Below are 72,089 nucleotides of genomic sequence, written 5' to 3' on the forward strand. Positions count from 1 at the left end.
AGACACAACTGAACAACAAAAGTGGCTAGAAAGTTCTTATAAAAGTGATATAGAGGTGGGGTGAGGGGTTTGTGGACTTGCTCAATGAATCATAATCCAATATAGCAGCTGGGATAAGAGGCAGTGTCCAAGGAGAATGGTGTCAGGGCACAAGGGTAGCACGTTTAGTTTAGGGTATCTTATTTTGGGAAGAACACAGACATATGGAAATGAATCTAAATCAAGCCATCATATAAGGATCAACTGACGGAAACTGGGATGTCTGGCTTGGAGATCGAAGAGGGCCATTACCACAATCATTGCATATTTGAGGTGCTATCTTTTGGTGTTCAAGACCTGCCTCAGAAACAGTGGTTTTGTTAACCTGGGCAAGTCATTTAATCTCAGTGGCTCCCAGATCCTGAAGGCTCTAGATTGTAAATAAGGCATCAAAATGGCAGGAGCTCAATAAAATCACAGATCCTGTGTAAACCTCAAAATTCCTTAGACTTATAAATGTTGGAAATTTCACCATTGGGATATTTCATACTTGGAAAATTTCTTACTGATAGTCTATTGGAATGTGAACCCCATTGGCATGGGAGGTTCCTTCTCTTCCCTTCTTAAGATTACTTTAGGACAGAAACCCTTTGCTGAACAATGGAAAGGACTTTGACCTATGCTTAAGCATAGAACAGGAATTTCTTTGAGTCATGATTGATTTTAAAATTGATACAATGGAGATACTTGGAATCAATCTCCACCCTATTCAGTCCTAACAGGATTGAGTAAGGGCTGCAGCCTAGATCAAAATTTAATTATTCCAATCTCTACCCTACTCAGGTTAACAGGATTTAGAAAGGGCTGTAGCAAAGGATCAAAGATTTAATCATTTGAAAATATGACCTTCAACAGACATGTGCAAAGCCTCTGGGCGGTCCTGGGTTAAGCTAGAGCCTCCATTGGCACAGTGAAATTGATGGACAGTGATTGGTAGATGTGAGAACTGAGGGGAGGCAACTTGGATGGTTTCCTTAAAGATCAGGGGGGTCTGAAGACTCAGGGGTGGTTGAGGAGTTGATCGGAGTGGTGGCAGTGTACTCTGAGAAGCTTGCTTTGAAGGAAGCTGAAGGTGGGGGCCTCTGAGACTGTTTCTCCATTTTGGTCATGTGAGTAATAGGGACTGATCTCCTTTCTTTGCCCCAGCTATCTAAGGGCTTAGGCCTTTGGCCCAGCCTAAACAGAAGGGGTATTTAAGCCCTATTCCTTTCTCTCCCTTTTTCTCTCTCTCTATCTCTAATTCCTTTCTTCCTCCTATTGTAATTAAACTCCATAAAAGATTGACTGCAAACTTGAGTTTTCATTTAGGAATTACATAGCTGAATTCCTTGGCGACCTTAATTAATATATATCAGTCTTTTAAAGTGATTCCCTTGTAACACCTGTCAGAAACAAACAAAAAGAAGTTGGAAGATGTATTATGCTTTTCTCCCTGCTTCTGGCTGGCAGCAGCAGCAATGGAGACTGTAGGTAAAGACTGTAATATTGGGATAATAAAGGATGTTAATAAGGAGGATACTGTGGTAATATACTTTGCTAGATGATCACAAAGTATTTTCAGCTCTCCTCCTTCAAGGGTGAACTTCCCTTCACTGAGCCAGTACACAAACTACTTGCAGACTAATATTATATAAGGAATAAGGGTTAATAATAAAAGGATGCCTTAACTCTAAGGGAAACTAGATTCTCCACCCAATCCTCTTTCATCTCATGGCGAATTTCTTCAGATCTTGAGAATTCACTCAAGCTACTCTCACAACTCCTTACCAACAACTAAAACCCATAAAGATGCTATCTGACTAAGCTATCTGTAATCCTTATATAAAAGTAAATTATTTATATTAAGAGTATCTCCACGTAGGCAAAGTCAGTGAACCAAAATGTCTTAAAGGCTCCCTGAGAAGAGTGTGACTCTGAGGTAAAACTGAGAGTCCAGGCAAGCAGATCTTCTGGTCTTCTCCTTTCACACTACCATTTTCACAGCAGTAGGTCTTCTGGTTTTTCCAGTGAGGAATGGACAAACCCTCAAGATACTTCCAGGGTTTCTCCTTCTCTCCTGTCACAAGCAGAGCTATGTTGAGAAAGAGAGAGAGCAAAGCTGGATAGCCTCCACAGAAGTTAGAGACTAACTGCCTTGGAACTCTTTCTCCCCTTCCCCCTTCAAAATTCCAAGTCTCTGCACAGAATTCCTTCTGCTTCAGCCACTCCGCAGCCTCAGAGACAACTTTAAGATTATTTACCTTATAAGAACTTTATCAATATATATGTATATCTTATTTCATTCCTATAAGATACAGTGACATATGACTTGGTAGCATCAGATTGTCAACTAATTGAGGTCAGGGTCTCTCTTTTACCTCTTTTTGTATTACCAGCACTAAGCACAGTGCTTGGTATATAGTAGGCATTTAATAGCTGTTTATTGAATTAAACAATTTATTGAATTGGAAGGAAAATAGGTGAAATTGTCCAAAAGTTGGTTAGGCTGCATAAGGGTTACAGAATACTGCCTAGAGACTTTTGTCCTGGCAAATCTAAAAAGCCTCTAAATCCTTTCCCAACTCCAAATTCTATTTTCTTCTAACAATGACAGTGAAAACATTAAGGCCAGACAACAAATTTAAATGATCAAAAATTTTAAAGAACTCCAATGAAAAAATGAAGAACTGGGTATTCTATAGTAACAATTACCTTGGAAATGGAAGACAATTTTTTACTTAGCAATTCTAATTTCTTGAATATCTTTGGCAGACCAAAGGCCAAAAATAATTTTAAATGAGACTATTAATAAATACTCCAGCATACAGGCTTGTTTTCAGAAAGTATTTCTGTTGCAAGCTGTTTCTCTCAGCATAATTCACTCACCATTTTAACGAGGCAAAATCATACTGCAGGATGTATATTGAACTTCAAGCCAGGAAATTCTTTCTAAAGCTTACTATTGACATTGTAACCAAGTCACAATGTCAAAACCTCAGCATAATCATCTTTAAAATGGATGTAATATTTACTATTTCACAGTAATGCTATAAGGCTCAAATTAAATAATGTACACATAACACTTTGCATAAAATGACAAAAAAATTATATTGTATAAATGTAAGCTATTAAGATTATTAACTCTTCACACAATAGTAAGAGCACTTATATAAGCAATTTATTATCATACTTCAAATCAAAGTATTACTGGAAAGCTTTTTAGAAGTTTAGTAGAGAACAAACCTCCACAAAATACTTTATTAATTTGTCTTAAGATGGCCAAGTTTGCAGATGTATCCCAACATTAATGGACTGTCAGATTATTATTAGAATCTAAAATTAAGAAGTCTACATTGAATTTAACAAAGAATCTTCTTTTGTTTACAGACCATCTTAATCTAAGTGACAAATAAAATTTACAAAACTGATGATGTAGCAAAATAAATAAAATCTTTTTTAGGAAGTGTTTTCCCACATAACATTCTCCTTGAGACCTAAAATTATATTAAAGTCAACTTCTTAGCGTAATCATCTGATTTTATGTTTTCAAGGCAATAAAAGTTTGAAAATTAAACCCAAGAAATGGAAGAAAAATAACTGAAATTAAGTCTTGTTAAAATAATGTTACAGTGCTTCAGTTAAAATGAAGGCCTTTTAAAAGTTGGCCAGACAAACTGACAGTGTTTTTCATTTCTTTGAAAATTACATCTGGCAGTACAAGGTAGTTTTAAAATAAGAAAATGAAGTTCTCACAACATTTCAAAATGATGAGTATAGTTGTGTACCTCCTGTTAAAGGCAATACAGGCCCAGCAAAATCAGACCACAAATTATCACTATTAAAAATGCTGATGGCAAGCTGTCCATATGAATTAGTTATGAATTATTATTTGTAAACACAGTAACTTTAGGCTACACCATCACCACCTCCTCTTTCAACAATCAAATGCTGTTTCCTCTTCTGTCTGGTAACTAGACATCGAGTAACACCCAGTGCCCCACCCTTTAAAAATCTTACAAAATTGTCTCCAACCAAAGGCCCCAAGGCAAAAAGATTAGCTTCTTTAGTACACTCATATGTGTACGGATCAATTTCCACAGGATTACCTTTACATGTAATTGGCTGGTTTGAATTATGACCTAAGTCATACCCTTGTTCCTTCAAAAAGGACAGATTAGGATAGGAGCCTATTAATACCACCGCTGCAGATAACTTGAGGATCTTCTTCAATCCAGAGACACTCTGAAGAACACACTTCATGTCCGTCTTAAATGAAAGCACATGGTGCTCAGGAAAACTGGTATAAGCTGATGGAAGTTTAGAGTCTATAGAATATGACTGAGTACACATCATATGATAGACTTTATGATATTCAGGATAAAGCTTTTTGGGAAGTTGTTTGAAAATTAAACTTGGATCAGTTACCCGTTTCCGGAACACATGGATTATAGGAATATTATTGTTGTAAGCACACAGCACAGCATCAGCTGCAGTAAGTCCAGAACCTACAATTAAAACTGGGTCCACTTTGCCATGTAACTTTCCTTTGCTAATGGCAGCTCCAAACTCTGGCATTGAATGAAACACAAAGGGGAAATCTTCCCCTTCAACTTTCAGATAAGTAGGAGAATCCAGAGTTCCAGTTGCTAGAGCTACATTCTCAGCAAAGAGACAAAAAGGGACATGAGAGCCATCAGCTGTTCTCTGATAGCCTCTAATCTCCCAGTTTCTCTTGATAAATTTTGCTTTTTCCATTTGTAACTGTGGTGTTGAAATATCATCACTGTCCTGGTCATCATCCTCTTGATCTCTGTAAAGTCTTGATATAGAGGTTATATAAGTATTTTCTCGGAAATTCTTCTGAAGACCCATAACTTTCACATAGTGCTTGTAGTAGCGAGCTATCTCCTCTGGTGTAACTCGATCACTCTTAATGTTCCTTTAAGGGGGGGAAAAAAATCAATGCTGTAATTACTATAAAGAACCTCTCTATTCAATAGTTTCTAACCATGCTCCTTCTATATGGCTCTATTAACAAATTTTCAATTATTCTGGAGTTAGGCAAATATTTTTCATATATTATTCTAGCATTATGTTTTAAAAACACTCTTCAAGAAGAAAAGTCCTTCAGACAACTGTAAGCCCTAGTACCATGACAAAGCAAAACAAACAACTGCCCTCTCCTTTTTTAATGACTACTAACTCCTCAAAAATAATGGAATCACACAATCTTAGACTGGATTACTTCAGAAACTCTTTCCAACTCTTAGCTACCTGATGTATCAAATTCCTTTAAAAAGTTAAAGAGAGAGGTCACATAACTCTACTCAGAATACAGAATCTTTTTGTTAACTCATGTCAAATAAGGTAGGTTAGTTGATGAAAGAAGTAAAACATGACTAAAAGTTATTTATATTCCAAATGCCAAAAAACTCATCAAATTTTCCAATTGAGTCATTAGTCATTAGCTGAAGATGAACTGGGTGTGAGTTAGGGCTCCAAAATATTACTATGAACTACTGTCTGCTGAAATGCTTAGGATTTTATGATTTAACATATGAATTATAATTACAGAGTTAATTCTTTAGATATTTTATAAAATTGAAAATTATTTAATGTAAACTTTTTACATTATTTACATTGAAATACAATGTAAATCCAATGAAATCTTGTTGCTATCCAAAAATGTAACAATTCCCCCTGAAATTTCATTCATAAATTTTAAGCAAAGTGCTTCAATATACAACATTCTTCTCTTGTGAAACAAAAGTACACCTTTTTATTTAATACAAACATTTAAAGTAAAAGAAATGTTTGGTTTTCATAAAATCTCTAATTTGTAATAAGAATCTGATATTTTCATGGCATTTTAAAGGTTTGTGTGAAGCCCTTTTCATTCAATATTTAACTTGATCCTCACATCTACCCTGTGAAATGGGTATTATATATATTATTCCAATTTTACAGGTGAGGAAACTAAAGGTCAAAAATATGTCTTACATGCTAGTGTCAAATGTAGGATTCAAACCCAAGTATCAACAGTGTTCTTTTTAACTATGTCAAATAACTTCTTTCATTTTTTACACACTATACCCAACTATAGTAAAGAGCAATTAAATTACCTTAAAATGGTTTTATGACAGCCTAATATATTTTGTAAGTAGGAAAACTATTTCTAAAATGTCTTGATTAAATTTGTAAACCCCATATTGGGATTTAAAATTCAAATAATGAAGTAAAAAACTTGAGAATTTCATTGTTATCCAGGTAATATTAATTTTTTAAAATCGCTTTAGATCTATAAATAGGAGAATGAACATTTCTAAAATTCAAATAAAAGCATATTATTCTTATGCATCAGCCAAAGAGGAAAATGAGCAAACAGTATAATTTCACTGACTTAAAGCTACTTTCATAGCAAGTTTCTGAATTTTTCCTAAGGACAGTATTTTTGAGCTTGTAATACTATAAATTACCTTGTACTTTTGACAAATTCTTAATACAAAATTCTTAAATTCAAGGTGAAATAAACCTTATGAAGATAGAAATTGAATTCTGTTCATATTTGCATCTAGCACAATGCTTCTAAGTACTAAGCACTCAAATATTTTTTTCCAACTGGACAAAAGGTTTAACTTGAATTATTCTGCTAATGTGATGACAGTTCAGGAAACATTTTTGTAGACATAAATATTAGGTGATTGACTTTCTGCTTTAGGGTGTACTGTTTCTATGTTTTTTATCTCAAATTACAGTGTTTTCTATGTCATATTCACCCTAACATTCACTGCCTCTAAAATGTTTTAGTGTTTTCCTATTTTTCTTCTCTGATTATATTTATTTTAGCCTTTCATTATTTTAAACTGAAATGTCATCCTTTCATTTTCTTCTTTCATATTTCTGATGTAGGTATTTTAACTCAGAGGCTCACTGTCATCTGTCCTGAGTAGTTTGCCAACATTCTCATTTAGTCAATTATATCTGCTTCTTTCCTCAGATCACATTCCTGTTCTACACTTCTCAGTCATAAACTATTTACACACTTCCTTCTTACCCAGAGATACAACCATACTTTCACAGCCAGATATACAAATACAATAGCCCAAGTGGGCAGAAGATGAAGGTAGTTAGGGAGGGATAAAAATTTACTGAGTAGCTCAATAAGAGGAAAATGTAAGTTTTAGGGGGAAAATAAAAAGCAGTGTTAATGAAAAAACTGGTAGGAAAAAGATAGGATGGATCAGTAGCCAATAAAGAAACTACATAATACCTTGTATCATTTCACTGTTACTGAAGTTTTCATAACATCATGCAATAGAAATCAACCTATATGAATTAATGCCATAGTTTTCATTTGCAAATGACAATGACTGCATCAAGACTTATGAGCATTTATAGAGCTTTATGAGATCCAAAAAGTCTCAACAATTTGGTTTGTCTACCCAGAAAAGACTTAATGGTTGAATAATTCCTTTTATCTAGAATATGACATGCAGATGGATGGAGAGAACAGATGATTGCCCATTAGTTTATATATGATGGTCTGACAACTGTAAATAAATAGCAAATTTAGCCATATTTGTTCAGGAGGAAGAGAGCAAAAATTGTGTCACACTTTAAAAGTTCCAGGTTTCTCCCTGAAGTTAAAACTTCATCTTTTAAATATCTTATTTTCCCAGTGATAATAATATGCTTACAAAAACACAGAGTACCAAATTTTCCAATGAATCAAAAATGCAGTTCACCCAAAACACAATGGCAAGATGGTGGGCATCAATAGACTAAGACTAGTGACAAACTGTATGCAAGATGCAGAATAAAAGATATTGAGAGGCAACTGGTGGCACAGTGGATCGAGCCCTTGGCCTGGATTAAGAAAGACCTGAGTTCAAATCTAGCTGAGACACTTACTAGCTATGTGACCTAAGCAAGTCACCTAACTTCTGCCTCAGTTTTTTCCACTATAAAATAGTACCTACCTCCCAGAGTGATGAAGCTCAAATAAGATGTTTGAAAAGTGCTCTGCAAACCTTAAAGTGCAAATAACTAGTTGTTAATTCTTATTCTTATGTGACCAGAAAAGGAAGTCATTCAGGCATGTAATGAGAATAAGTGATAACAGCCAGTTACATGCTGTATTCATATGTATGAAACAGGAAGAGATCTAGATAGAGCTTCACCTCACCTTCTTCTACTACTCCCCACAACCTCCCTAAAGATTTATTGGAAGAGATGAAAAAGGAGTAGCACAGGATAAGTATTTTATGATCTGCCTCAGTGGAGGAAGTACTTACAAGAGATCATCTTAAGTACTTAAAGTCTATGATGAAGTACTCCTAGGTATGTTCAAAGCATTATGTTAGTTTAGAGCTTATAGAAAGTGTTTCTTGAGGGGCATGGCAGGTTTCTTGAAGAAAATGGTACCCTTGAAGGAAAGGCACTGATTAGAAAGGAGAGAAAAAGCATTACACCTGGAGAAAACTCTAAACAAAGGCATGGCTATATGACCTAAGCAAGTCACTTAGCCTTCAGTCTCCATTTCTTCATGTATCAAATGATATGGCCTAGACAATATGATCTCAGCAGATGCCTCTAGATACAAGACACCATGAAGTATTTAGCAACCTTAAATTAATCCTTACCTTCGTTTGGTAGCCACCCAATCCTTAAATTTAAGTCCAGGCAACTCCATCCAGTTTCCAAAGCTGATTGTCAACATAGAACCTTCCATATGCTATTTGAAGAAGAAAAAAAAAGTCAAAGCCATCATACATTTGAACAACTGCCTAGATTTTCCTCAAACTTTAAATTGACAAAAGTCCTTTAACTGACTCTATAAATTTAAAATGGCTATAATGCCTAATTTTACTAATAAACTTTTATATGCTTAGCACCATATCAAAGGACCCATATATTTTCCTAATTCATACAATTTTTTAAAATTACATAATTGTAAACAGTTAAATACTCCAGATAACTTTTCAGGTTTTATTATAAGCTGTTCCTAATCAATACATAATTCAAATACTCTCATTTTAGGAAGAGAAGAAAAATTATTTTTTCTTTTAAATCAAGAGAGGAAGTTTACTATCTAATATCCCAGGTGTCCTAAATTCATCTTACTATCAAGTTATCCGAAAACTGTTAGTTATCATACAATATTCATTCCATAGGCTGGGCTAATTTGCAGGCAACATCTCTCATAAGAGTAAAGAATTAGACCATGATTCTATAAATAAATGATGGTTCTGGGGGCAGGTAGGTGGCTCAGTGGATTGACAGCCAGGTCTAGAAATGGAAACTCCTAGGTTAAAATCTGGCCTCAGACATTTCCCAGCTGTGTGACCCTGGGCAAACACCCAACCCTTACCACTCTTCTGCCTTGGAACCAATACACAGTATTGATCCTAAGTCTGAAGTTAAGGGTTAAAATAATAATGATGACGATGGTCCACAGATAGAAGCAGAAGGGAAGGGAGTAATAATGAGTCCTTCACAATTCCACATCCTTCTTGTACACCTATCCTGCCTTACTTAACACAGAATCAGTCTAAACATGCCCATCATTTCTATGCTGTCTGTAAGGCCATTAGCTCCACTTGGCAAATCAAGAACTTTGGCTTCCTGCCTCTCAACTCATTCTACCATGGTTCCCCAAACAACTGAGCAGTGGGAGCTCAAATGATGAAGCATCATTCATGTACTGGAAGAAGGGTATATGAAAGTAGTAGTCACAGATGCTGCTTTGGTATAATCTTCTAGACCTAGAACTGAAACCAGAACCAAGAGGCTGGAGCACTGGACTTGTCAGATAGAGAGCTGCTATAATTTTTTAAGCATTTCACAGAATGAATAGAGCCTTTCATAGCCTGGAGACAGCCTTTATGCAATGTTTGATATAGCCTCATCTAATGCATAATGTAGTTGGCTTTAAAGTCAGAGTTTGAGCTACAAACTAAATTCCACCACTGATTGATGAGTTTGTTTAGGAAAATTAAAGCATATCCATACTTTTTTACCCTTGATTTGAAGCGTAATATTAATTTGTATATAAAATCTAATATTTGATCAATTATTGCCTCCATAATTTTTGGTTCTCAAAAGAAAAAAAATCACTACAAAAATGCAGCAAAAGATTAGAAATTGCAGGGCCAAAAGGATACCAGTATGATAATGAAAAGTACAAGTTCTCAAACAATTTTGATAAATACAATTTCACTTTGAAGAGCTATATATGGCATGCCTTCCCTTTAAGAAAGCCCAATATACAAAAGTCAGATTTTATAAAATCAATATTATTTGAGAGATCTTTCAGTTTGTAAAAGAATTTAAATACAAACCTATAGTGATGCATTATGAAACACTATATAATAATATACAAAAACTAAGCATAGACATTGTTCTTCAAGAATACTATTTTTTCTGGATTTGGATGTATGATTTCATCAGTATAAGGAAACTTGAGAGTGTGAACTCCCTGCACAAATAAAGAATAAGTGATTATAACTTACAATCTTAGAGAGTTATCTGGAGGGCATTAAGAGGTTACTAATGTTCTCTTAATTGCCAAGTCTAATTTTTCAATTCTCATCCTTCTTGACTTCTTTGCAGTCTTTGATAATACTGATCATTCTCTTTCCCTTGATACTTTCTTCTTTTCATGACATTGCTTGCTCTTGATTTTCCTAGCTTTTTTTTTTAAACTTTTTTATTACTTCTTGGTCTCTGTTAGAGTTTCAACTAGGTCACACTCATTTAACTATGAGGACCCACTCCGCCCAAGGCTCTGTCCTGACCTTCTTCTCCATTTTACTGGACTTCATAAGATTCCATGGATATGACTATCATTTCTATGCAAATAAACTTTAGATCTCTTTATTGAGTCCTAATCTCTTTTCTAATCTTCAGACTCACATGTCCGTGTGCCTACAGAAATTGTGAACTGAATGTAGTGCAGAAATATTACTTAAATATACCACATACATAACTGAACTCATCTTTCCACCCCAAATCCTTCTTTTTCTAACTTCCCTATTATTGAGAGTTCTACTCTCTTCCCAGTCCCTTGAGCTTCCAATTTAGGTGTTATCCTCAGCATCTCATTCTTTCTCATCCCTCATCCCCCCTCCCCCACCCCAATCCAATCAACTGCAGTCTTTCTAATTCTTCATGAACATTTCTCATATTTGGTCTCTTCTCTCCTCTGACACTGAAATCTGGTACAAGCCTTTATTACATCACTCTTGGACTATTACAATAGCTTTCTAGTTGGTTCCTCTCCTATCTCCACCTCCATACATCCTCCATTAAGCTATCAAACTGATCTTACTTAAAGCACAGGTCTGACCAAGTCACCCTCCTATTAAGCAAACTCTAGCAGCTCTGTTATTTCCAGGACTGTATATAAATCTTCTGTTTGTTTTTAACGCACTTCATTATCTGCCTCCTTTTACATTTCTAGTCTTCTCATGTTTTATTCCCTTCTACATACTCTATGATCCAGTGACACTGACCTCCTTGCCACTTGTACGCCTTGTATAAGATACTTCATCTCCCGACTGTTCAGTTTCACTGGCTGTCCTCAATGCCTGGAATTCTCTCCCTCCTCATCTCCTTCTCATGGATTCCTTCAGATCCCAGCTAAAATTCCACCTTCTGCAAGAAGCATTTCCCTCTAAGATTATCTCCAAATATCCTGTGCATATTTTCTTTGTACAGTTATTTGCATGTTGTTTTCTACTACGAGGGGGCGAGTCCCTGAGAATATGGAATGTTTGCCTTTTTTTTATATTGCCATAATTGGTACAGTATTGGGAACATAGCAGATGCTTAAAGTGCTTACTCACTTGACTTATTAAAGTGACTAGCCTATGGTCACATAGCTAGTATGTGCCAAAGATAGCACCTGAACCCAGGCCCCCTTGGGCAAAAGCATCTGCTTCTCAGAAACAATGATATATACAAAAATCTATATTACTAAAATAGTATAGAATAATTTAATTTAAAACTCATGGCATTTAATTGTATTTATATATTGTATTTTTCTAAGAAATAAAGTACTCCACAGGCAATAATAATAGGCATAATACCTATAATGCTTCTCCAGAAGATAATATTAAATGAGGCTCTTTAATTCAGAAAGCCCTTGAAAATCTATAGATTTTAAATTAGATTCTTCTTACTTGTAAAAAAGAGGAAGAAATTATTCTAATTTTGATATGTCCTACATTATACAATTTATCTGTTTTTTCATAAAATCTAAAATGGAACAATCTAAATTTTAATGTTTTACTATAAAACAACTTCTGAAACATTATCTATTTAATTCTCACATTACTGGCCAGACTGAATATATTTGAGTACATTAGTAATCAAATTAGAATTCAACATTACTATAATTAATTAGATCAATATCCATTATCATTTGAGGTTATTAAATTGCTAAATGTTAAGTGTTATTCTAGTAGGGCTATGTCAGTACTGGTAAAGGGTTTATAATGGTAACCATTTATAGGTACAGGTGTTTATAAACTGGGACTTAACTGTATAGCATTTAAAACAAAAAGTAGTCAAATTATCTAAGACTATATAAATGTCTTGTAAATACCTAAAATTTAAGGTTTTCTTCTCCTTTTAGGATGGCTGTATCTTGACTCTAGTACTTCAATGTTTGAGCAAGAGTTTATCACATTCCAGATGCCAAAATGAATAAAAAGTGCAAAATGTCTGAAAAAACAGAGATAAAAGAGGGGCAAGGTATCTTGTATATTTCTAAAAATAGACTTCTTTCTTGTAATCAGAACTGAACTTTAAAACTGTTGCTCATTGAAAATGTCTAGGCACATTTTAGGAAGGACCCTAACAAGCCAGAAAGTGTCCTAAAGAGGGTGACCAGGATAGTGAAGGAATGGAGACCACACCATTTGAGAAATAGGGATGTTTTTCCAAAAGAAGACTCAGGAGGCTTTCTTGTCTTTATGTACCTGAAAGGTTTTCATGTGGAAGAGGAACTACATTTGTTTTGTTTGGCCCCAGAGGACAGAATTAAGATCAGGGAAGTTAACTTAGACTCATTATAAAGAAAAACTGTTTAACAGTAAGAGAGGACCAAAAATGGATCAGGCTGATTCAGGAAAGTCTACTGTCCTACAATGAAGGCCTTCAAGCAGAAAGATTGGATGACCTCTTATTGGGGACATTGTAGAGGAGATGCCTATTTAGACATGGGATGAGATCTCTTCCAATTCTGAGATTCTGGTTTAAATTTTAAAAGTCAAGCAGGATGAGGGCCACAAGGTGGCTCAGTGGATTGAGAGTCAGGCCCAGAGACAAAAGATCCTGGGATCAAATCTGGCCTTAAGACACTTCCTAGCTATGTGACCCTGGGAAATTCACTTAACCCCCATTTCTTAGCCCTCATAACTCTTCTGCCTTGGAACATATACATAGCACTGATTCTAAGATAGAAGGTAAGGGTTTAAAAAAAAAAAGGCAAGCAGGTCTATCCAGAGGAAGATTACATGCAAAAATTAAATATTCATACACATTAAGAAATACATAAAAAGTAAAATATTACTTACATGCCAAGCCCCACCAGGTGGTCCTTTACCAAGAACCAAGTGAGGAATATAATGATGTTGTTCTAATTTCCAATGCAAAACTGATGGATAATCATATCCAAAGTCAGCATCTGGATGAAGAAGTGTATCAAGTAGTATTGCAACTGGATTAGATGATCGGCCTTCAAGACCTTCAGACAAATATTCTAAATCCTAAAAAAAAAAAAAAAACCAGTTGAAATGAAAGGGTCACTACTCACTTCCTATCAAGACAATGACCTGGAAAAACTTAACATTTAATTTATAGAGTTAATGTATAAAATGTGATACCATTTCATATACAATGGATTTTCAACTTAAGAATTATACTAATAAAATAATCCTAAACTAGAATGTGAATGTCACTTCCAGTTTTAAAGAAAAATTAATTTTATACTTAGGAAATAATACCTGATCAATAATGGAGAGATGTCTTGCTTCTTCTAATTTGCTATGCAAAATTGGATTTGGATGTACAGCTTCTGGAGATAAATATGGTCTGTATCCTGACAACATGTAAGAAAGGCAAATGCCTGAGGGTCCATTTCCTATAAAAAACAATAGTTTGTCACACTGTAAAGAAACAATGGAAGTCTTATTAGAGGTCAAATCCTGGCCCTTCAAGGGGCACTGCTTTTAAGAAATGAAACATAAGCTGCAAACATGGAAATCTTTTAGAATATGAAGATATGATTATTTGACCAGAAACAGGATTTGACCCCTGCAGATATAAATAGAACAGTTATTTAGACAAATAGCCTGACGATAGATACCATTAAGGCACAAACAGAAATTTAAAAATGAAAATATTTCATCATAAGCCATTTCTTTCTAAAACCTTAAACCTGTAATCTAAGGAGAAAACAAATCTTAAATAGTTTCCTGGATATACTGTACTTGAAAAAACCATGACTTCATTAATGACAACTTGAGAATACTTAGGGTTAGCTAGTGAAGACCTGACTTTTAAATCCAGCTCCATACTCATGGCTGTGTCTGCCTCATTTTCCTTAACTGTAAAATAGCAATTGCACTTATTTTCAAAAGTTGCTGAGGATCAAATGAGATATTTGTAAAGTGTAAAGAGAAAGTTAAATTTCAAACTGACAGCCAAGTAATAATTATATCTACGCATTTAAGGAAAGACTATATAGAGAACATGTATTTGGTGAAAATTCGAAGGCATTATCGTATTATAGGCATAATGCAGAAAAGAATGGCTTCATTCAGTGTATTTATATTTCTAGATCCTGGCATACAGTAAATTCTTAATAGATACTTGCTAATTGCTATATTTAGTATAATTAAATATGATAAGGGGTAGTATGATGTTCGCATGGCTCTTTTGGTTAACTAAAGAGGAAACTAGCTCAAGGTTACATTAAGTCTGCATACTCCAATAGTTATATAGTCACCCCATGACTTTATTGGTTTATACCTAGCATGAAGTTTTGTTTTGTTTTTTGAGAAAAGTACAATAATACCAGTATTTCCTTTTAAATGATTCCTTAATTAATACAATACAAAAGCCAGCCCAATCTCACCAAAAACTTAACTAATGATTTTACAAACAACAGATATGCTAGGAGAACTGTATTTTAGACTAATAAGTTAGTCTAAAAATTTCAGTTTAAAATTTCATATAATATCATGGCAAGAGGATCTTGATTAAACAAGTTGAGGGGTTTACAAAGTAGCAATGATAATGACAGTAATATTTAAACATGAAATGGAAAGAACTTACCGACTATTACCACAGGCAAAGTCAGTGATGAGTCTTCGGGTAAAGAAGTTTCTTCAACTAATGGCATTGCTTTAACTTTTCTGCTGAAACTGTCACCAAAATACTGTACTAAGGAATTCAAAATCTGCCCTTCAGTTTCAGGGTTGTTATAGTTTCTTTAAGAAGAAAAAAAGAACAGAATGTGTGATTAGCTCAATCTTCATGTCATCATTTACATTCTGTGATATCAGGTTTTTCTGCATTTATTCTGTCACTGTTAAATTAACTAGGATAGGAGCTTGATCTGCAATTTCACTGGCACAAGGAACTCCCTTATAGGTAGACTTCTACCAATATAATTTATAATCTTAGAGTTGCATAGAGCTCTGAACAGTAAAGTGACTTTCTGGAGTCACTTAATCAGTATGTGTTAGAAGCAACACATTTCTGATTGTTATGAAATTCAGTTTATTTTTTGTTTTAAAATAATTTATGAACTCACAAAACAACAAAATAACTTATTAACTTTACCTAGGAATGCATAAAACTTGATGAAGTTTCAAATATTTGTTCTACTCACTGCTAATTTACTAAAGCAGGCAACCAATCCCTGCTGAACACACAACTCAAAACTAGTAATTTCTCAGAATCTTTTATGTTGGTCTTTGGTAGATTCCACTGGACAAAGGGATCACTTTCTACATCTGGAAAGAGATACATGAACTATAAATTATAGATTCTTACATGAAAAAAAGTTACTGGAATATATATATATCAACCAACAAGCAGTTTCTGACATCAAGAAGCTTATACAGTATACTCAGATGACATGTACATATATAAGTATATACAAAATAAATACAAAGTAATGATTTAGGAGGAAGGCACTAGCAGCTGATGATTAGCCCACATTTGACCACAGCAGCTATGGGGAAATCAACTTCATGTAGAAGACGTTGCCTGAGTGGAGTTTTGAAGGAAACTTGGGATTCTAGAGGAAGATGCTAAGGAGATAGATAACCTATGCAAAGACACAGAACATGTGTCATGAAGAACAGCAAGAAGGAAAATTTGGTTCCATTATAGTATGTGTGAAAGAGAATGATAAAACTGGGAAAGACAGACTAGAGTGTGAAAGTTACACAGTTAGAGCTTTGTTTTAGGAGCTGTGGAGGATTGGATGGAAAGATAAGGCAGAGGCAAAGTAAGCAACTACTGCATTAGGTAAGAGGTAATGAGAAGCTGAACTAAAGTGGTGGCTATGTGAGTGAAAATATTAGGACAAGAGAGATGCTGAGGAGGCAAAATCCCCATTTGTCAACTGATTAGATATGTGGGGTGAAGGAGAAAGTGAGAAGTCAACAATGGCATTGAGGTTCTGAATATGGATGACTGGAACAGAAATGGGGAAGTTCAGAAAAGGGAGGTTTTGCAGAAGAAAAGAATAAGGAAGTTAAATTTCAAATTAGTTAACTCATAAGTCTGCCCTAGCCCCTCTCCTCTTTGTAGTCTCTTTCCTGTATATATTATCCATTGCTATGGTTTCAATGTATCACCTGGAGAGAGGATTTCCAAACCTTTATGTCCAATGCTATTTCTCCTCTAATTACCCGCTGGGAATTTCCACTAAAATGTCCCTCTCGTACCTAATGCTTATATATTCAAAGCTGAAACCATGTAATCTAGCCAAATCTGACCTTTCAATGTTCTTGGTTTCTCTTGATTACAGTATTATATTGCCCATGCCAAGGATCAAAACTGGTTTTTTTTTAACTTTTCTTCCCTTTATTCCTTATCTCTTACTCATTAAAGTCCTGCCAACCTCACAGCTTAACATCTCCTGTATTCCATTGCTGCTCTTTTCAACCCTCCCTCCTCTTAAATTGAAGTATATTAATATCCCCATCCAGAATCGTAGCTTTCAGTTCTTACCTTCTCTAATCCATCCTTTGTATATAGAATATGATTTTCCTAGAGAATAGGTATGACCATGTCACATCCTTGCACAAAAACCTTCCTATCACTCATGGGATAAAGTACAAATGCCTTAGCCTGACATTTCAGGACCTCAATATCCAGATTTCCTTCATGCTGCTCCTCTTTGTTCATTTTGATTGGCTGTTCCCAAATCTATCAATCCCTCCCTCGACTCCAAAAATCCTCTTCCTTTAAGACTACATTTAGCTTCTGTCTCCTCCATGAACACTAAATTTTCTCCAAGTGAAATGACCATCCACCTCTCAAATTTTCTTGCCACCATGGATCTCTTACAGGCCTGATCTTTTCTTATTGAATTCCACCTTGTTTGTTATTTGTGTTATTCCCTCTAATAGACTGTCAGTAAGGGTGAGGCAATGGGAGTTAAGTGACTTGCTCAGGGTCACTTATTTGAACCTAGGACCTCTCATCTCTAGGCCTGTCTCTCAATCCAACTTGAGGCATCTTGCTGCCCCCCCTGGACTCTTAAGTTTCTTGAGGGGTAGATATTATGAGTTGCTTTTCCATCCTTGCATATGTAGTACTTAACAGAGTACCTAGGCATTTAATAAATGTTTATGGAATTGAGTGACCTTCTCACAGCTAAATTGTGAAGCCATAAAGAGAAATCCCTCAATCTAAATCTAGTACTCCTTTCAGTTCAATATTTTTTTCCCTCCAGGTTCAAACTTGAGATGTTATCATTGTGAAGAAACCAGTATAAATATTATGTCTAAGTAGAGCTGTTGAGCATCTCTAATGTGGTCTAGGGATCCATAGATCCATGACAATTCTTAATGACTCTTTCAGGGGTGTGATAGAGGCTAGCACTAAAGAAAAAGTGCCAGACTGAAGAGTATATGAAATTGATCACCTTGACAGGGGAGGGGCCCCAGGAAGTGAATTCTGAGAGAAGTCTCTGGTGAGGAGAGCAGGGAGGGTCTCTCCATCTTGAGACGTCGAAGAGAGAAGGTGGATAAAGACTTTCTCCTAAGGGTTACCCACTTTTCCTGCTGGTGACTGAAAATCTTTCCCCCAACACTACCAATTGAAGGGACTTTCTGAAGAGAAACCTGAGCAGACTTTACTTCAGCTCCTGTTGGCCAGGGTTCGTGAAGTCAACCTGACTTTCTCTCAGGGGACTAGGCTGCCAAAGCCTGAGTTCCCCTCAAACTCAAAGGAGGGAGGGGAAAGGGTTTAGATAGAGACAGGGACCCCCTTTTCCCCACTTTCCTTTTTCCCATTCTTCCCTGCCCGTTATTCCTTTTGTATTACCTGACTGAGTTAACATTAAAGTTATCTGTTCCCCAAGCTGAGTGTGAGTGAATGGATCAAGGGGAGATGTTTTGGCCTTGAGTAGTGGAGGGAGGACAAGAGGGACAAGAGTGAATTGGGGAGAGCAGCTTTAGCTAAGGAGGGAAGGCAGAAGGGGGAAAATCTTCAAACCCCCTCTCCTCTCTCTGAGCTAACCCGTTACAGCTGCTGAACACCTGAACCCCATCGAGGTGATCAATTTCATATACTCTTCAGTCTGACACTTTTTCTCTAGTGCCAGCCTCTATCACAGGGGGTCTCCAAAGTCAAAACTATTTTCCTTCTACTATGAAGCTATTTTAATTTCTCGTGGTAAATATAAATAGATATAACAGATGCAAACAAAAAGCTCAATAAGTTTTAAAACTATTAAGACAGAACATGAATTTGAGAACGGATGGCTGACAGAATTCTCTGGTGCAGAGAGGTTACAAGTGTCTTGCTCAAGGTCAAATAGTCATTATGTACCAAAGCTAGGTCATCCCAACTCCAAGGTCAGCTTTATCCAAGCCTTATAGCTTCAACAACACTCCCTTCTAAATTTTTCTTATTAAGTTAATTGAATGTTCAACTATAGAAAGAAATATGTTATAGCACAGAATACTTCCCTGTACAACTAACATTTTTATATCATACTGTGATAATTCATTATTGTACTGAAATACTATTCATTATATACAAGAATTTTATTTCAATGCTTATTTATAACCTATACAATTTTTTATTTCTCACTTACAAAAAGAAATGCATTTAGGGAAGGGGAAATGAATGAGCATTTATAAAGTGTCTACTGTGTGTCAGACATTCAGTGCTAAGCACTTTACAAATATTATCTCACTTGATTCTTACATTGCTAGAAGGTAGGTGCTATTATGATCCTCATTTACAGCTGAGGAAATCAAAGCAGACAGATTAAGTGCTTTGTACCCAGAGTCAAATAGCTGGTAAGTATCTGAAACCAAATTTAAACTTAGGTCTTGACTCTAGGTTCAGTGCTCTTTCCACTGTGCCACCTAGCAGCCTCCACATTATAGAAAAACAATATTAAATCATTATTAATATAATTATTATATATTATCTATCTATATATATGAAATTAATATTTATAAAAGTAGACTTATTTAATTTTTAAATGGTCCTTTATTTCTACCAGATGTGGAGGAAGCACACTGGGAACATTATTTATTCCTGTTTACTTATATCACTAGTAAGAAAGTGACAAAATTTGATATATGTAATAAGTTATTGGAAAAACTCAAGATATTTTACATAGTGTCAAAAAACCAAAAGTATATTAAAAGGAAAATAATTAGGCTGAGTATAAATGAGTATTTGAATTCTTTTAAGGAATAATTCTTAGAATTCTCTTAGTAATACTGGGAAAGTTTAAAGGTGTTGGCCATGAAATATTTAATATTTTCATCTCTTAAGTGCATAGAAGAAACGTAAGATTCAAATACACCATACTTCTCAAAATAGTAACTAACAAAAGAGTTCTAAGACTGTTTTCCAGTTGAAGTTGTTAGATTTGAAGTTCTAACAGGATACAAGAGTGCAGTTTTAATGAGTTATCTTCTTCATTAGAATTCTGCATCTAGTAACATGAAGTCTGAAAACACAACTTGTGCTTTTTAAGCCTAAGGTTATAATTTGCTTGATCATGCCAACAATCTAAAAAGTTCTAAACATATCCTGGTTGCCTACAAAAATGTTTCTCTTCCATACCCGGTCAGTGTAAATACAAATTCTGAAAAATACTTTTTTTCTATTCAAAATATGGAGAGCAGCTCATAGTTTTAAATTTTCCATTTTTAATTCAAAAATTTGCTTTAACTCATCACAAATTATACCTAGTTATATTAAAGCACATTATAGGACATCTGTTCTGAATTTTAAGTAGAAACTAATATTTGTTATTACTGACTGTTGATCAGTTTTGTGGCCATATATTATAAAACACTGGGATACTATGAAATTGATCACCTTGATTATTAGTGTGATGCTTGTGAAATATTCATGAATCTAAAAAATCAGACTTTGAACCAAAGAAAGAAAATCAACAACAACAAAAAGTCTGTTTGACTATTTTAACATACAAATGGTCCCGAATATCCTATTACTTTACCAGGTATGAAGAGCGTAATAGATAGTCTGAAAAAAGCAGAAGCAGGAAAACAGTATACATAATGACAACAATGTAAATAGAAAAAAAGAATGGTAAGATGAAACTTAAAGTTATTTATAATGATCAAGCCTGAAGTTGGAGAAGATATCAAAAAATGCACTCAATAACTTCACTGTAGATGTAGGAAACTATGAGTGAAGGATACTGCATATTCTTTTCTGATCCACTGATATGTTGGCTGATTGTGCTGTTCTGCCTTTCCTCCCTTTTTTTAAAAATCTCTGTAACAAAGAATGGCTCCTTGAGTGCAAGAGGTGTACATATCTGAAATGAATGTGATGTAAAAGCAAAGGGCATAAAAAACATTAATTTTAAAAAACATGAGGATTATCTTCCATTTTGTATCTGAGTTAACCATATTTTCTCTATTTGGGAGAAATGGCTACATTTGACTTATCAATATAAAACCAATGCTCTTTCAGTTAATTTTAGGCATTTAGGAAGTTTAAAATTTTGTATCATACCCTAATACTGACAGAAAAAAGAACATATCTTCATTAAAGTTCAACTTTGATGGCGACTAATGTAGATGTGTCAGCCAAGTAATCACAATTATATTTTGTTACTTTCGTTATTATAATCCTTAGTGAGACAATCTCAAGGTTCAATATATATATATATTACTACATTACAAAAAAGTCCATTTCAGTAAAATGAAAAATCATAACTCTCTTTCAGGACAAGGGTTTTTTTTCTCTTTTGAAAAATAAAGTAAAAGGAAGCAGGGCCTCACCACCCCCCATGCACAAGCAACATCTTTAAAAAACTTTTTAATTCTTAAAAAAAAAAAATCTGGCAATGTTTACCCAAATTTCTGAATTAGAACTGATTTTAAAAATAATAGCAAGCTAGTTTACAGTTTAAAGATTTGACAAAAAAAAAGCTGTTTCCCCCCAAAACTATAGGGTCAAAAGGGGTTCAATTTATGTTCACTCCCCTTTCCTCCCCCATTTGATCTAGTGCAAATAAATCACTGGGGGAGGAGGGAATCCATTTTGTACCCTCCCCTTTTTTCTAACAATACTATAACAAAAAGTAAACCTATTCTGATTTAGTCTAATTTTCAAATATTCTTCTTGCTTCGAAAAGAATGCTTTTCCTGCAAAATGACTTGAATAGTGCAAATTTAAAGTTGTGAGGTATGCAGAGATGTTAAAATGACTATAGAAAACAAGTTTTATTTGAAAGTTGTGTGGGTAGTCAGGAGGATTCAAAGTTTTTGATGACTTAGAAGTTGCTTTCTAGATCTCTTTGGCACAAACTATGCCCTCAAATAAAAGCCTGAAGTAATTATAGTTAAGGTTTGTTTAGTTCTGGAAAATAAAATATTATTTTAATTTATAACACATATGATGTTTATGCCTCATTACATGGATAGTGGTAAATAAATTTAAAAAATACCACTACGTGGTAGTGGTAAAATAGCAAAAATTTGCAGTCAAAAAGACCTGGGTTTGAGTTTTAATTCTGCTTGATTACTTACTGCCTGTGTGACGATGGCCAAGGCATTTAACTTCTCTGGCTCTCAATTTCCTCGCGTGTAAAAATGAGAGAGGTGGTTATGAGACTTACTTAATACCTATGTGACTATGGCCAAGTCACTTAATCTCTCTGGGTCTCAGTTTCCTAGACTGTAAAATGAGGAAAGTCAGCCAGAGGCTCTAAGGTCTATGACTCTATGATGTCTCTAAATCGCTGAACAAAGAGAATAATAATTCTGCTATTTCCCTCAGATTTGGGGCAAGAATAAGTTACAAAGCAAATTTAAGTTATTTGAAAATATACAGGTCTACAAAAACTCACCTTAAGATACGTTCTTATTTAAATAGAGCCTTTGTTTTTACAATGTTAAAATATAAGTGTAAGTCATATCTCTTTTGTGCTAACTAGCAAAATTCTTGCTTTCTTTTTAATGTTAGTACCAAATGTGAAGTGTCCTTTTGTTCGATGGTTTGAAAGGGTGCAAATTTCAAGTTTTGAAGTGCGCAGATGTCAAAAGGACTCAATTGTTAGAATAAAGATTTACTTTGGTTTGCAAATAAATATTTTCTAGGGCATAAAATCTCTCTATGATAAGCTCTAGAATTTCCTTTAATTTCTCCCCCTCTGGTTAAAGGGGCTTACAGAGAGCAGTTGATGTTTCAAGTAACCTATTTTTAATCAGGTCGCTTAGAAAATGGATCGATCCTAACCTCGAGCCCCTTCCCAGATGGCAAAGTTGTGCTCGGAACACTTTAAATCATTCAGAAGCAGAGCCGGCTGGAAGAGGGCCCAGGAAAGGCCCTGCCTCCCCCACCCTCCCCCTTAAAACTTTATCCTACAACTCCCCGGGCAGGACGAGCCTCCCCCTCACGCGGCCTTGCCGGCCCCCGGCCCATCTCCGGCCCCACGCAGAGGCGGACACCAGACCCGGTGCGGGAGTCCCCGCCCAGGGAGCGGCACGAGAGGAGGAAGAGCCGTGTCCTGCGACCCCGGGCTGAGAACGATGGGGAGAAAGGTTCTCCGCCTCCTCCGGCTTCTTTCCCGCATCCCTTCTTCACCTCCATGCTCACCTGAAATGACCGACCAGGGAGCACCGGCAGCACCACACCGGCATCGGGTGGCGCAAAAGCGGGGACCCGCCGCCGCCGTTCCTTCGCCGGCCCGGTGGCCACCGTTGCCCCTCACCCCGCAGTCCCGGCGCTCCTCTAGGGCGCTGCGGCAGTTGTCCCACTCGTGCCGGCTCTCGAGCTGCCGCGGCGCCGACTCCGCAGAGGAAAGAGAGGGCGCTTCCGCTCCCACCGCCGCCGCTCCGGGACAGTGCGGCCGAGACTGAGGCGGCGGCGGGTGAGGTGAAGGCGGGGGCGGGAGGGGGAGGGACGGAGGATGATCTCCGGACGCCTGGGGGTGTGGGGGGCGGAGGGAGGACGCAGAGAAGACGCCGGGGCGGCCAGGGCTCCGCCTCGCAGGTGCGGCGGTGGTGGCACCAGTAGAGGATTGGTGGAGAAGAGACTGCTGGGGGGGGGGGGGGGGTAGGGGTGAGGTTGGAGAGAGGCGGAGACTGACGGAAGGAGGAGGCCTTGCGGGGTTAGGGGCTGAGGACGCGCTAGCCGGCTAGAAGCCAGGCAAAGGGCCTCAGTTAAAAGCGACTTCCGCTCTCCTTACCTCCTGGGCCTGATACCCAGGATCTCGGGGAGGTGCGAGTCGCGACGTCTGGGCTCGCACCGCAGCGGCTGGGGGCAGCAAGGTCTGGGCACGCGCCTCTGCGGCTGAGCAAGCGCTACGCTGCAGGGGGCCGCAGACGGAGGTGGTGGGGCTGAGGGGTAGAGAGGATGGGAGTCTCTGTTCAACTCTACTCGTGCCGCTGCTGGGGGCCGCGGGAGATGGGAAGGAAGGAGGAGCAAAGTGCGTGACTACGAGGGAGATTGGAGGAGGATTACCGAGGAGGGATGGGAAATGAAAGCAGCTCCTTCTCCCTGGACTGCGCGGCAGGCGCTGGGGAAACCCCCTGACATCTTGAAAGGACTGTTGTAGCTTCTTAGACTTTCTCCCTTTGGAGTCTCCTTTAAGAATTCCCCTTTAGGGACTTGCCCAGGTGAGGGTGATCTGGGTGCTTTTCAGAGTTAGAGGACCACCGTTTTGCTCGTATCCGCTTAGAGCAAGGATTCTTAAGTTATTTAACAAGTACCCCGGGCCATCCTTCTGCTTCCAAATGAATGAAAACCCTTAGAGTAGTGCTTCAATGTATCATGGTTTGGCTTCCCAGGACAAACGACAGCTCCCCCTGTGTACCAAAAAAGCACCGTCTAAATACATCTCACACTGACATTTAAAAGTCATGCCATGACTTCTTCCTCCAAAACAGGCTCCAAAATTTTTTTGACGTAAAAATGAAAATAAGGGCTAGTGTGGTTTGGTGGAAAGAGAGTAGGACTTAATAAGGAGAGGTGAGTTTTAGTCAGGTTTTTCCCCTCAACTTTACGTACTTGAGTATGTGGTTGCTTCTTCCTATTTATGTTTTGTCTCTCTAAAATTCGAGGAGTGGATTATGTGGCAGCTAAAATCTCTTCTGGCTTAATTCTGTGGCCATTACTTTTCAATTTTTAAAAAGAATTCTATGAACCAAACAACCCTATTTATTGAATACAGGATTTCTGATTAAGAGGTTAAAGGGCAATCACATAGGACATTCATAATAAAAGTTTAAATATAGTTTCACCAACTTGTTTATACTTTTAGGCCTTTCTTTTGTGAATTTTAGATTTACTCCACCCTGCTTAGTCTATCAACCAGGAATGTATACACCCCTACTTAAGGATTAAGTGTTAAGGAGGATGACTTATGACAGACATGTGCTAGCAAGTGACAAATAAGAAACACTGACAGACTCACTAGGCTGTCCTAAGTCAAGCTTAAGCTATCATTGGTACATGTGAGCCACAGGAAGTGATGTAAAAGAAAAGTCTATATATTAGCATCTCTTTCTCTTGCCGCTCTCTCTCTCTTTGGCGGCAGAGGCGTTGAGCTCTGGGTCTCTCTCTGGGTCTTTTGCAGAGATGTGACTCTGGCTCTGTGTTGGGCAGCGTTTTGGCGTTTTGGTGTTTTGGCTTGGAGTTTAAGCTGATTCTTTTTTTTTTCTTTACCTTTCCTAAAACACTATCCTGTTTGGCGGCCCCTCATCTTGGAGTAGACCTTGTGGCTGGAAACCAAGCTAGTTTTAATCTTGGAGGAGGCCTCGTGGCTGAGATCTCCGAACTTCCCTTGGTTTAGGCTAGTGTGACCGCAAAAATATGGGTTTCAAGACTGTGAATTGCCCAAACTGTAAAGATAATTTTTAGCGTCTTGATTTTATATCAAAAATAAGTGGTCACCATGGGAAAAATTCCCAAATATGAAATACCCAAGTCATCTGGGTTTTATGGAGATTTTAATTAATATAAATGAAGGAATTAAGGAAAGGGAAAGAGTCAGAGTAAGAGGAAATAGTAGGAAAAGGCTAGGGCCTAGGCCAATGGCCTAGGCCTTTCTCTTTAAGAGAGAAACTAAGTCAGTCTTTAATCACTCACCACAAGATCTTTCCAAGCAAAACTCTAGTGTTCAGAGACCCAGCAGCCTCCTCTGACTCCTGACCTCCAATTCAGCTACCAAAGCTGAACTAATTGAACTACCTTGAACTGGTTCAGACAGCTACTTTTAAAAAGAAATTTCTCTTGTGTCACCTCCCCTAAATTTTCATGTCTACCAATCACAGTAGACGCTTTTCCTAGGACAGCCCATTCTTAGTTTTTAGTTCTCACCTTCTCTGGGTAGATTATATCTTCTGAGTACTTCACACCTCTTTGTTAAGCAAGTTGCTTGACCTTTTCATGATTAATTTGACCTTCATAGGTACTTAGCACCTTTTTGTATTAGATCTAAAAATAGACCTAGCTTAAGGTTTGGGCCTCACTATGAGTTAAGTACTTTTTCATTGTTCAGTAAGGAGTTTACAACTTTATCTTCCCCTAAGGTATGCCTAAGTATGGGTAGAGTAATGTTAGAGTTCCCAATACATTCCTGATCAAGTACCTCCATTGTTTAAATGGGGAATAACCTTAACCATAACCTTAAGATAATGTTCCAAGGTAGAGTCTGAGAAATTTTAAGATTTACACTAGGCCAGAGAAATCTTGTACCCCTTTCTCTCTCTCTTCTTAATTCCTTCCCTCTATATTAATTAAACCACCATAAAATTCCCAAACTGACTTGAGTATTTTTATTGGGATTTGAATTAATCTCTGGGGACCATTAGTATAATATATTAGTCAAAAACCCCTAAATTTACCCCTTACAATCTTAACTGAAATCTTGACACATTATGTTTGTTTTTATTTGCTCCAGAAACATGTTTGCTGCTCAAGTTTAGTTCCCTTTAAGTAATTAAATTTAGGAACCTTGTGGCCAACAACATGTGATTTTATATTTTAAAAATCTAGAGCTGTAGGGGAATCTTATTTGTGGGCCCTTGTATATCTTTTTGTTTTATGGTTCCCAAGTAGCATTGTGCAGTGGAAAGAGTATTGAACTTGGAGTTTAGAACCAGAAATCCTTAGCTCTTGCCATTTGCCATGTTACTAGGCAAATGACAACTTCTCTACACTGGATTTTATCTGTGAAATGAGGGCATTGGGTTAAATGATTTAAGTTTTCTTCCAGCTCTAGATCTATCTTTAAATTTTATTTTATTTTTTAAATAAAATACTCTCTCAATCTCAAGCCAATCAAGAACTTCTAGGATCATATTGTAACTTGAACTTATTCAATTATAAATTAAAATCTTTGCACTTGACCATAGGGTAGAAAGGAAATTAAGACAGTGACAGGATTACACACGACCTAGCAACTTTTACATTAAAGATGGGAAGGAATGGAATGTGATCCTCTACAAAGTAAAGGATCTAGTGCTACAACTAAGAAGCACCTACCCTGAGAAATTTAAGGGGAAGAAATGCACATTTGATAAAATCCAGGTATTCCTGACAAAATGACAAAAACTGAAAAGAAAATTTCATAAGCAAACTCTATACTTAAGAGAAACATGAAAAGTAATAAAAAGAAAATTATGGAGTTAAACTGTTTACATTCCTGCACAGGAAAGTGATAACTTGGGTACTTAAAGTATATATGATACAAAAGATACTTGAAATACTTAAATTAGTCAAGGAGAACAATGGGGTTAAACAGTAGTAGTAGTAGTCTCTTGGTAACCGAGGATGATGATTGTCTTTGTGCGCTTTCATCTGTGATGTAGATGAGTGTGCACAAAAACACTTGTGCGTGAAGGAGATTTAAGTGGAAAAGTCAATACACAGAGACAGTCCAACTCTCTCGGCGTTGGAAGCCTGGGTCCAGTGGCACAAAAAGTCGTTACACCTGGAGACTTCCTCAGCTGCATTGGATGGCCGTGTTGTCTTTTGTGCTCCAACATGCCCTGAGCACTCCACAGTGCTTTGCTGCGTCGCCATCTCAGCCGTTGAACCTTCTTATTGGTTTTTTCCTCCTGTTCAGCCAAAGCAGTCTTCACATGCTGGGTGAGCAAAGCCTTAGTTCACCAGGGGTCGACGACCCGATGGCTACCCTCACAAGGTTTAGCCGGCTTGTCGAAGCCGTTGCCTGGGGTGTGGCTCTGCCGCATGCTAGCAGCTACTAGGAGTCACAAGTGAGAGCTGGGTGTCAGGTGAGGGTCAGAAGTTGGAGAGCTGCCCTAGGAGGGCACAACAAGCTCTCCATACCAGTGATACTACTCTTCCCTGAGCACCCCATACACCCCGGGGGTGGGGTTAAACAACATTACTATAAAAAGGTGATAACTAAGAGTACCAAAAGTATTTAGGATAGTTAAGGGACTGTAGATACTTAAATTTATTAGGTCAGTGAATAGGAGAATACATAGAGGGAATAACTTGAATATGTTTTAAAAAAAAAAAGCTCTTAAAAGGAGTATACATTGGGAAAAGGAAGTTGGGTATAAATTATCTGACATGGGAGGTACATAACCAATATAGTGGAGGCAAAGACAGGGGGAGTAGGTAATGCTTAAACCTTACTTTCATCAGAATTGGCACAAAGTGTGAATAATATCAACACTTGGGTATAGAAACATCACCCTATAGGTGTAAGATTAAAAATTAATATCCAATACTCTAAGTATTATATTTTATAAAATTTATTAATAATCACTTGAAGTAGAGGAAATTGATAGCCTGAGTAAAGAGCAGTTTCCCTGCCCGCAAAAGAGGAGAAAAGAAAGAGAGAGGGCAGAGTTACGGAAAGTTTTATCTACAAGATATAAGGATGAAATGTGAGGATGAAAGTGGGATGCTGGGAAATGAAATCCAAGGGTACTAAATTCCAATTACACATAGGGAAGCAAAAAGAGGAGGGAGAGGGAACAATTAAAGAGGGACAAATAAAAGAGACACTGAACTAGTTAAAAGCAAAAAAAAAAAGTGAACTGAGAAAAGCTGAAAGGAGAGGAAGAGGAGAATAAAAAGGGAAAATATGATGGAAGAAAATACAATAATCATAACTACGACTGTGAAGGGGATGAGTTCACCCATAAAATGGAAGAGGATAGCAAATTGGATTAAAAACCAGGATGTTGTATACAAGAAATACATTTAAAACAGTGACATTTAGAGTGAAGGTAAAAGGCCTGGAGGAAAATCTATTATGCTTCAGCTAAAGTTAAAGCAGAAGTAGCAATCATCTCAGAAAAAGCAAAAGTGAAAATGGATCTAATTAAATGAGAAACGGGAATTACATTTTGATAAAAGGTACCATGGACAATGAAGTAATATCAGTATTAAACCTATATGCACCAAATGGCATAGCATCCAAATTCCTAAAGGAGACGTTACATGGGTTATAAGAGAAAATAGCCAATAAAGCTATTTTAATAGGCGACATTAACCTTTCCTTCTCAGAATTAGATTAATCAAACCAAAATATAAACAAGTAAGAAATAAAAGAGGTAAATAGAATTTTAGAAAAGTTAGATTTTATAGACCTCTGGAGAAAACTCAATGGGAAAAAAGGAATATACTTTTTTTTTGTCAGCAATTCATGGCACCTTCACAAAAATTGATCATATATAGGATGTAAAAACCTCACAACCAGAAGCAGGAATATTAAATCCACACTTACCAGACCATAATGCTATAAAAATTACACTCAACAAAGGACTGCAGGAAAAAAAATAGACTAAAAATTAATTGGAAATTAAACCTTATCCTAAAGAAAGAGTTGGTCAAAGAACAAATCATAGAAACAATCAACAATGCCATTAAAGAGAATGTTGAGAAGAGAACATACCAAAATATACTTAAATTGATAAAACAGAGAAGAGCAGATCAATGAACTAGGCAGGCAACTTAAAGAAAAACTAGAAAAAGAACAAATTAAAAATTCCTAATTAAATACCAAATTAGAAATCCTAAAAATCAAAGGAGAAATTTTTTAAAAATTGAAAGTAAAACCCCTGAACTAATAAATAAGACGAGGAGCTAGTCTTATGAAAGAAAAAATAGATAAGTCATTGGTTAATTTGATAGAAAAAAGATTTGATAAAAAAAGAAGAAAACCAAATGATCATTATCAAAAGTAAAAAGACTGAATTTATAACCAATGAAAGGACACTAAAGCAATTAATGAGTTATTTTACCCAACTTTTTCCAATAAGTCTGACAATCTAAGTGAAATAGATTAATATTTTAAAATATATAAATTGTCCAGATTAACAAAAGAGGAAATAGAAAACATAATCAGTCTTATTTTAGAAAAAGAAATTGAACCAACTATCACTGAATTCCCTAAGAAAAAAAGCCCCAGGGTTGGATGGATTCACAAGTGAATCCTACCAAACACTAAAAGAAAAATGAATTGCAATATTACATAAACTTGGAGAAGTAGCTAAGGGAGGAACTCTACCAAATTCCTTTTATGACACAAATATGGTATTGATACCTAAACTAGGTAGGGTAAAAACAGAAAGAAAACTATAGACCACTCTCCCTAATGAATATTGATCCAAATTTTTTTAAATAAATCACTAGCAAGGAAATTATATTAACATATCACAAGGATCATACACTATGACCATTTGGATTTATAGCAGGAATGTAGGGATGGTTGAACATTGTAGCATCCCAAGCATATTCACATCTATGAAATATAAATGACTGTATGATTACTGTGTCTCCAAGCATAAGGTTTTACCCATGAGGCTTGTGAATGTAACCTTGAACTGGCCATGCGGCCCTTGGCTAAGACAAACTCATTAACATGCTCGGACTCAATTCCCCGGGAAAGCGCCCGTTTGGGAAAGCGCCGGTTTGCAATCTACACACCCAAAGGTGTTCCCTCTACCTTGCCACCCAATCTTAATTGTCTATACTTTGTGATGTGGTTACTACCTGCTTGGGAATACTGCCCAAGCAGGACAGGAATAAATTCAGAGGCAAACCCATGAACTTCCTCTTGGCTTTCTCTCCCCTTCCATGGAGCTCCCCTGGGCTCCTTAATGACTATGTCTCTCTCTCAACCTTCTCCTTCCCCGAGGCTGTAACCATCTAGGCCTGCATTCCCTATCTTAATCTCCTCATCCACTTCCTGTTCCTTTGTACTCATACTTTCCTATCAAAGGGAGTATCATAGGAATTGCCTGCCCTATCCAACCACTGACTTGTCCGTGTCTTTCATTCTCCACCCTGGTTCTCGGTTCCTACCTCTCCTCGGGTCCCATCACAAAGGTGAGCCCCTTCCCTTGTGGGACCCTGCTGGTCAGGGAAGTCCATTAAGGAAAAACCCACAAACATTAGGAAAACTATCAACATAATTGACCAGGTCAATAACAAAACCAACAGAAATGATATGATTTATCTCAACAGATGCAGAAAAAGCTTTTGACAAAATGCAAAACTCTGCTAAAAACACTAGAGAATATTGGAATAAATGTCATATTCCTCAAAATGATAAAAAGTACTTATCTAAAATCTTTGATAAGCATTATCTGTAATGGGAATAAGCTAGAAACCTTCCCAATAAGATCAGGAGGAAAGCAAGGATGCCCAGTATCATGACTACTATTCAGTATTGCACTAGAAATGCTAGCTATGGCAATGAGAAGAAGAAATTGAAGGAATTAGACAATGAGGAAATAAAACTATCACTTTTTGCAGATGATATGATGATATACTTAGAGAATCAACCAAAAAACAAATCAACTTTAAGTTGTAGTATATAAAATGAAGCCACATAATTATCAACATTTCCCTAATACTACCAATAAAATATAACAACAAGAGATAGAAAGATAAATCTTATTTAAAATAACTATAGGCTATATAAAATATCCAGGAGTCTCTCTGCCAAAAAAAACCCCAGGAACTATATAATCACAACTACAAAATACTTTTCATACAAAGTCAGATCTAAATAACTGGAAAAACATTAAAATGCTCAAGGGTAGACTGAGCCAATATAGTGAAAATGACAACTCTACCTAAAATAATTTACTCATTCAATACCACACTAATCAAACTATGCAAAAATTATTTCACAGAAGTAAAAATGTTAGTAATAAAATTTAGTGGAAAGAACAAAAGGCCAAGAATGTTAAGGTAATTAATGAAAAGAAATATGAAGGAAGATGGCTTAGCCATACCATATATTATACTATATTATAAAGTTACAACCATCAAAACAATCTGGTACTGGCTAAGAAATAAAATAGTGAATCAGTGAAGTAGATTAGGCCTTCAACATGTGGTAATAAGTAACTATAATAATCTAGTACCTGACAAACCCAAAGACACAAACCTTTGGAAGAATTAACTATTTTACAAAAATTTTTGGGAAAAGTAGAAAATAGTGTGTCAGAAACTAGCCACAAACCAACAATGCATGCCTTATGCCACAGTAAAGTCAAAATGGATACATTATACAGAAATAAAGGGTGACACCATAAACAATTTAGGGGAGCATGTAATGGTTTACCTGTCAGATCTCTGGATAATGGAAGAGTTTATATCCAATCAAGACACAGAGAACATTATGACCTGTGAAATAAATAACTGACTACATTAAATTTTAAAAGGTTTTACACAAACAAAACCAATGCAACCAACATTAGAAGGAAAACAACAAACTCAGAAAAAAAATTTATAGGAAGTATCTCTGATAGGCTCACTTCTCAAATATATAGAGAACTGAGTGAGTTATAAAAATACAAAGCATTCCCCAACTGACAAATAATCAAAAAATATGAACAAGTAATTCTCAGATGAAGAAATCAAAACTATCTTTTGTCATATGAAAAAATGCTCCAAATTACCATTAATTAGAGAAAGGCAAATTAAATTAACTCTGAGGTACCATCTCATATCTAGAAGAGTGGATAATATAACAAAAAAATAAATGTTGGAGAGGATGTGGAAAAATTGGAACACTGATACTTTGTTGGTGGAGCTGTGAACTAATCCAGCCATTCTGGAGAGCAATTTAGAACCATGCCCAAAGGACAATCAAACTGTGTATACCATTTGTCCCATCAATACAATTACTAGATCTGTATCGGAAAGAAATCAAAGATAGGTGAAAAGGACCTACTTGTACAAAAATGTTTATAGCAGCTCTTTTAGTGGTGGCAAAGAACTGGAACCTGAAGGGATGTTCATCAATTGGGGAATGGCTGAATATGTTGTGGTATTTGATTGTAATGGAATACTGTTGTGCCATAAGAAACGATAAATAAGAACATTAAAAAAACAAACCTGGGGAGGAGGGGGGCGCAGCTGGGTATCTCAGTGAATTGAGAGCCAGACCTAGAGAGGGGAGGTCTGGGTTCAAATTTGACCTCAGACACTTCCCAGCTGTGTGAACCTGGGCAAGTCACTTGACCCCCATTGCCTAACCCTTACCACTCTTCTACCTTGGAACCAATACACATTTTTGATTCCAAGATGGAAGATAGGGTTTAAAAAAAAAAAAAACCTGGAAAGGAGAACATTATACACAGTAACAACAATAATGAACAAATAAGAATCCAGGTTGTTATGAGAAAACCCTTTAAAACTTATAGCATTTTATGGATGAATTATCCAGATATAACAACATGTCTCGACTCAGGGCCAACCAGAGAAGAAAACTGGTGAGGTTGAAAAGGGCCTCCCATGTTTCCCCCAGTAGAGCGTAATTTCCCTAATTAGAAATGAATTCAATTGGCATTTTGCCGCTAGATAACCCAGATACCCTTGGGAATTGCAGAAGATTATGCGAGGCAGTGTGTCATAGAAGAGAGATCACCAGTTCTGAGTCAGAAAAACCTGAGTCCAAGACTCAGTTCTAATTCATATTATCTTTAAAACTGTAAGTTACAGATAAATAACAACCATTGGATTCTGGCCAGGAGTTTCTATACAAGGATAGATGAAATCACAGATTCAAGGAAAAAAAAAAGTCCCAGAAATCACTCAAGTTGACTAAGAGGTGGTCCTGCGAGCCAAAGAGATCAGTTGAAAGGAATCCTAATGTAGTGGATAGTTTTCAATTTTGAGCCAGGTAGCTCTGTTTTTAAGTAATTTAGATACTAGCACAGGAATCCTGGGAAAGTCTCTTAGCTTTAGTCTATTTCTTCATCTGTAAGATAGGTATAGTAATACCTATATCATTTACTTTTCAGGGTGGTGGTGGCAATCCATTGAGATAATGTAAATAAAGTCTTTTGCAAACAAAACCCTCCATTAATGTCAGTTATTATTTCTGCTCAAAATCATATGATCCTCTGAGCTGTCAAATTCACAATGAGAATTCTCTGATGGTGCAAAAGTGCTGCTTTTAGCACCCATGTCACATATATAAGTGAGAATCCCCATTTTTTTTTATATGCTTACTACTCCAATGATTTTATACTTTCTTTTCTTACTGGAATGCAACAATGTGTACTATCAAAAATGGAGCTTTATCTGTGAAAAGGACCTTATTTGTTCACTCTGTGTATACATACAAGCATGTACATGGAACAGACTACAAAAATGACAGGAACACTAACTTCTGCATCAGGAAAGTTAACTCCTGTAAACTATCACTATTCACATACTCATCCCAATTCTGAATAAAAGCCAAATGTACAATGTAAATACTGTATTAAATTTCTTATATAAAGTTTATGCACTCTAACAAAGAACACTTATATTGAATACAGTTATAATTGAATCTAATTGTTCATCAAATACAGATTTTAATTAGAGAAACTGGAAAAACAATTACAAGTAGTCCATTTTCCATCATCAATTTCCTTAATTTAGGCATCCTAATCTGTTTCCTTAGAGTTAGAATTATAAAGTTGGATTTCAGAACAAATCAAAACAAAATTACCATTTATTATACGAGATTCACATTTTTTATTCTTTCACTTAGTAGAGTTCTAGCTAGGTGCCCTTCTTATCCAGTTGAGTTAAATAAAGTAAATGCATATCACTAAGCAATGTTCATGGAGCAACAGCATGACAAAGTGAAAAAGGTATTAAATGCTGTCAGGAAAAGACTAGTTTTTGACATTTATTTGACTACAGGAAGTCAGTTAACTTTTCATTTTCTTCTTCTGTAAAATGAAGGTGACAATCCCTATATTAGCCATCTTATAGGAACATTGTGAGAAGATAAGGTTTATAAAGATTTGTAAGCTTAAAAAAAAACTACATACATAATAGCAATTACTATTATTAATTTGAAGTAGCTAATTGGGTTATAGATTATTTTTTATAAATATAAGTTTTATATAACTTTTACTGAGAAATATGGTATCCAAACATAAAAGAGAGCATAAAATAAAATTAAACTTCCAAGGCAGAGGTTCTTAATCTGGAGTCCATGAACTTAAAAAAAAAAAAAAACTATTTTAATATAATTGGTTTCTTTTGTAATTCTTTTATAATATGAACATATTTCACATTTTGCTTGAAAAACATTCTGAGATACCAATTGCCAAAATAGTTTATGACATAAAAGGAAGAGGGAAATTATAAAGATTGCATGTAAATGTGAACTACTGTTATTTATGGTAAACACTTTTAAAATCCTTTCTTAAAAGATATATATTTTTTATTTTGTTTCTCACCTGTCTTTGGTGCTTCTCTGACTTTAAGCATATTCCAGAAAGCTCCTTATTGGAGTAACCTTATCATCCTGCAAGATCTTGGATGGCACCATGAACTCCAAAATTCTCTTGAAGGAGTCTTGAAGGAGAGCTCAAGCTCAAACATTTCCTCATTTATCACCTAAATAGACTATTTTCCTACTTCTCTGACTGACTATACCCCTGGAACAGATGACTCCTCAATCCATTTCAGCTTCCTTTTGTGTCTTGTCTTTCCTCCTTAGATTGTAAGCTCCTTGAGGGCAGAGATATCTTTTTTTTACATTTGTATTCCCTTAGAACAGTGTTTGGCCCATAGTAGGCACTTAATAAATGTTTAATGATTTATATTGAGATATATTTTTGAGATACATATATATATATATTTATGTTTACATATTTATATACACATATATAGATAGAAACTGAGGAAAACAGTGTTAAATGACTTGTCCAACGTCTCACAGCTAGTAAGAGTCTGAGATTCATAGATAGATCTAGAGATGGTGGTAAAAGAAGTTTCAGGCCAGTAGTGATGGCAGAAGCCAGATTTCTAGGGGTTGAGAAATAACTAATAGGTAAGGAAATGGAAACAACTGGTGTAGGCAACTCTTATGAGTTTGTGAATGACAGAATATTTACCTATAGATATATAGATATGTATATATGTATAATAGCTTGAGGGAGATAGCAGGGTCAGGTGAAAGCTTTTTTAAAATTTTTATGGGTGACTGAGATTTTAGCATTTTAGGAGGCAGAAGAAAAAAAAAGCCAAAAGATGAGAGTTAAAAGCTGAATGAATGAAAAAAAAATTAATTACTATGGTTTAAGTGTGTCCTGTTAAGAGTTAACAGTTAAGAGAACTGTTATATACAGTTCTCTTAGGAGAGGAAGTGATTGGGGGCAAAGGAATAGTATCATGGGCACAAGTAGAGGGATTGGGTATGAAAAAGAAAAGGAACATCTCTTCCTCAGAGACAGGAGCAAAGAGGAATTTTGAAATATGGAATGATAAAAGAGAAGACAGTGTATGGCCTCTTTTTTTCAATAAAGTAGGAGTTAAGTCATCTGCTATGAAGGAATGATGTGAGGATCTTGGGTAGAGGATAAAAGATTTGAAGTAGCTTCTGTGGGAAGTGTGATAGGAAGTCATTTTGGCAAGAATAAAAATATTGTCATGTAGTTTTAAGAACTGGATTGAGATTAAGTTTGTAGTGCACCAAATTAACCTTGTTGTTTGACTGGTAATAGTTTTCCCTAGCATCCTTCATCTAGTCAATAAAAACAGAAAAGGAAGATGATGGGAATAATACAGAGTTGGAGTGTCAAAGTGTGAGTAGTAATAAGTTAGGGTGGCAAGAGATCCAAGGATAAAGGATATCATATAGTTGAACCAGTGCACTATAGTCTCTTGGTATGAATATGAGGCTGGAGCAAGAAAAATACACTGAGAACCAGAAGGAGAGGAGGGATAGGACATATTCAGGGAAAGGTAAAGAAACTGAATCACCTAGCTGCCCAATATGTGCTAGACACTGTGCTAAATCCTCAGGATGGAAATATAAGAGACAGTCCCTAGGTTTAAAGAGCTTACATTCTAATGGAAGAAGACTACAGATAAAGGGAAACAAAAAATTGTGTGAGGGGAATAGGTACTGCAGGCAGGAACAATGCAACAACCAAGGAGTAAGGTCCCAAAGAAAATTCAGGAGTGAGTGGATTAAATGCCAGACTTGAGAGATAAGAAGATGCTGAATTTGATATGACTTTAATCTTGCTTTGCTTCAGTTTCATTTAACTATGTTCCCACTTCAGGGTCATAATATGCAATGATCATCAAAGGAATTACCTGGACAAGAATACCTTGTACAACATCTTGGACAGAGATATTCTCTCTGCTTATTCAGCTTTAGTTATGAGGAACTCTCAAAGCAACCCATTTGACTTTTCATACAGCTCTACTTGTTAGGATGCTGTTCCTTACAGTGATCCCATAATCTTGCTCTAAAATGAGTACATTAGACTCAGTGGTGTCTAAAATCCTTTCTAACTCTAAATCTATGAGTCTTAAAACAAATGTTTCTCAAAGATTATTATTCTTTGCTTTGAAGAATCACTGAATGTTCAACTTGGCTATACTTTTGAGGGTAGGGAGATGGCATTCAATTGCAAGTATACATACCAAATAATTAGACATACTTTTTGAAGATCATGTGGTTCATAACTATGCCAAGTGACCAAGAACCACTGCTATAGGGTTTCAACAATAGAAGGGACCAGAAATTCACACATAACAGAATTGAAAAAAGGAAACAGTCAGAAAGAAAAACCTGACTTTCCTCGTCAATTTTAGAATTAAGCCAGGGAAGAAAGAATAGAAAATAGAAGAAAATGAGATCGTTACTTCACATTATTTGTATTTTTGTTTTGTTTTTCTATGCAGTCTTTTACATGATTTATTAGTTAGACTTGCTAATCAAATTTACGAAGCATTATTAAAACAGTAGTATCTTAACTTCCTTTGATACATGTCATTATTTCCTAGATTTATACCCATGAATTTTTAGTTGGACATGTTTATTATTGACTATCACCTGGTGTCTGGGAAAATATTACAGGGGAGGGGAGAAAGTAAGCCATCTCATTTAACTATACTCTCAATTCAGAGTCATAATACAGTATGATCAACGGGGGAGTTTCCCAAATGGGAATTCCCCCTATAATGTCTTGTACAAGTGGCCATTCATATTTTGCTTGATGAGTTTCTTTTAGTAAAGGGAACTCTGAAGCAGCCCATCTGACTTTTGGACTGCTTTAATTGTTAGGGTACTGAGTCATAATATTCCTTGCTTCAACTTCACCTAGTTCTGCATTTGGGAGACAAAGAGAATAACTCTAATGTAAATTTTATATTTTAATCTTTCATATCCTTGAAGATAACCTATCATTTTCCCCAATGAGTCATTTCTTCTCCAAGTCAAAATAACTTTAGTTCCTTCAGCCAATCTTTTCTTTGATGGTTCTTTTTTTTTCCTTTTCTCCAATTTCTCTTACCATCTTGGCTGTTCTCTGGATGGAATTTAATGTGTCAAAAGTCCATCCTGAAATGTGGTGCAAATATTCCAGTTCTCAATGGAGAACTGACACTCTAGCTATGTTCTGACTAGGTCAAAGTATTTGGGACCATCCTCTTTCTTGTTATGGATATTATTCTTCTCTTAATGCATTTTAAGTTTGTGTTTTCTTTTTTGGTTGTTATCACTTTGTATGTCATTAAGACCTTAGTATCTTTTCAAGACCTTATAACACATGTTATAAAAGACTTGGGACTTTAGCAGGTATGTGATTTAATGGTGTGAACAATCCTTCCATTGATCCATACTGCAACCCCAAAAACTCTTTTCCTTGTCTGCAATTCCTGTTACGTTTTCTAGTACATCATCATAGAAGATCTATGCAATCAATATTCTGGAAGCCTTTCTTTTATTCTTTTAGTGTCTGAAGCAGCTTAATTGTACAGTAGATAGAGCCCTGGTTTTGGAGTCAGAAAAAACTTGAGTTCAATCTAATCTCAGGCACTTACTAATTATGTGGCTTTGGGTAAGTAATTTAATTTCTGTTTAATTTAGTTCCCTTAAATGCATAATAGAGATAATAATAGCACCTACCTGACTGGCTTGTTGTGAGGATTAAATGGGATGACATTTGTAAAATACTTAGCACAGTGCCTGGCACATAGTAAGTGCTATATAAATGCCAGTTATTTTTATTTAAAGGATACGATTATAAAATGGCAGGTTTTCATAGTTGGAAGGGACAACAGGGTTTAATAGAATGAGTGCTGTCTCAATAATCAGAGAGGCTGAATCTGAAAATATGAGACTTTAAAATTATGTGACCTTTGGCACTTAACCTCTCAAGACCTCCATTTCCTTATTTTAGGTATGTAGCACCTTCTCTTGGTCTTCCTTACCAGTTCAACACTTGAAGGTTGCTAGCTGTATCAGAGAAGGGCTCAATTACATCCTCAGCCTTTAAAGCAGCGGTTCTCAAGCTCTCAATTTGTAGCAATGAGAATACATAACGCATATCAGGTATTTACATTCCAAATCATAACTGTAGCAAAATTACAGTTTTGAAGTAGCCACCAAAATAATTTTTTGGTTTGGGGTCACTGCAACATGAGGAACTGTATTGTGGGGTCACGGCATTACAAAGATTGAGAACCACTGCTTTAAAGTATTCTGTGGGGCCGTATTCCTAAAGCTATGTATGGGGTGCTCAGGGAGGAGTAGTATCTCTGGTATGGAGGGCTTGTTAGAGCAGCTCTCCAGCCTCTGACCCTCACCTGACACCCAGCTCTCACTTGTGGCTCCTAGTAGCTGCTAGCATGCGGCAGTGGCCACACCCCAGGCAACGGCTTCGACAGGCCGGCTAAACCTTGTGAGGGTAGCCATCAGGTTGTAGACCCCTGGTGAACCAGGGCTTTGCTCACCCAGAATGTGAAGACTGCTTCAGCCGAACAGACGGAAGAAACCAATAAGAAGGTTCAACGGCTAAGAGGGCAACGCAACAAAGCACTGTGGAGTGCTTAGGGTGTGTTGGAGCACAAAAGACAACACGGCCATCCAATGCAGCTGAGGAAGTCTCCAGGTGTAACGATTTTTCATGCCACTGGACCCAGGCTTCCAACGCTGAGAGAGTGGGACTGTCTCTGTGCACTGACTTTTCCACTTAAATCTCCTTCACGCACAAGTGTTTTTGTGCACACTCATCTACATCACAGATGAAAGCGCACAAAGACAATTGTCATTCTTGGTTACTGAGAGACTACTACTATAGCCCACAAACTCCTTTTAGTACACTTACCTTTAATAGGCAGTAGACAAAGTAAAAAAAGACATTTACTAAAATGTCATCACAGGTAGAGTAGCTATAAAATATTCCCCCTCTTTTCTTCCTACTTTGTTCTTTTCTCTGCTGTCAGAGGTCTTACTTCTTGTAATTAGCTCCATTGTTTTAACTGTCGACTTTCTTTTGGGTCTTCTCCATGTTGATTACATTGTCTCCTAATGAGTGCAAAGTAGTTCCAGTGCAAAGCCCTATGGCCAATTGAAGAAGGAAGAGATAGAAAAACCTCTTCCTTATCCCAGCTGCCTTCCAGTAAAGATGCAAAGAAAAGGCTCCTCTCAAGAGCTGGAGCATCTTGATATTGCTAGGGATCACACTCTTTGAAGCTGCTTCTTGATCCAAGCCAGTTCTTTAAAAACCACCAGGGAAATGGTCAATGGCAAGCTTCTTTCTTATCCCTTCAGGGAAAACTTCCCGTTTCATAAAGGAATAACCATCTTTGTACCTTATTAAAACATTAACCCTTTGACATATCTTTTACCTGATCATTAATTTCTATATCAATTCAGCTGGGGGAGAATTAATTTGTCAGGGGTATCTTGACACAACTCCACTACTATATGTAAAATAAGAGGATTTAACTTAATGCCCTTTCCAGTTCTAAATCAATGAATCCCAGGAGCCATATGGCCAACATTCACCTAAATAAAAATTCCCTATTATTGTGTTAAGATATCTAGTGAGATGAAAAATCACTCTCCTGAAGCAGCCCATTCTTTGAATTGTTCAGTTGTGTCTGGACTCTATGATGCTACATAATATACAATGTTGTTCATTAGTTTTCTTGGCAAAGATATGGAGTGATTTGCTGTTTTCTTCTCCCACTGTTTTCTTTCTTTTTAAAAAAAATTGTTTATTTATTTAATTAATTATATTTTTACATGTTTACATGACCACTGCTTTATAGTACAGTTTAAGATCTGGTACTGCTAAGCCCTTATCCTTCACATTTTTTTCCCATTAATTCCCTTGATATTCTTGATTTTTTTTTTTTGTTCTTCCACATGAACTTTGTTATATTTTCTTCTAATTCAGTGAAAAAGTTTCTTGGTAGTTTTATAGGTAATTAATGTGAGCCAGACAATTATATTTTAGAAAGAGTATTTACTTGGAAAAAACATTAATTGCTCATGGGTAGGACAAGCTAACATAATAAAAATGACAATCCTACCCAAATTAATATACTTATTCAGTGACATACCTATCAAACTACCAAACATGGCAAATAAATACAAAAAAGCAGAAATAATAAATGCAGCCTTTTCAGATCATAATGCAACAAAAATAACAATTAATAAGGATACACAGAGACGCAAATCAAAAATTAATTGGAAATTAAATTATATGATTCTCCAAAATTTGTTGGTTAAAGAACAAATCATAGAAACAATAATTTCATTGAAGAGAATGACGATGAGGACACAGCATATCAAAATCTATGATGCAGCCAAAGCAGTACTCGGGGGAATATTTATATCCTGAGTGCATATATTAACAAATCAGAGAGGGAAGAGGTCAATAAACTGGGCATGCAAATGAAAAAACTAGAAGAAAGAGAACAAATTAAAAATCCCCAGATAAAATCTAAATTAAAAATCTTAAAAATTAAAGGAAAAATTAATAAAATTAAAAGTGAAAGAACTATTGAATTTATAAATAAGACTAGAAACTTGTACTATGGAAAAAAATAAAGTACTGGTTAATCTAATAAAAAAAAAGGAAAAAAGAAACCCAAATATGCCAGGAATGCAAGGATGGTTCCAATTGTTTAGATCTAGTTTTAATTGTGTGAAAAGTGTTTTGTAGTTGTGTTCATATAACTCATGTGTTTGTCTTGACAAATAGATTCCTAAATATTTTATATTCTCTAGGGTGAGTATAAATGGAATTTCTCTTTCTAAACCTTGATGCTGAAATGTGTTGGAAATATATAGAAATGCTGATGATTTATTTGGATTTATTTTGTATCCTGCAACTTTGCTAAAATTGTTGATTATTTCCACTAGCTTTTTAGTTGATTCTCTAGGATTATTGAAGTAGACCATTATACCATCTTCAAAGAATGATAGTTTAGTCTCATCATTGACTATTTTAATACCTTCAATTTCTTTCTTCTCTGAATGCTACTGATAGTGTTTCTATTATAATATTAAATGATAGAGGTGATAATGGACTTATTTGTTTCCTTCCTGATCTTATTGGGAATGCTTCTAATTTATCCCCATTGCAGATGATGCTTGCTGATGGTTTTAAATATAGACTACTTATTATTTTTAGGAAAGGCCCTTCTATCCCTATATTTTCTAGTATTTCCAATAGGAATGAGTTTTGTATTCTGTTGGGTTTTTTCTGCATCTATTAAGATAATCATGTGATTTCTATTAGTTTGGTTATTGATATGGTAAATTATGTGGATAGTTTTCCTAATATTAAACTATCTTTGCATTCCTGGTATAAATCCCACCTGATCAGAGTGAATGCCTTTCGTGATCACTTACTGGAGTCTTTTTGCTAGTATTCTATTTAAGATTTTTGCATCTATGTTCATTAAGGAGATAGGTCTATAGTTTTCTTTCTCTGTTTTTAGTTGGCCTGGCTTTGGAATTAATACCATATTTGAATCATAAAAGCAATTTGGTAGAATTCCTTCTTTGTGTATTTTTGTCAAAGAGTTTCTATAGTATTGGGATTAGTTGTTCTTTGAGTGTTTGATAGAATTAATTTGTGAATGCATCTAGACATGGGGATTTTTTCTTAGGGAGTTCTTTGATGGCTTGTGCAATTTCTTTTTCTGATATGGGATTATATAAGTATTCTATTTATTCTTCTGTTAATCTAGGCAATTTATATTTGTAAATAATCATCCATATCACCCAGATTGCCATATTTATTGCCATATAATTGGGAAAAATAGTTTTTAATAATTACCTTAATTTCCTCTTCATTAGAGGTGAAGTCACCCTTTTCATAGTTGATACTGTTAATTGGGGTTTCTTTTTTCTTTTTTTTTAAATTAGATTAACCAGTACTTTATCGATTTCATTTGTTTTTTTCAAAGTACCAGTTTCTGGTCTTATTTATTAATTCAATAGTTCTTTCACTTTTAATTTTATTAATTTCCCCTTAAATTTTAAGATTTCTAATTTAGTTTTTATCTGGGGATTTTTAATTTGTTCTCTTTCTTCTAGTTTTTTCATTTGCATGTCCAGTTTATTGACCTCTTCCCTCTTTAATTTGTTAATATATGCACTCAGGGATATAAATTTTCCCCTGAATACTGCTTTGGCTACATCCCATAGATTTTGATATGATGTCTCCTCATTGTTATTCTCTTCATAATTGTTTTTATGACTTGTTCTTTAACCAACAAATTTTGGAGAATCATATAATTTAATTTCCAATTAATATTTGATTTGCCTCTCCATGTATCCCTATTAATAATTATTTTTATTGCATTATGATCTGAAAAGGTTGCATTTATTATTTCTGCTTTTTTGCATTTGTTTGCCATGTTTTTTTACCCCTAGTATGTGGTCAATCTTTGTGAATGTACCATGTGCTGCTGAAAAGAAGGTGTATTCCTTTTCTGTACCTATTTATTTTTCTTCACATATCTATTAACTCTAATTTTTCTAAGATTTCATTCAAATCTTTTACCTCTTTCTTATTTATTTTTTGGTTTGATTTATCTAGATCTGATAGAGAAATGTCCAGGTCTCCCACTAGTGTAGTTTTACTATCTATTTCCTCCATAAGCTCCCATAGTTTCTCCTTTAAAAATCTGGATTCTATACCATTTGGTGCATACATGTTGAGTACTCATTGTCTATACTGCCTTTTATCAGGATGTAATTACCTTCCCTATCTCTTTTAAATAGATCTATTTTTACTTTGGCTTTGTCAGATATAATGATTGTGACTCCTGACTTCTTTTTCTCAGTTGATACCCAATACATTTTGCTCCAGTCTCATACCTTTACCATGTGTGTGTCTACCTGCCAGCTTGTAGACAACATATAGTAGGATTTTGGTTTCTATTCCACTCTGCTATTTGCTCCCATTTTATGGGTAAGTTCATTCCATTCACATTCAGAATTTTGATTACCACCTGTGTATCCCCCATCATTTTGATTTTCTCTCCTACTCTTGCCCTTTCTTCTTTCACTATTTCCTTCTACACCAGTGTTTTGCTTTTAATCAGTCCCCCTAATCCCCTCTCTTATCTTACTTCCCTTCCCGCCCCTCCTTTATTATTCTCCTCTTATTTTTCTTTGGGGTCTATTAAATTCCCTTCCCCCTCTCTTTTCCTCCCTTTTGGTACTCCCTGTCCCACTCCCTCCTTTGATTTTTTCCCTCTCAATTTCCCTGTAGGGTAAGATAGAATTTGATACCTCAATGGATCTAGATGCTCTTCCCTCCCAAAATTGATTCCACTAAGAGTAATGTTTAAGTATTACCTTTTAGCATTCTCTTTCTCTCCTTCTTATAATAGTATTCTTCTCCTCCCCTTTCATGTGCCTCTTTATGTGATATAATTTATTATGTTTTTCTTATTCCTTCAAATTTCTCTTGGTGCCATCTTTCATTCCCCCTTCTTTTCTTCTTTTTTACATATCATCTTAAACCACTTAGTACCGCAACCTCTACCTATGAATAATTCTTCTAACTACTATGATAGTGAATACAGTTTTTGAGAGTTATAAATATCAGTTTTCCATATAGGAATATAAACAATTTGGCCTTACCAAAGCCCTTAAAATTTTTTCCCCCTCTCTTGTCTACCTTGTCATGTTTCTCTTGAATTTTGTATTTGGACATCAAATTTTCCATTTAGTTCTAGTCTTTTCTTTAAAAATACTTGGAAATCTTCTGCTTTTGAATTTGGCAATTACATTCTTGGGTTTGTCTTATGAGGATTTAATGTAGAGGGTGATCTATGTACTATTTCAATATTTATTTTGCCCTTTTGTTCAAGAATATCGGGACGGTTTCCTTGCATAATTTCTTGTAGTATGATGTCAAGGTTTCTGTTTATTTCTAGGTTTTTCAGGTAGGCCTATAATTCTCAAATTGTCTCTCTTGGACCTGTTTTCCAAGTCAGTCCTCTTCTCAATGAGATATTCATGATTCCTTCTATTTTATCATTCTTTTGACTTTGTTTAGTAATTCTTACTGTTTTATGAGATCGTTAACTTCTACTTGCCCAATTCTAATCTTTAAAGATTGGCTTTCAGCAATGATCTTTTAATTTTCCTTTTTGGTTTGGTCTATTCTGCTTTTCATGGCTTCCATTAGGTTGATTCTGGTCTCCAATTTGCTTATCATTTCATTTGATTTCTGGGCTTCTTTTTCCAAGTGGGAGATTATGTCTTTTAAACTGTTATTTTCTTTTTGAAGGACTTCCCACTTTTCTTCCCATTGTTCCTCCATCTTTCTTACTTAGTTCTTAAAATGCAATTTGAGTTCCTCAAGAGTTTGTGACCAATTTCCATTCTTTTTTTTTTTAATGTTTGGATGTGTTTGCTTATTTGTCATCCTCTGCTGTCTCCTCTGTAGTATGCTGTTTTTCACCATGGAAGTTATCCAGGGTCAGAGGGTTTTTTTGTTTGTTTGTTTGTTTTTTGTTTTTGTAGTTGTAGATTATAGTTCTTGGGTGTTGGTGGCCATTGCTGTGTTAGTTTTTTCTTCCTTTCTCAGCCAGAAATCTGAGTGAGGAGGGAAGACAGGTCTCTCTGTATTAAGCTATAGAGTGGTTTTTGATCTGAGACTATTTTTCAGTCTTCACTGTGTCTGCTGTGGACAGCCCCTCTCTGCCCTATATCTGAGCCCAAGCTCCACATTCCTCAGCCTCCTGGGGTCCCACTTCTTGCTGTTTTCAGGGGTAAATCTGTAGTGTCCTCAGCCAACTCCATAAGAACCTAGAAATTACCCCTTGCTCATTCTGACTTTGGTGCTGTAGGTGGAATGGGGGAGGGGTTATCAAATCATGTTATGATAGGAGTAATTTTACCCCCTAATACTGTGGAAATGCCCAAACCCTGCCTACCTTCAAGGTTGTGCCCTATGGTAGAGCCCCTTAACTTATCTGATTTTGATTTTTGTCTTTTTGAAGTGCTTTATATCAGCCAGTGGTGAGGAGAAAAAGACCCTTGCTTCTACTCTGTGGCCATCTTAGCCTGTAAGTCTCTCCACTGTTTTAGGACCAATCAAAGTTAAATGACTTGCTCAGAGTCACACAGCTAGTGAGATCATATTTGAACTCTAGGCCAAGGGCTCTATCCACTGAGCAATCTAGCTGCCTCCATTCTATTTTTAGATTTTTAGGACTTTTTATACCCTTATGAACTTAAATCATGAAACATTAACTTAAATCTGCTTTTCAGTAACTTCCTGCTCTTTGAGACTGGTGCTGATATTTGGATCCAGGCAGAATAAATATCATGTATCTCCCACTTGGCAACCCTTCATATACTTTAAAAAAGCTGTTATGTGCTTCTTAAATATTTCTTTCCTTTAAGATAATCATCCCTAACTCCTTCAAGTGATTCTCACATGGCATTATTGTCAGACCCTTTATTATCCACATGGAATGATCATCAGACCCTTCATCATTCTGATTAACCTCCTTTGGGCACTTTCTAATTTAGTTTACTCCAGCTAGTTATTTGTGTCTCTCGTTCTCACTAAACAATTTTGTTTTCCTACTATATATATCTTTATTCAATATTTTTTATTGCTACTTGTGTTTACAAATAATCATTGGCATTATGATATGGCCTGAAAAAAAATGAATGTTGAATTGTATTATTTGTTAGTAATATTCCTATGTAAAGTCATTTTTCCCTTAGTCTCTCAAGGTCAGGCTGAAATAGCCTATTTCCAAGTTGAGGTTACTCTCGGGCCCCAAGCCATAAAACTGGGGGGGGGGGGAAATCAAGTTTTTTTTTTTTTTAATAAGAGCGTGTTAGATTAAAGGCATTTGAAGGTTGGGCTGATCAGCCATGATTTAAAATACAGTGGATCAACCATGTTTCCCCTGGAATTTTTCTTATTTAGGCAAAGACCCACTTCCCCTGTGTTGAAATTATGAGGGAGGAGTTGATGTCTCTAAGTCAGCCTCCTCATTAGCTATTTACCAATTAAAGATATCTTGGGATGTTCAAGGGAGGGGTTGTATAAGCTCCAAAATTATATTTATAGACCTGCATCAGGTGAACTGGGGTCTTTCAAAAATCATCAAGAGAATCATTGGACCAGATTAATTTGTCTTGGCTGGTTAATCAGTAAGTTCATTAAATGCCCAGAAATACTGTTTCTCAAAAAGTTCAGTCATCACAAGCCTGATTATGCATCATCATATGTGTGTCTTTTGAGTTGTTTTTAATTTTAACTCTTCCATGATTGTTCTTCAGTGTTTTATAGTAGTTTAGCTCTGTTGAAAGAATAGAGACTAAAGAAATGGCCATTTCCAGCAATAATTAATTTGAAATTATTGAAAGTCTGGTGTACAACAATGTCATAAATGTGATCTAATTCAACTACTCAATGCTGAACTCAGTCTTTTACCCATTTGTAGTACATGCCCAAGACCCAGATATTGATGGCTGCAATGATAGACTACCATTCAGCAATGTGTCATAGTCTAAGCAAATATATGATTTTTATCCACTTCAGTGAGATTTGTTAGTTTGTTTTTTTCTTATTTAATGGCTAGTTCAAGCTCTTTTCCATTGCTTTGGATTTCACTAAGGACATTTTGTAGCATTCTGGTGCTCAGTGCAATGACCATATAATGTTCATATAATAACTTTAAAATCATTTTTTTTCATTATAATTTTTTCATTATAATTTTGTACACTGCCCTCAAAAAGAATCTTTAGTTGATAATCCACTACATATGGAATTATAATCAGTTTTTAACCAATTCATGCAATATGGAGTTAAAATGATATTTATAGAAAATCTTCATGACTTGCCTCAGTAGGCATCTATAGCCAGCTAATAATGGTTCCAAATCCAATATACCATCTAGTCATTTAGTAATATTTTCTATATTTAATCAAAACACTTACAATTTGCAAATGCCCTTGAAATTTAAAAATTATTTTATACTTATATACCATTTTATCACCTATAAATATAGAAAAATTAAATATTTCCTTTGATAGTTCACAGAGCAGCATGAAAATCAATGAAAATCAAACATCATATTAAGTATTTAATATGAAGTATTTAGGATATACAAATTTAGGTAATAAAGCATAGCAAATAGAGTATAGAGTCAAAGAAGAAAAAAACTGAGTACAAATCTCTCCTGTGATACTTTGTGCCTGAGCAAGTCACTTAACCTCTATTTGTTGCCTCTAGCAATTCTCTAGGACATACTTTTAAAATCATAGCTATGGCATAAAAAAAATCACATATCATTTGCTCATTTGCATACACAGCATTTCCAAGTGGCTGAGAAATAAAAGGGAAATAATACAGGCTTCCTTCCCTTCAGGGTATTATAATCTAGTAAGGTAGAGTATCTAAGTAACTTATCTAAAATTGCTCTTATTATTTAGTCATTTCAGTTGCATCCAACTCTTCATGATCCAGTTTGGGAGTTTCTTGGCAAAGATAAACAGTGGTTTGCCACTTCCTTCTCCAGCTCATTTTACAATTGATGGAAACAGGCAAACAGGGTAAGTAACTTTTCTAGGGTCACATAGGTAGTAAGTGTCTGAGGCTGTATTTGAACTCAGGTCTTCCTGGCTCAAAGTTTGGTGCTCTCTTCTATAATATGAGACAGGCATAAGAGGGTTACAAAGTGCTTTGAGAATTTAGATTGAGGGAAATCACTTTGAATTAGAACAAATTGGAAGGCTTCATTCAGATATTACATATTGGACCTTAAAGGATGATAGTATTTGAGTGAGTAGAGATAGAAGAGTAAAACAATCTAGGTGTTGTGTAGGCAAAGGTACTGTTATATTTAAAATAGTTGAAGCCATAAACTGGGATATTTAAAATAGTTGTTTGCCTTAAACTGTGGCAGTTAAAAGAGTGGATGTCATAAACTGTAAGATTAAAAGAGTGGAAGATAGATATAAGAGTGGGTGAATAAATTTGACCGCAGAAAATATGTTTCACTATAGTGTCTTGGTTTTTAAATCAAATATAAGGTGGTCGCCAGGGAATATATTCCCAATCATGAATATGCCCAAGTCAACTGGGTTTTGTAGAGAATTTAATTAATAATACAATGAGTAATCAAAGAAAGAGAGAGAAAAAAGTATAAGTATGAAGGGCCTTAATCCAACATGGCCTAGACCTGAGTCTTAAGAGAGAGAGATCAGTCAGTCAGTCTTTTATCACTCACCACAAAGTCTGTCTAAGCAAGGATTCCATTGACAGAGTCTCCTCAGAGAGAGTTCCAGCCAGAGTCCTCCTCAAAGAGCCCTCCAGCCAGTCAGCCTCCCTTGAGAGACCTCCTTAGAGAATTCCTCCAAGAGCTCCTCTCAAGCGATCTCCAAAAGAATCTCCTTCCAAAAGCCTCCAAAGGCCTCTCCTCAAGCGATCCTCATAAGAGCTTTCTCCAAAAGGATTGTCCTTCAAGAGATTCTGCTTTTTCTTATATAGGGGGTTTTCTCCTGTCACCTCCCCTAAGTTCTTCCATCTACCAATCACAGTAGACGTTTTTCCAAAGGACAACCCATTCTGAATTCACTGCTGGGTCAACTAATCCCTTTTGTAAGTTTGTACCAGAAAAAACTTCTGAATAAGTTTTCACCTCTTTGCTCCTGGCAAGTTTACAAGTTGCCTGACCTTTAATAGGTACTTAGCACCCCTTTGTATTACTTCTAAAAATAGGCATGGCTTAAAGAACTTTTTGCCTCACTATAAGTATGGGCCCAAGTACCCTCATTGTTTAGCAAGGAGTTTTCTCCCCTAAAGCAGTCTTAAGTACGGGTGGAGCAGAGGTCCTCCCATTTCTGATCCAAGTAAAGTTCTCACATCCAAATGTGGAATGTTCCCAGTAGGGAATTGTTCCAATTGAGAATTCCCCGATGGGGAAATTTTTAACATTCACAAGTCTGAGAAATTTCAAGATTTACAATCCCCCCTGATGATCATTGGGAGACTAGTCTCCCCATTGATCATTTAACATAATCATTTTGTAATCCTAAATGCCCTTCTAACTATAGATATACACAATATTCAATTTTTCTAAGAGGAATTAGAATAGTGAGGGAGGAAATAGAAAAGAAAAGAAAGCAAAACCAATGTTTTGCTAGGTGCATTGACAGAAAGCCAAATTAGGGGCAGTCCCTTTTGGCATAAATGTGTACATTTACAATAAATGTTCAATCAAAGTTCAGTTCAATCAATCATATCCAAAGTTCATTCTTGATCTTCTTGATGAAGTCTGGGTTTTCTGGTATCTTTCTGCAACAATTCATTCTCTGGATTTAGAAGTGTCAAGCTTCTTTCTTGAAGATCTTTCTCGAACAAAAGTCAAAATTCTTGGATTTTCATAAAAATACAATCTTAAACAAAAAAAAAATTCAAAAATTCTTAGATTTTAAATTAAAATACAATCCCCCCTGAAGTAGGTGTTAAAAAACATCCAGTTCAACTCAGAATGCAATGTTGAGTTATTGGGGGTATATGAGTCAATTATCAAAAGAAGAGAAAAAACAATAAAAAATATAAGGGGAAAATTCAAAATAGGTCCTTGTATAGGTCTAATTTGAAGTAATTTCTACCCCACAAGTCTGTAGGACAGACTGCAGTAATATTTCATTTAGACATTTGTACCCAAGACTACAGGAAGATGCCATAATATAAGAAGGAAAAATATAGAATTCTATTTTGATAGGGAAGCGTCATTCCCTCGTCTGACTTTTTTGTCATTCTGTAACAAGGGAATCACTTTAAAAGACTGATATATATTAATTTAAGGTCGCCAAGGAATCAGCTATGTAATTCCTAAATGAAAAACTCAAGTCAGCCGTCAGCCTTTTTTGGAGTTTAATTACAATAGGAGTAAGAAAGGAATTAGAGATAGAGAGAGAGAAAAAGGGAGAGAAGGGAATAGGGCTTAAATACCCCTTCTGTTTAGGCTGGGCCAAAAGGCCCAAGCCCTTAGATAGCTGGGGCAAAGAAAAGAGATCAGTCCCTATTACTCACGTGCCCAAAATGGAGAAACAGTCTCAGAGGCCCCCACCTTCAGCTTCCTTCAGAGCAAGCCTTCTCAGAGCCACAGGAATCCACACCGACCAAAACCTCAACCACACCCCTGAGTCTCCAGACCCCCTATCTTTAAGGCAACCCTCCAAGTTGCCTCCCCTCAGTCCTCACATCTACCAATCACTGTTCATCAATTTCCCTGTCAATGGAGGCTCTAGCTTAACCCAGGACCGCCCAGAGGTTTCTGGCTTTTGCACATGTCTGTTGAAGGTCATATTTTCAAATGATTAAATCTTTACTCCTTTGCTACAGCCCTTTCTAAATCCTGTTAACTTGAGTAGGGTAGAGATTGGAATAATTAAATTTTGATCTAGGCTGCAGCCCTTACTCAATCCTATTAGGACTGAATAGGGTGGATATTTATTCCAAGTATCTCCATTGTATCAATTCTAAAATCAATCAAGACTCAAAGAAATTCCTGTTCTATGCTTAAGCATAGGTCAAAGTCCTTTCCATTGTTCAGCAAAGGGTTTCTGTCCTAAAGTAATCTTAAGAAGGGAAGAGAAAGAACCTCCCATGCCAATGGGGTTCCCATTCCAATAGACTATCAGTAAGAAATTTTCCAAGTATGAAATATCCCAATGGTGAAATTTCCAACATTTATAAGTCTAAGGAAATTTGAGGTTTACAATTCTCAGGGATATAGGGAGCCAGCATGATAGTCAAAATTTTGTACTTGTATGAGTACTTCGCAAAGAGTGTAGATACAAGGAAGTCCTACAACTTAATGTATGTAAAGAATCGCAACCTTGAGTCTCACATTAGTATTTCTTGTGTGCTCTTTTTGGCACTATTCAGGTTAAGTCTGTGCTCCTTGTTTTTTATCCCTTTTTCTTGAATTAGATACATTAACATTAATCACAATCTCATAACAATTTATCAATAAATGGCAGGTTCCCATAGTTTAAAGCTTTTGGGTATGCATTGACATTATAGCAAGAATATATATATTAAACTTGTATTACTGCAGAAAAAAATATTCATATTAATTATGTGTACCTTTAGTACAAGAAATGAGAAAAAATAAAATATTCTAATCAAAATCAAGAAAAGCAATAATAAAAATAAGGAAAAATCAGTAATTCAATGTGTTCTCAAAAAAAACAGCATCCATTTGTCTATGGATTATTATCTCCAATTCATATGATAGGATACTGTCAATCAGTCTCAGCAGAAGATGCTTTCTTAACATGTGAGCAGTGAATCCAAGAATCCTTTTCTCCAATCTTTATGGATGTTGGAGTAGTTAACAATATTTGGAATGGTCCTTCCCATGAAGGCTGAGTTGCTCCAGTTCGCTTGAAATTCTTAATATAAACTTTATCTCCTGGGTTCAGGTCATGCAGAGAAAAATCTAATGGTCCGGCTTGTACTGCAGCTCCGGATTCATAAAGTTCACGTAGTTTGTGCTGTAACTCCTGTTATATAGGAAGCAATAGTAGTATCTCCCCCTAATAGTGAGGTATATGCAGGGGGAAAAGGTTTAGCCTGTATAGGCGGATGTCCAAAAAGCATCTCAAATGGTGAGATGTGTAGGTCTCCTCTAGGCCTGCTTCTGAGATAAAATAGGGCCAGAGGGAGAACTTCAGGCCATTTTTAATGTATCTCAGTGCATAATTTTCCAATCATAGTTTTAAGTTCTTTGTTCATCCTCTCTACTTGGCCTGAGCTCTGGGGATAATATGGAACATGAAATTTGGGAGTTATTCCCAAGCAAGAATATATCTGATTTAGGACAGAATCAGTAAAATGACTTCCTCTATCTGAATCAATATGTGCTGGTAGTCCAAAGCGAGAAATAATTTCTTTTAAAAGTATCTTTGCAACAAAATCCGCCGTGGCTCGGGTCACAGGAAATGCTTCTGGCCATCTGGTTAGTTGATCTACAATTACTAGACAAAATTTATAACGTCCAGCCTTTGGCATTGTTATGAAATCTATCTGTAGATGTTCAAAAGGTGTGTAAGCCAGAGGACGTCCACCAAAGGCTTTTCCATGAAATGCATGTTGGTTATATGTTTGGCAGGTAGAACAGGCTGAACATATTTTAGAGGCTATAGTAGTTATACCAGGGGCTATCCATACTCTCTTGACAGAGTCCACGATGCCCTGGGTGCCAAAATGACCATTTTTATGAATAGATTGGCAAATTTGGTTATAGAAACTTCTAGGGGGCAGGGGTTTTCCTTCAGATGACACCCACACTCCATTAATCTGTTTTGCTTTGAATTTTTGTTTCCATTTTTTCCACTTCCTTTTCATTATAGGAAAGTGGTAAATTTAAATCATTAGTAGTTGTTAATGTTAAAATTAATTCAGGCCCTTCTATGGCTGCTAGCTTTGCAGCGGCATCTGCTTGATCATTTCCTCTAGAGACAGGGTCAGTGCCACCTGTATGGGCAGAGCAATGAACTACAGCTAGGGCTTTAGGCAGTTTGAGAGCAGAAAGAACTTCATTAATAATTTCTGCATTAGCTATGGATTTTCCAGCTGAGGTTAAAAATCCTCTCTGGAGCCATAACATTCCGACTGAGTGACAAATGCCAAAAGCATATCTAGAATCCGTATAAATTGTTGCCTTTTTATCCTTGGCAATTATACAAGCTTGCTTCAGAGCTATGAGTTCTGCTCCTTGAGCGCTAATGTTAGAAGGTAGTGAAGCTGACCATTCAGTGGCAAATTCTGAGACTACGGCAGCTCCAGTGTAACGTATGCCATCCCTCATAAAAGAGGAACCATCGGTAAATAAAATCAGATCTGCATTGTCTAAGGGAGTGTCCAAGAGATTATCTCGAGGCTTTTCTGCCATGGACACTAATGTTTCACAATTGTGTAATGGTTCTCCTGAAGTTGGTAAATCTGGAAGCAAGGTGGCAGGGTTAAGAGTAGTACAATGTTTTAAAGTAATGTTTTCACTATTTAATAAGGTTATTTCATATCTTGTAATTCTCTGATCCGAGAATGCCCGTGTTCTCTGTTTTATCAATAATGCTTCTACCTCATGTGGGCACATTATTGTTAATGGACATCCCAATACTAAATCAACGGTTTTTGTTACTAGTAAGGCTGTAGCAGCTACTCCTCTAAGACATGGTGGTGCTCCTGCTGCTACTGGGTCCAGTTTAGCAGAATAATAAGCAATTGGGTGCTGAGAAGGTCCCAAAGTCTGAGTTAACACGCCAGAGGCTACTCCTCTTCGCTCATGCACATACAAAGAATGGGAATGGCTAGGCAGTGTGGGTTAAGTAACTTGCCCAGGATCACACAGTTAGGAAGTGTCTGAGGCCAGATTAGAAACTAGGACTTCCATCTCCAGGCCTGGCTCTCAATTCACTGAGCCACATAGCTGCCCTCGAAAGTAGTTTAGGCTTAAAGATCATTAAATGGCATGATTCAGCTGGAAGGTTACAAAGGGAGGTTGGGGCCAGCTTGTGGAGAGTCTGGAATATAATTTTGCCATTTATTCTCTAGGCATTGGAAAGTCATTGAAGATTCTTGAGAAGGGGAGTTATTTGGTCAGATCTGTGCATTGGGAAGAATCATCTGACAATGGTGTATAGAATAAATCAGAAAAGGGAAAGACTGGAGGTGATTACTAGTCCTGTAACCCAATGTAAAAATAATATTCCTATCCCTTATCCTCACTCCAAAATGATCAAAGAAGACAGAAAAAGTCCTAATTGTATAAAAATATTTATAAGCCCTTTTTTTGTACTGTCAGATAATTGGGTTTTGAGAGGATGCTCATCAATTAGAGAATGGCTGAAAAGTTATGGTATATGATTGTTTTTACTTTCTAATAATTTTTTAAAATTTATTTGTTTAAATTTATACTTAGTAACCACTACCACCATCAGCATCATAAAACATTTAACTAAACAATACATTAAAAAGATTTTTACAAATCTGCAAACTCCTTATTGTTTATAATTTGTTTAAAAATATGTACACTATATACATATTTTGCTAATTTAAACATCTAGTTTTTTTTTTTTAAACCCTTACCTTCCATCTCAGAGTCAATACTGTGCACTGGCTCCAAGGCAGAAGAGTGGTAAGGGCTAGGCAATGGGGGTCAAGTGACTTGCCAAGGTCACACAGCTAAGAAGTGTCTGAGGCCAGTTTTGAATCTCAGATCTCCCGTCTCTAGGCCTGGCTCTCAATCCACTGAGCTACCCAGATGCCCCATAACATCTACTTTTGAGTTCCCTTTGGATTTGTTTTACTTGGATCCTTTTTTTCTTGTGATTTTTGGCTATTCTTTTTAATGTAATCATGATATGTATTATTCTCATTCTTTTTTCCTTCTCTTTTCATCTTTTCATATATTTCCCTTATTTTCTTTATATTTCCAATATTTCTCATTTCAGTAACCTAGCACAATCAATTACATTCAAATATCAATGAAGGCACATTACAGTATGCGTAAAAAATGTTATAACACATTACAAACAAAGAATAATTTTGTACTGGGGGCCAGAGTCCAGTGTGTAAAGGAGTAACTCCATTGCCACTAGAGATATAGTGTCCTTTTTGTTCCTGAAGTCTTCAAGCAGAATTAGCTGGCCACTTGCCAGAACTGTTGTTGAGGGAATCTTTACTCAGGTACAAAAATATAGTCTGAAAAACAAAACAAAACATAAAAAAATAGGATTTCTTTGAGATTCTTTAGCTATTTTTTCTGGTCATCTATATAAAGTACTTTATGAAGAGTTGCAAAAACCTCAAGCATAGAATGGTATTAATGAATAAACAGAATACCCTCCAGAAACCTCAAAATTACAGTGTAATTTTAAATTTAATTTAACAGAAGAGAAGTATCTCCACAATTTTATAGAGCTTTTAACAATGTAATCTAATTTTAAAACTTATCAAGAAGAACTTTGATAATATTTTGAATAATTTTTATGACATTAGAGTATCACTGTTTGAAGGGGTCAAAATGACTTTTATTTCATAATGGCTATGACGTTGGCCTATTTATTTATCTACCTATCTTTCAAAATGTCATACTGATTTTTTCTTTGTTTTTTGCCTCACTATCATTAATATCATCCAACTAACTATTCCTTCAATTGGACTACCTCTCTTTGTTATCCTCCTTTTTAGAAAAAGAGCATAAAATTTCTTACATGTCTATTTTGATTACTAAACTAAACTTAGAAACACTAAATAGTCTTCCTATAACTGTATTTCTGGAACAATCTGATGAACTCTTAACTATCTTTGAAACTCAATGCCTTTTCTCAATTTTTAAGGTTGAGTCAATTGACTTTAGAGTTTTTCTTTGTTGAGACTGCCTTCTTTCTATTAGCTATACGTTACTTAAAAATAATTATCATAAATTTTCTTGTTCAGTTTTCTGAAACATAAGAGCACCATGGCTTCAGAACACCCTACCTGTGAGATCGAAAAGTTTATTTAAGTTTCAGATAAATTGGTGACTTGCACTGGTAGAGGGAGTTACCTTATGTGTAAGAGAGAATTTGCAAGGCAATCCAAGAATTCAACACAAAGCAAGGGAATCGCCTGTCAATCAAAAGTAACATTCCATTGTAATGTTCCCAGGAGAAGCAGTTGGAGCCAAACCACAGCTGAACTGAGAGACTTGCTTCTGAGCTAGGTGAAGAGGCTTCTGACTGGACCCCTCTTAGCTTCTGACCTAAGCTGAGAGAGGTGGCTTCTGGAGCTGGGGGAGAGGCTTTTGAATTAACTTTTGGCTAGTGTGGCTGATGGTGGTGACTGAACCTGAAGAACTAATTGTATATCTGAGATTTGAGTTTGAAGAAGAAAGAAGAAAAATATTTGTCCTCTTATTTCTCTTTGATTGTCTCTGATAGTGACTGATTGCCATACTCCTGATACCCTCCTAACTCCTTGTATAGATTAGGGAAAACCCCATCCCTCTTACCTCTTCCTCTATCCTTGTCCTGTCTTCCCCAATAAACCCCTTACTTGAGAAAAGAGAAAAAAATAGTATCTCCTCTAAATCTCATCGTTCACCTTGAGTTACTTAGAAGGTGGCTGACTAAGAGGGGGGAGGGGAAGAGAGGCAGGAAGGAGAGGGTGAAAAACGGGAGGGAGGAGAGTAGGCAATATCTTGATCTATTAGACATCCAGTATTGATCAATAGAGACCCCCCAGTATTCTTTTTATTACAACTGGCACCTTTAAGACAGACTGAACCCCACAATCCTTAGAAAGGCAGAGAAGTAGAAAACATGTTTAAGCAAGTTGTCTTTGGATTTGTAGTCATTGCAGCCATTGCTTGTTTCTGGGTCTACAACATACTGTACAATAAAATGACCCATATGATCTTTGACTCTATTGATTACATAGGCAACATAACCATGTCTGTTTTGCAGTTGCCATTCCAAACAGACCCTATACTCTGACAGGTCCTGGCTCACGTTTATGTGCTCTTAATTGCAGCCCTTCAGACTGACTCAGTTAAAGAAGATCTTTAGATTTGTGATTCCCCTAAAGGCAGAAAAGATACTGGTTACTGATAACAACTTGGAAACTGTGATAAAGAACTTATTTGAAGAATTGCTCAAGAAAAAAGGGCTAGATAAGTTTGAAAACAAGGACAATGGACAGGCAGATAGTGTACCTAAGGGAAATAAAAGTGACAATGACACCAAGCCTGACTGTGAACCTGAGAAAATTTGTCCATTGAAAAAGGTCACTAAGCTAACCAGTACAACTGGTGTACTACAGTCTAAGGTTCACCTCACAGGAACTTGAATCTCTAAAAAGATGTTTCCCAAAGTATGTAGAACAACCTTTCAAATCTCAAAAGGAACTGAAATGAGCTTTTAGGATTTTTGATCCTTATTTTGAGGATGTTGAGTTTCTCCTTTCAGAATTGTTTGCCCCAAAGAACAAAGACAATTCCTAGAAAAGACCAGGACTGATAGTAGCCTGATTAGCTGGCCAACTGTGGAGCAAAGGGTAGATCTAGACTTTGCAAACCCCACTAGCATGTCCTACCTAAGGACATACAGGGAATGTTTGCTTCAAGTGATTAAACAGTGCTGCTCAAAGCCAAATGCATGGATTAGGTTTGATAAGATTATGTAGAGCAAAGAGGAACATCCTGCCACATACATTGACCATCTGTCAGAAATGGCAGAATCAATATTAGGTCTAGAAACAAATAGTGAAGAGTCTGCAAGTCATGTAAGAAGGCAATTTTTAAGGGGATGCAAACCTCATTTAAAAAATTTCTTCAAGCATTATTTCCCCAAATATGATATGGTTAGCCTCATTGAACTCCGTGACACATCAAGTTACTTGCATGATAATCATTGAGAACAAAACAAGTCCAAGACTTGAGAGACAAATTAGAGATGACAGAGAAAAATCTAAAGGAAAAGGAGATAGAAGAAATCAAGAAACTAAACATTGTTAAGACTTACACAACATCTAGTTATAAGAAACCTAGTCATAAACCAAGACCAGTGCAGAGAGAAACTAGGGAATGTTTCTTTTGTCACAAGTGAGAACACCTTATTAAAAATTGTTTTTTGAAGAAGAAACATGAAATTAATAACAAGAACACACAACATACACGAACTAGATTCAAAAAGTCCAATTGTTGTTTTCATTGCATGTTAAAATCCTCAAAGCAAGCACCTGATTTGCAAGAGATGCAACAGTTCATAAAAACTGGAGCCAAACCTAAATACTCAGATATGGTTAGGAAAGAATTATGAAGCCAGACCTTTAAAGTATATAGTGTGACAAATGGAGATGGAAGAAATAGTGAAAAAGAGGCTGCAGTTAAAAATAGTAGAAAAAAGTTGGGAAATGGTGAAAATTTAGTGCAAGAAAGTGAATCTGTGAGTGATAATAAAGCAAGAGAAAGGCAGAAACAAATAAAAGAAATGGAGCCAGAAATGAAGGAAATAACACCTCATATAGCAAATGAGATAAGAGATTTTGAAAAGAGCTGCATAGTAACCACACAGGAAAACCATTTAAATGAAATCAGTGAATCTTAAAACTGCTCAGACTGTACCTTAGAACATTTGGTTAAGGCTATTCCCTTATTGTAACAAATGGAGGTACTTGATCAGGAATGTATTGAGAATTTTAATATTACTCCACCCATAATTAGGCATACTTTAGGGGAAGATAAAGTTGTAAGATTCCTTACTGAACAATGAAAAGTCCCCAACTTATACTTATAGTAAAGCCAAAACCTTAAACTAGGTGACCTATTTTTAGATCTAATACAAAAAGGTGCTAAGTACCTATAAAGGTTAAATTAATCACTAAAAGGTCAAGCAACTTACAAAAGGCAAGCTTAACAAAAGAGGTGTGAAGTTTTAGTCTACCCAGAGAAGGTGATAACAAAAGATATGAACTAAGAATGGTCAGTCCTGGGGAACACATCTACTGTGATTGGTAGATGTGAAAATTTGGGGGAGGTGACATAAGAGAAATTTCTCTTTAAAAGGAGCTGGCTCTCTGAACTTAGTTGGAGTTTTACTTGGGACAAGATCTTGTGGTAAGTAGATAAAAGACTGACTAATCTCTCTTAAGGCTTAGGCCTAGGCCTTTTCCTACTATTTCCTCTTACTTTGTCTCTCTCCCTTCCCTTAATTCCTTCATTCGTATTAATTAAAATCTCCATAAAACCCAACTGACCTGGGTATTTCATATTTGGGAATTTTTCACATGGTGACCAATTATTTTTGATAAATATCAAGACACTAAAATTATCTTTACAGTTTTGGCAATTCACAGTCTTGAAAACCATACTTTTCGCGGTCACAAATCAAATCTTTATTAGAGAACTTTTTTCAGTGTAGAGTGGGTAATGGGATTGAATTGTGTGAAAGGGAAAGAAAGAAAAAGCCACAAGAACTCAAGCAAGAGTTAGTGAGAGATACAGAGACAACAAATTTCAATTCCCTAAAGGTTACCATTACTAAAGAAGAAAATACTTTCAAATCATTCACAGAATTGCAGGACATCCTACCAAACTTAGTTAATTCTTCCAATAGCTTTGTGGCACAGGTACCCTTAGAAAAGACATCCAGTTTGAATTCAGAAGCTGACACCTTCCATCATCCAGCAATGAATGATTTAGATAATACAAAAGTAACTGAAAATGGAGCTGAAATTACTTTTGAAAACAATAATCCTATTCAAAGTAATAGAGGTGATATAACAGTTAAATTTGAAAAAGGGAATGGAATGGTAGTCTTACTAACTGAATTATAAACCATGGATTCAAAAGGCAGGCTTGAAGCCAACATTCTAAGTGGCAGAGGGGAATCTGGACAAGCAAAGTTATATGAGATAAACAACAGCTATGATTTAAAAACATGTTCCAATGTAGTAGAGAATATAGTACAACCAACCTCAATTGTAGTGTGCATAGGAAATGAATTAAATCTAAAAGAATTAACTGATCAAAAAATACAACTGGCAGAGGGTAGCAAAGGAATGAACAATGACTCAATGGCTATTATAAACACCTTAGCTACTACTGTGGTACAGAATGAAGGCACACATTCTACTGATGATGCAGGGGGAAATGCAGATGCATTAAACTTATTCCCAGAACAAAATAACAACATAAAGGGAAAGAGTCCTATCTCTACACAATCAAAAGAGAGTGAGGATGAACGTGGACACATGGACCTCAGACTGGTGATAGAGTAGGATCTATGATTGTTAACAGTATAGAATGTCTTCAAGAAGAAACTAACCCCATACCATCAAGTTTACCAATTCAAAATGAAATTCTAAAGCTTAGTAGTGAGAAACAACCAGAAACTGATTTGGGAAAGACAAAAACTGGTGATATAGGCTTAGATCAACAATACACAAAGTAAGAGTTATTAACAAAGTTTGACGAGTTTACATGACACTGAGCAAAATCCAAAGAACATAATGATTGGATTCAGTGATTCAGATTCAGATACTGAATCAGAAGGAATACCAGAAGGTGTAATAATAGTGGATCAAGATGATTAGCTTTATGAAGAGGTAGACGAAGAAGGGGATGTGTGGCACACAAGTGAGAAGATTGTTTACCTGAACCCAGTACAATCAAAATCTCACCAAGATTATGATGATGAGATATTCTTTGGGCACAGAACGAGTTGCATACCATTGGAAGAACTTTATGCAAGATTAGAGGTTGATAATGAAGATGACTTTATAGAGAAGTTGAATTACATGACTTGTACAGATACAGATTTTGAATAGGAAGGTGGATATCAAGGAACATATTGAGAACTGGAGGAGGAGAGATAGATACATAATTTCACTTCTATTCTCTAACTTCAAAAACATGACAAGTACCATTCATGCTGTAAGAGTGAAACCTAGATTAGTTGGAGTTCTATAGGGTAACATACTACACAAAATTTTATGAGAATGAAGACTAGTCTTAGGTAGCATAGAAAATAAGTTATTCCAGCAAAAGAAGAACAAGTAATTCAACAGCAAGAACACTCCTGAACTTGTAGCATACAACTCCAACTTCATAACTAGGACAGACACAAACACCTAAAATGCTATGGAAGCATAGATTCATATTGGATGAATTTGTCATCAAGTTGTAGTTGAGACCTGAAAGAAGTTTATCCATATCTCTCAACCTTCATCCTAAAACAGTCTCTACAGGGGGAAGGATGAGAGAGAGGCTATGCCATGAAGATATTATCTCATAGTTTCAGTTACCTCTCTAGACACAACAATGTGATCATGTCATCAGTGACAATACAAACAGATGACATCTGATAAAAAAGCCTCTATATATTATATACATAGTCTCTGCCAGCCACAATAACAGAACAGAAAGTTATTTCAAATAAATACATAATCCTCTAAATTCTATCTCCAAGAAATTACAGTAACCATACAATAAATCTTGTGAAGCAGTCAAACAGCAAAAAGATTAGAAAAAACTTGAAATCAATATTCATAACAAAATCTTGAGAACTTATGCACAATGCTCACACCCACCCATGAAGATGTACATATGCAAAGATTTACTTCCACTCATGAAGATAATTACATGTAATGCTTACTCACACACATGGAGAATTACTACTGAATTCTAACAAGCATTCATGAAGATCTCAGCTTACTTCCATGCAAATATAAATTTCAAGCTTACAGACAGTCACATGTAAAAAACCTTACACACATACATGTTCATGTTTGTTATGGAATGGAAGAACACAGGACTACAATCAAGACTGAAAGAAGACGATTGGCATGCTGACCAGATGAAGGACCAGAGAGGAAGACAGTTATACAATCATCATAAAAGGACATGGAATGACTGAAATTTGGGAACTTTTGATCATGAGGATATGTAAGAATGCATCATACATGTTAACTTCACATATATGCATGCACATCCTACACAAAAAAGGAAGATAACTCATGGAATGGTTAAGTATGCAACGTATGGCATAGCTGCATAACAAGAGACACACTGATAAAAATTTCTGTGGAAAATTCAAACAGATATATTTTTTATATGCATGAGTTTGCACAGAAATCTAGAACAATATATGGATGTACATATGTAAATCTGTATAGACAACACATGTAAATTCTAATTTCCTAACATGTTAACTTTATTAGAATAATTTATTAATATTCTAATGACTAACAATAGTGACAGCTTAGTGAACTTGTTCATGTCTTAGGAAAGTAGAAAGTAGAAATACTGAAGTATAGAAGTTAGATTGCAACATAATTATAGATTAGTATTTGTTAGTGACAGGAAATTTTCTTAGTTGAATTTATAGACATTAGGAAATAGGACAGTTGCACGTTCAAAATGTTAAGGAAATTATTGGAATGGTTTGAAAATTGTTACATGATTTGTTATTATGTCAAAACCATGTCATGTAAATCCTTACTACCTAAACGATTTTCCTATACCCATTCTTAGCATAGATCTAGGTAGACAAGAATAGCAAAGATAAGTTAGGATTTTTGTTATTTTGGGAGGGTAAAGGAATATTTAAGATAGTATAGAGGTAAGAATAAATAGCTAAATATATAACTAAGAGGGTAAGTATCATTAAAATTTGCTGGGTGCAAATTTTCTTTAAAGACAAAAAAGGGAGGAATGTGTAAGAGAGAATTTGCAAGGCAATCCAAGAATTCAACACAAAGCAAGGGAATCGCCTGTCAATCAAAAGTAACATTCCATTGTAATGTTCCCAGGAGAAGCAGTTGGAGCCAAACCACAGCTGAACTGAGAGACTTGCTTCTGAGCTAGGTGAAGAGGCTTCTGACTGGACCCCTCTTAGCTTCTGACCTAAGCTGAGAGAGGTGGCTTCTGGAGCTGGGGGAGAGGCTTTTGAATTAACTTTTGGCTAGTGTGGCTGATGGTGGTGACTGAACCTGAAGAACTAATTGTATATCTGAGATTTGAGTTTGAAGAAGAAAGAAGAAAAATATTTGTCCTCTTATTTCTCTTTGATTGTCTCTGATAGTGACTGATTGCCATACTCCTGATACCCTCCTAACTCCTTGTATAGATTAGGGAAAACCCCATCCCTCTTACCTCTTTCTCTATCCTTGTCCTGTCTTCCCCAATAAACCCCTTACTTGAGAAAAGAGAAAAAAATAGTATCTCCTCTAAATATCATAGTTCACCTTGAGTTACTTAGAAAGGGGGGGGGGGGGGAAGCAGGAAGGAGAGGGTGAAAAACGGGAGGCATTTGAGGGAGAAGGGTAGGCAAAATCTTGATCCATTAGCCATCAGTAATAATCAATAGAAACCAGAGTAACTTTTTATTACACTTATTTGGGAGTTCCCTGTCAGTGAAATCACAGATCCATTTCCTTTCCCTATTAAGTTTTTTCTTTGTGTATGTGTATGTGTGTATGTGCTTTTACTTATTTTTCCAATTATCAAGCATTTATTTTTTCTCCCTTCTATTTTCTGAAATAAATTATGTCCCAATTATTATAAAACTGTGTGAACTTTTCAACTCAGGATATCATTATTAGGTTTATTTCTCAACATGATCAGGGGAAAAGGAAAATAACTTACATGTTCTAAAATATTCATAGCAGAAGGGCTTTTCAAGGTCTGGAATTCCTATGGCAGGGTGGCAGAATGCCTCGATTTTAGAAGTAAAAAGGATCACTAGAGACCGCCTTACTAAATACCAAGCTCTTACAGTTGCCCTAACCAGAATCAGGAGAGCCCCTGTAGGGGCAAATCTAGGGCTGAGCCCATTTGAACAGTTGTATGAGACTGCTTTTCTAACCTCTGATGTTCTTTTAGATACAGAAATCCACAGCCTTGTTGGGTTTTCTAAGCAACTTGGCCCGATCTACCATGTTTGAAGAGAATATGATAATCATATCCTTCCTAAGCCCTCAAGAGAGGATAAAGAAGAATCCTTCCACCCAGCCCAAACAGGAGATTTGGTGTACCAGAAAACATGGAGTGGATCAAACCTGCCAACACCTCAATGGGAGGAGCCCCATCCAGTCATTCTATCCACCCCCTTCTTCCTTGTTATTTCAAATCTCTCTTGCTCTTGCCATGACTATCCCTTTCTTACACTTTCTGTCTTTTCCTGTTTTTTTTTAACCATGCATGTCCAGCCAGCTGGACAGATAATTTTCTGATTTATAACCTTGTCACTTCTCTAGTTGCTTGTAGGGCGAAAGCTCTCATTGGAGTCACTGAGATGCTATTACAACCCTGCAACCTTCCCAGCCTGAACCCCTGGACACTGGACATTGCCTATAGCCAATACTGCTCTCTCCTGACAATAGGCAAGGACAGCTCTACAACCATTCTCAGCTCTGAAGAAGCTACAGAATACTGATACCATCACCCCTATTCACTTAGCTATTTGGATAGGGAGGAGACGTCATGGGCATCGTACCCCCAGAAACTCAGACAAACTATTATCAGGGAAATTCCTTTGCTCTCAACCCAAAATGTCTGACCCTGAGAGGATTGTCCTCCTTTGATTGTCCCATTGATTCAAATCATGAGAACCACCCCAATGCCTTCAGGGAAAACTCCTCCCCAACCCCTTGCCCCAGAGTCAAGTCCTCATTGAATATAAAAACCCCAGAACTGAGGCATTCAGGGAGCAACCTCCCAGGTTTCTCCACTCATGCTGTCTTGCTTGCCAAAAATTCAACATTACTAATAAATCTCTCTTTACTTTTAAGTTAAGTTTTGGAGTCTTGCATTCTTGCAAAAGGTATCCTTCCTGAACCCCAGGGGTACACATCTGCACCCCACAACAGTAAGACATAGTTATATATATATATATATATATATATATTTGGTTCAATGATGCCTTCTCTAATGCGGGGGGGGGGGCGGGAAAGGAGGAGGGAGTTAACAAATAAATAAACTTTAATAAAAAAACAAAAATATACATAGTCAAACAAAACAAATTGTCATATTGGCTATGTCTAAAAATGTGTATCCCATCTGTTACATTTAGTTCATGTCATCTCTTTCAGGAAGTGGGTAGCATGTTTCATCATTAGTCCTGTGTAATTATGGTTGATCACTTCATTAATAGAGTTATTGAGACTTTCAAGCTTTTTCATTTTCATTGCATATAAATATGCAGTAAAATATATATAATGCAGTTTTCTGAAACTCTCTCCTTTGTCATTTCTTATGTCCTCATAGCATATTGTTAGAGGAACACCATAATCTGTTCAGCTATTCCCAGACTAATGGGAATCTCATTCATTTCCAATTCTTAGACATACCAAAAAGAGCTATTATAAATATTTGTGTATACATAAGACCTTTCCCTCTTTCTTTGATCTCTTTGGACTATAGACTTAATTCATTATCATTATTTACAGAATCAGCCTTATTCATTTGTTCAAAGCTTATATACAAATTTAAATGATTTGGGGGGTATGTTTACAAAAATTTTAGGGTCTATTTACAAAACGATTAGATCAATTTATAGCTCCACAATTAGTACTTCAATATGATTGTTTTCCCATAGTTCCCCCAATATTTTTACTTTTTTTTCTACCTTTCCCAATCTGATAGGTGTGAGGTAGAAACTCTGATTTACTTTAATTTGAATTTATCTAAATATTGATTATTTGGAGCATTCATATTTTTCATATTCTTTGAGCATTTATCAACTGAAGAATGGCTTTTATTCTTATAAATTTGTATCAGAGCCTTATATAACTTGGAAATAAGACATTGCTGCTAAGGTTTTTCTCATTTAATTATTCTACTAATCTTTGCTGAGTTAAGTTTGTTTGTGAAAACTTTTTTTAAAAATTATGTAACCAAAATTGACTATTTTATCTTCTGTGATCCCATCTCCTCTTTAGTCATGAACTGTTCCCCTGTCCATAGATATGATTTTAGTATATATCTTCCTGACTCCAGGTGTACCCCCTGTGTATAATTACTTAGCCCCTCAGTGCCAGCGCCATTCTCTAAAACTGTAATTGATAAAGTAATTGCAATTCTGTGGTGGTAGAAGTTTCTTCAATGAGAGCTACTTATATCTGTGAAATCAATATGCCTGGAAAAGGGGGGGAAAAGGCAGAACACATGAAGTTTGTATAGTAAAAAAATTTGAGAACATCTAATCTATTCTCATACTGCTTACTATTGTTCCAAACAAGTGCCAGATGCTTCCATTATGAAATTGAGTAACAGTCTTATAGACAGTAGAAGCAGGAAAATGACAAATCCAGAAGTGATCTTTTCTTTCTAAACCCCTCCAATATTCATATTATATGTGAATGAGCAGAATCTCCTCTGAAAGAAACAGTAGTTGTTTTTTTGTTGTTACTGTTGTCAGAAATGAAAGAAGGGGAAAACAGAGTACTTTCTTGGAATTATTTTCCTCTCTGAGTTCCGTAAAGCTTAGTGACTCTTTGGTTACTGATTCTAACAAAATCTGCAATTAGGAAGCCACAAATAAACAAATGAAGAATTGAAAGAAAGGGATGGTCACTGCTAAGGAATTTCTCAAATCTTCCTTTTGTAATCATCAATGAGTGTCTCTTTTATAATAGGGAAATCAGTTACTACTACACATAAAATTCAAACAGATTTATTCTGCATTCATTCAATTGGGGGTGGGGGGATTGGAGGGAATAATTGTATACAAAGTAACCTGTTGTTCCTGGGAATTCCTATGACTGACATTCCTTTGATTTCACAGTCAGACTTCAATTTACGTGATTATTTCAAATAGTCACTTGAGAATCAGCTGATTGGAAATTCAAAAACATTTTCCCATAGAAAATAGTTACAAATGGCATTTAGTTTCCCAAAAGAATTCAATTCATAAAAAAGTTATTGGACATCTACTCTATATAAAACCCTGTGTAAGACTAAGGGGACACAAAGACAAAACAAGGCAAAAGCATCTCTTTTTCAAATATCTAACATTCTGTATTAGGGTAAGGCAGGGACAGGACATGGGATGACGTATGTGTACATTGATAACAAAACCAAAAATAAGCACTTATTCATTTATTCAGTAAGGGTTTGTTACACACACTATGTCTCAGACACTGTGCTAGATGCTATATATTCAAACAAACAAACAAACAAACATTTTTTTTTTTGGTTCCCTTGACATGGCTCTATCCATCTTCCCAAATTTGATTTCATTTGTCTCTGTATTCGGGCTTGACAATTCCTTCGGCTGTCATTTTAATGTTTCACTAGCCATAACCCTGGAATTCTTTGTCACCCTATCAGTTGTTCCTAAACTTTAAATCTTTACCATCCATCAGATGATTTCAAGGCTCTTGGTCTCTGAGAATGACTGAAGAAAAATAAAAAAAAATAAGATGAATTTACTTATTGCACACTTGTGGTGTATTAACAGAGCTGAATCCTTGCTTCTATTAAACAATTTGATATTCTTTCCTTATTCATGTTTGATTTCCTCCCTCAATGACACTTTTCCATACATTTCCTTCCTTCCTCTCACCTCCAGCTATGCTCAGCCTTCCTTTCCTCCCATTCCCTAGCACATAACCTCACTTCCCACTTCACTGAAAAGATTGATATTGAATGTCAATTCTTTTAACACCACAACTCTGGTTCTTCTATCACCACATGTTCCTTTCATTCCAGTTCCCAAAGAGATATCCCTACTCCTCACTCTGTTTAGTCTCTCTGCCTCTAATCTTATTCTGATTCCTTTCTATCTCACTCAGGATGTAACTAACCTTTACCCCAGGCTCTTTGTCATTGTTATTGTTAAGTGTTTATTTATTACAATAGTCTGCTTTGTGATTCTTAATTGGCAAGACATTTAATAGCACCATTAATGAGCTCAGCAATGACATCATGTGAATACCTGCTGTTAGTGTTGGCTCCCACAGACTGAACTATTCCAAGGAGGGTCTCTTGCCAGTGTCAGATGAAACCAGATTTGAGATAACCAGAATAAGTTGAGTTGTTTTTTCATTACTCTTGAACTGGGAGCCAAGATGTGCACTTTCAATCTCATCCTTTTTACTAGGTCCTTACTTTCTATACAAATATGATCAGGTCTCCCTAGTCCTAAATAAAAAAAAAAACAATAAGAAACATACCTTTGCCCTTTTAGTTTATCTAGCTAAATATTCCATTTCTTTCTTCCCCTTCCTTGCTAAACTTCTTGAAAAGACTGTTAAAATTAAAATTCTCTGAAAAGTGTATCTTAATTTATAATTATTTATTAAATAATTAAATGCAGACCAGAGGAAAAAAAAGATACCAGCCACATGTGACCAGTTGTTTATTTCCCAAACCTCCTTCTCTTGCTGGTTGCACCAGTTTCTCAAATAGACCTCAGGTGTGGCAGGGCTCCCCTAGTACTTGTTTGCTGGCAATTTCCTAGCTGTCTTATCCCTCCATGATTCCAGCACAAAAGAGGGTTTTTCTTTCCCTGGATCTGAAACTTATATCCTCTATGATATCACTTTTCTGGGTCTTTCTGGATGACTAGATTTGACCTCAGTTTGGGTCAGAGGCATCTTTCCCATATGCCAGAAGTCATGTGGGACAAAAGACTAGTGCCTTCTGGATGCCAGGGAGCCATTAGGCTTCTGACATCCTCCCAGAGTGCATATGTATCTCCCTTACACAGATACGCCTCAGGCCTTATTCTTAACTCAATCAGAAGGTGGGTCTGAATAGCAACCCTAAAAGAATAGAAAGCTCTCACAATCCCCCCTCTGATTCATTAAGAGACATGCTAGTGTCTCTCAGTGAATCATTTCACATATAATATCTATACTTTTCAGTATTATCTTACCAGGGTTCTGTAAGGGTAGAATTAATCCAAAGCGTGGGGGAGGTGCAAAAAAGAAAAAATCCCTCAATAATTCCAGTCAGAGAACAGAAGGGGGATGGGAGTGCTTCAACTGTCACTTGGTCACTACTTCTTCACCTGAGTGTGGGAGGAAAGAGGCAAACTTCCCAAGCTGGGAAGAAGCCAGATCTCTCTGGGGAGCAACAGCTTTCCCTGTGAACCCCTGGACACCTCTTCCCCATTTTCAACAACAGCACAGAGTCATCTGTGAATACTGTAGACAGGGACTTTGAAAGCAAGCCATCTACAGAGAAATCTGCTGTCAAAGGTTTCCTTCTATATTTCTCCCTCACCTGTTCCTGGATCTTGAATTAAGAACTAGTTAGCTGAGGGATGGGGATCAACCAGCAGCTGGTCAGAAGAAAGTTCAAGGCACTCAGCCTTAAAGTCTGAAGAACTTGGGGGGGCAGTCTGCCAGAGGGGACAAGTGTTAGGGTTTCCTACTCCCCACTTTCCTTGCTTGATGCCCTTACCTCTCCTTCCCTGTGTGAACCCAAATAAATTGTTTACTACTTTAGAATTATGTTTGGCTTGTTTCTGACACTAGGAAAGGGAACAGAAGATTTGGGGAGAATCACATCTCTCTCCAAAAGGTTAATTCAGGATCCCAGTGATCCAAACTGCCTAACCCAAGGAAAAACATCTCTCATTGATAGTGGGGTGACCCCAGGTTTCTGAAGGGAAGTGACAGGGGGTATCCAGAGGCAGAAGAATCCATCTTGCTTCACAACAATAGCTGGGACCAAAGGGAAGGCAATGGACCATCTTTCCAAAGCTAATCTCTCCAGTTCTTGTCCTCCATCTCCCAGAGATATTCTCAGAGAAGACATATTCCCTCTGTCAGGGGGACAAGACTTGGCTACTTCTCTCACAGAAAAAGAGAGGGGAAGAAGAAACTCTTCACCCTCTCTCTCCCCATTTCCCTCTCTCCTTCCCCCTGTTCCTCCCCTCTCAGATCCTTCTATTACAGTACATAAGGGCCCATATATATTATGAAATTCATGGTGAGTCTAACCACATACATTTGGGTGTTTCTTAACACATTAAAAATGATTCATTAGTGTATTAACAAGGAGCCATAGGTGACATTCCTCTTTTAAGGGTTTTACAATCAAAATAAAATATTTGTACATGGGGAAAATCAAAATAGATGAAGGGCCCAACTCCCACATTCAGTTGGTTCATTATATCCAAGAGCTCACTCAGACACAATCATATCTCCCTCTGACACTGAACCATTTGACAATGCTAAGGACTTTTGTGTCAATAACTTTCTTTTCTGAGTTTTCAGTAGTTGATTGGGGAGGCAGAAACTTCAGTACCTGCAGAAGCAGTTTCTAGGTTACATCTTCACAAGGTTTGCTACTAGGGATGTTGACTTTGGAGCTAGACTGGAAGCTGCAGGAGTGGTCTGTGAGGGAGGGGGATTACTCCTTTTCAAATACTTAAACTGGTATTGGGCTTCTGTTGTCAGGGTAGTGGTGAAGAGGATGGGGGAGTATAATGATTTCAGTAGGTTTCTCTGGGGTGGGAAGTGACCTCCTAATATTTCTTATTCTCACCATTTTTTCCATGTTCCAAATCAATTTGCACATTGTTGCTGGATTAATCATCTTGTTGCATAGTTCTTGTCATATCACTCCTCTGCTCAAAATTCTTCAGAGACTTTTTAATGGCTAATGAATGAACAAAGCTTAAACATCCTGAGAATTTACACATTCTGATTCTGGTGCTCCCTTGCTTAGCCACCTTTATCTTATTAGCCCTTCCTCCTTTCCTGCCACTATGTACTCTATGCACCAATAAAAATGAACTCTATACTCATTCCTTTATTTATGCTATTTCTTATGCCTAGAATATTCCTCCTCTCTGTCAATGCTTCTTTTTTATCTTTGCATCTTCAAAATTTAGCACAATGCCAGGCAACAGTGGGTCTTTTATAAATGCTTTTTAAATGAATATTTAATCAGGAAGACCTCGGTTTAAATCCTACTTTCGGCATTTCCTAAGTGTGTTATCTTGGACAAATTGCTTAATCTCTCTGCCTCTGTTCCTTCATGTATCTAATGAGGGATTGGACTTATAAGGTCCATTACAGTTATAAATCTGTGATCCAAAAAATTCTTACTAAGTCTTTAAA

General features: G+C 36.2%; 1 protein-coding gene and 1 long non-coding RNA gene across 3 annotated transcripts in view; both read right to left on the bottom strand.

Annotated features, from left to right (window-relative positions):
• Nucleotides 1-3,107: 3,107 nt before the first annotated feature.
• Nucleotides 3,108-24,142, bottom strand: OSGIN2 (oxidative stress induced growth inhibitor family member 2). The gene is made up of 6 exons (XM_001368525.5): nt 23,368-24,142; nt 15,361-15,515; nt 14,028-14,164; nt 13,599-13,790; nt 8,661-8,752; nt 3,108-4,957 (listed from the first exon to the last, which is right to left on the bottom strand). Exons 1-6 carry the CDS (start codon nt 23,409-23,411, stop codon nt 3,925-3,927), a joined length of 1,653 nt encoding a protein of 550 aa, XP_001368562.2. The 5' UTR covers nt 23,412-24,142; the 3' UTR covers nt 3,108-3,924.
• A 43,955-nt stretch (nt 24,143-68,097) lies between these two features.
• The window catches only part of LOC103096710 (uncharacterized), a 31,166-nt gene continuing 27,174 nt past the window's right edge, over nt 68,098-72,089 (bottom strand). For both annotated transcript variants that reach the window (XR_465192.3, XR_465193.3), the window contains exons 4-5: nt 68,951-69,156; nt 68,098-68,410 (exon numbers count right to left, since the gene is read on the bottom strand). This is a non-coding gene — a long non-coding RNA (uncharacterized LOC103096710). The remainder of the gene's footprint in view (nt 68,411-68,950; nt 69,157-72,089) is intronic.

This window comes from Monodelphis domestica, chromosome 3 (assembly GCF_027887165.1).
Source record: "Monodelphis domestica isolate mMonDom1 chromosome 3, mMonDom1.pri, whole genome shotgun sequence".
Classification (NCBI taxonomy): domain Eukaryota; kingdom Metazoa; phylum Chordata; class Mammalia; order Didelphimorphia; family Didelphidae; genus Monodelphis; species Monodelphis domestica.

Coding starts and splice junctions, on each gene's coding strand:
- OSGIN2 (XM_001368525.5), bottom strand. CDS start 23,411: ATGCCGGTGTGGTGCTGCCGGTGCTCCCTGGTCGGTCATTTCAG. Junction 15,516..23,367: donor TCCCTGGTCGGTCATTTCAG/GTGAGCATGGAG, acceptor TTCTTCTTAAAG/AAACTATAACAACCCTGAAA. Junction 8,753..13,598: donor CACCTGGTGGGGCTTGGCAT/GTAAGTAATATT, acceptor TTCTTCAAATAG/CATATGGAAGGTTCTATGTT.